At 37.3% G+C, this 53,436-nt stretch overlaps 1 protein-coding gene, 1 long non-coding RNA gene and 1 pseudogene across 3 annotated transcripts; all 3 read left to right on the top strand.

Moving 5' to 3' along the window:
- The first annotated feature begins 465 nt into the window (after positions 1 to 465).
- Positions 466 to 4,973, top strand: LOC127453179 (uncharacterized). 2 transcript variants are annotated; one of them, XM_051719404.1, is made up of 5 exons: positions 467 to 696; positions 1,221 to 1,366; positions 1,465 to 1,603; positions 2,533 to 2,640; positions 3,120 to 4,973. In XM_051719404.1, exons 2-5 carry the CDS (start codon positions 1,221 to 1,223, stop codon positions 3,825 to 3,827), a joined length of 1,101 nt encoding a protein of 366 aa, XP_051575364.1. In that variant the 5' UTR covers positions 467 to 696; the 3' UTR covers positions 3,828 to 4,973. The 2 variants fall into 2 exon arrangements, with proteins under 2 accessions (XP_051575365.1, XP_051575364.1); XM_051719405.1 differs by having other exon boundaries at positions 466 to 1,366.
- A 2,655-nt stretch (positions 4,974 to 7,628) lies between these two features.
- LOC127453262 (uncharacterized) lies at positions 7,629 to 8,266 on the top strand. Its single transcript, XR_007899393.1, has 3 exons — positions 7,629 to 7,742; positions 7,862 to 7,923; positions 8,123 to 8,266. It is a non-coding gene; the product is annotated as an uncharacterized LOC127453262 (long non-coding RNA).
- An 8,489-nt stretch (positions 8,267 to 16,755) lies between these two features.
- On the top strand, positions 16,756 to 22,654 carry LOC127453371 (general transcription factor II-I repeat domain-containing protein 2B-like; annotated as a pseudogene).
- Positions 22,655 to 53,436: the final 30,782 nt, after the last annotated feature.

Consider the following 53,436-nt stretch of genomic DNA (forward strand, 5'->3'; position numbering starts at 1 on the left):
ACAGACATCGTCTGTCAATCAACTTGCTAACTTGCATGCACATTAGCTATACAAGCTGGGAAAATTTCATGTTTTAGCGTAATATGAGGTAAAGGAGCACAATTTATGATTCCAATATTATCAAATTTTATTGCTGATTTGAAATATATTTGATCGTAATCTTGACCAACCATTTTTGAGATTTCGGTGTTCCCCTTTTGAAGTAGATAAGAGCTGCACTGGCATGACCATAGCCTCCCGAGTGCGTTCCAAAGATGGCCGACAGTGGACTGACTTGCTAGAAAGACTTTGATAGAACCAATAGCCAGGCCATTGTCAAGTCTTTCTAACAAGTTAGAGTATATAGTTGCACAACAAATACATTGTATTGCATGTATTTTAATGTTAAAGAGTTATATTATTCAACATTTAGGGGCATATGTTCTATTCGTTATTGTTTCTGTTGTGGTTTCACAGAAATTACAGTTTAGCTGACAATGAGTTTTTTCCAGTTTGTCAACATTTTTCAAGAGCAAACTGGGTTTTTTTTCTCTTTCTTCAACTGTTCACATTCTGTCCACCAGCAAAAAGCAACTCCTTTTTTTCTTTCTGATGTCATCTCATGGGGTGGATATAAAAATGAAGACAGTTTGGTAGAAATTCATAGTTCCAGTCTTATTTGAGCACATTCGGTGTTATCAGTCACATAACCTACAGGTAAGAAAATTCAAATCAACCAGGCACTTGCTGTGTCGTGTTATTATTAAGAACATCTGTGATTACAGCTACATATTTTATGCTGATGAAGAAAATGCAGTTTCTTCTGGTTTATACAGCTGCAACTTATTGAGGAACCTCTCCGTTTGTCTGTGTAATTCTTAAAGACAGCCAGAAGGCATTTGAGATGATCTGATAATCAGGTTTAAAACTGAATGTAGACACAGGCTAAAACACCAACACTCGAAAGATCCTGTTCTGATAACATTTTAAGCCTATAACGTTAACATAGGCTTAATAGAGATCTATGACATGCAACTGGTAATTTTATTAAGCAGGGTCTGCTACGTGAAGAAATGTAACAAATTATATTTTAAGTAAATTGTAGCATGCTTATATTTAGTCATTTTAGGAGAAAGTCCCAGTTCTAGACAAAGGACAAGAGTGGAAAGACTTGATAGAAAGTAAGTGCTTAGAAAGCTTACAATTTCCCAGCCTCCCATTGACTTTAACCTCTGCACTAGATGGCGTCCTCCACACCAACTCTGGCTGGGGGCTGCTTTGGGAAAATATATATGGTGAAATATGGAGACACATGGGCTGCAATGAAGAAAGTCCCTCTAAGCCTTCTCAGCAAAACACAGCTGGAAAGAGAATGCAAAGTATATAAGTATGTATAGCTGTGTATAGGCTATCCTTGAAATGACTTAATTTATTTTAATTACTGACCTTCATTTATAACAATGAGACCCAATTTATAAACACCAGTAATGCCCGGCATCCCCATGTGGTGAAACTTCTTGGTAACCCTTGGCTGAAAGAATCCAAGTGGCACATTCCTTTGGAATTCATCTTTGGTGAAGACCTTGAGACAACCATATTTAAAGCACAAATTTCTAAAATACAGGTAAGTAAGTCTAACACGGTCACTGCCCATCTAAAACAATATAATTTGAGTATTCAAATAAGTCTTATTTCAAGAATCTTATTAAAAGTTTACAACAGCACAGTTTTCACTATTTACTGTTTCCTACAAAGAGAAGGAAACTGTGTTGTTAAATGGTTGTTTAAATTAATAAGTATGCATTTTAAAAACATGTTTGGTTACAGTTTGATGCACAGTTACTTTTCTCTACATTATTTTTGTCAGTGTAAAACTGACTAATTATGACATAGCAAAAGATTGACAAAAACTGTAAAACATTTTATTTTTTATTTTTTAAGGCCAAAAACTAAATTAACCCCAGGAGACCACAGTCCTGATTTTCATGTATTTTATGTGGTATAGTATTGGTAGCAGTAACCAAATATTCAAGATTTGGGGGGATCAAATGTTAAAATTATACCGATTTCAGATATGTTTTTGAATAAAAAGGGTTTTCTCAATCAGAGTGGTACACAAATTTTAAAAAAATGTTTTTACTTTTCCTAGACTTGCAATCTGCACATACAAAAACTGGACTTGATTTGATGATTCTAAGTGGTTGTAAAAAAAAAAAACAAATGACACCTTTTCTGTTCATGGTAATAATCGACCAACCATACGAAATGAATGAGATAGACCCTAAAACAGAGCAATTTTAACAAATTTGTCAAATAAATTCAATAAATCAGCCACAATGCAGAACACACACATAGAAATGAGGGGGTGAGACCATAATACACACAAACACACACACATTCACACACACTGACACAGATCAAATAACAAAAGCAAAGTCGGATTAGTTGGGTAAGTGTCCCCCTCAATGTCTATGCTGGTTATGGCTCTAATTGGTGGAGTTCAAATGCAGCAAAATAATGAATTTGATCATTTGTATGAATATTTGTCTTCAGCTAACTCAAGCAGTGAAAGACACAATCATCTCTGGTATGTGTGAAGGTTTGCTCCATCTACATAGTAAAGACATCGTCCACCAAGACCTCAAACCTGATAACATCATGGTGAGCAGGACATAATGTTGCTCAGTATGCTATGTTTAATTTACATTTCAACTTTGTCTCAGAAGGTTCTTCTGAAATTCCTAAGGAGGAGGGAAAAAAATAGAAACAAATGAGACAATCATTGACACTCAATAAGAGTGCAAAGCAATAAAAACAATGTGGATAGACTAGGCCAGATAATTATTTTAAGATTTTGATATTTGAGTTCATATTGGAATCTCTGACTTTGGTTATCTTGAAAAATCTGAGCACAGTTAAATACTGAAATCTTGCCTTACTTGGTAAACTTCGCAGGAGAACAATCTGAGAATCATGAGACTTACATAAATCTCCATTTGCTCTACGTTTATTTTCATTACCATCTAGGAGAATTAATTAAGATATTGAATAGATCTCATTTAGAATTTATCTTTCCAATGAGTGATCATGAACAAAGAAACCAGCTCAAACTCCAACTTGCTGCTTTCATCCCATTTCAGGTTGAGCATCAAACCCACCGTGCTGTGATCATTGATTTGGGGCTGGCTAAATTCTTCAAAAATGGGCTCACCTCTGCAATGAACTTGGGAAATGAGGCTTACTCAGCTCCAGAGATCCTACAGATGAATGGAGTTCGTGACAAGCGTTCAGATGTTTGGGCCATGGGTAAAATCATAGCTGAACTCTGTGCCAGGGTCAGGCTACCGACCCAATATGTGTCAGCCAGCAAAATTCAGGAAACACTTAAAGACCAGCCGTACTGTATTCCTGTGTCCAATATGGTGGAAGTCAATCCGAAGTACAGAGCAACTATGGCTGCAGTTATCTCAGACATTAGGAGAGCTGGTTCAACTTCACAAATGGACATGAGGCAAAGAGATGTCACAGTGACACAGACAAATGAAGTTAGAGGAAATCAAAAGTGGTGTCCACAAGTATTTACTTTATCAATGTTGAACACTGAGAATCCTTATTGGCAGGATTCATCGCAAAAGAGAGTGGTGGTAAAAACATTAGTCCCTTTAAAAGGTGAGAGCTTAAACAATCAGCAGTCCCTGATGTCATTTCCTTGCCCCCTTCCTGAAACCGGAAAAGTGACTCAGCAACGCTACACTGAGAGAAAAGGAGTGATAGAATATAAAGAGATTGTTACAGAGGGTGGGAGAGTCACTAAGTATGAAAAAGTGCAAATAAGAAAAACATTCTAAAAATCAATGACAACGTCTTTTTTTTATTTTATTTTTTTACTTTTTATAGCAGTGGCAAGTAGTCATTTAGCAGACTCTTATCCTAAACCTGTTTGCTGGCTTGATGCAGAACATGAAATTGGGTTCAACTGCAATATGTTTTATCATATTTATATTATACAGTAAATACTGTATACTAGTATGATTAACCTTACTCTAACCAGAGCACAACAATATTAAAACAAAGTAAGCAGATAAATTTAGTCACAATAATTGAATATAAAAATTATAAATTATATAAAAAATAAAATACAGAAAAGTAGATAAGACTCCACTTTTGTGCTCTGAAGACATACAATAGCTTTGTGTGAGAAACTGAGTGAAATGTAAGCTTCACTGAAAATTTTTCCTGATGCCATGGCTCTTAAATTTTATTTTAAAAGATACAGTCAAACTGGGCATGTCACAATCGGTCACAAGACACATGAGATCCAGTGACATCTGGCATCATTGACGTCTAACCCTGTGCAACGTGGGATGAGGTGGCAAGTTTTGAATGTTCAGTTGAGTAAAGGATTTAATTGCTATGGCAAAGGGGATGATTATCAATGAATAACACCTTGAATTTTGATCTGTTCCTCAAACAAAGCTAATTTATCAAAAAAAAAAAAAAGACATGAAATATAGTGCACAAGTGAATAAACTGTTAATTGTTATGTTACTTGGACATTCTGCATAATTAAAAAATCATTTTGTGTTCCACCGAAGATAGAAAATTATATGGGTTTCAAACAAGATGATGATGAATGAATGATGACAGAATTTCATTTTAAACCCAAAAAGTTTAGCAATGGGTAAAGAAATAGAATCCTCATAAACAAGTTGAATACAGCACCAGAGTGATGTTTTGGTGGTGTAGGACCTCTTTTCAAAATGTCTATAAAGAATAAAATGTATTATTACTGTTTATGTATACAACACTACTCTGATTATAGTCAAAATGATTTATTGATGTTTGATCTATTATTCTGAAATCACACCAGTTCACAGCACTGATGAGTTTCATGAAGTAAACCCTTTTTACATCTGTATTATGCAATAAAATTTACATTATAATTTTTGTCCATAAGTTCTGTGTGCAATAAAGTGATAACTGATCCATTCTAAACAGAATGAACTTTCCTCTTGTGATTTATAGCAAAAGGCATTTTTTCCCCAGTCAGAATGTTTTTTTAGATTTGCATAACTGTTTTTGTAGACATTTGCATAAATGTCTATATTTGTGCTGTTGTTTTCCAACAATTTCCAAAAATAATGTTAAAACATTAAGAAACACCACAGTAATAAATAAAGATTGGTTTACAGCAATGACAGTATGTTATCTCGACAATATCCAGAAAATTGGAACCACTAATAATCAGAGTACTGCCAAATGTTGGATAATACATGTCAATACTTTCCAAGACATTGTGTACATTTATAGCTGATTAATTCAGATACATTTTCTGTAATACGGCTTTACTGATGATAACTTGCTTATGTTGTGGGTGTGTCTGTAAATGTTTTCTGGTAGGTTTATTTCTCTTACTTTCAGTTTCTTTCTTAGTTGGCCCAGGACCACTGCTGCTGGGAGTCTTGAAGCATAAATAGATCTCTGGTACTCAAGTGCCATCCAGTTTACTTTCACTGCTTTAAAGAGGTGCCTGAAGACTAGATAAAGACACAGGAAAGTAAATGGTTTGCCAATTATTAAATAATGTACTTAATCTTTATTAATTGTATAAAGCATACAATGGTTCTGCTTGCTACCTTATTTGGAAAGAAATCACTGTTTATCATATTAGCTGTGACCTCTCTGCCTACTGTATCATTACAGACATCTCCAAAAATGTGCTGTTGGCAATGCGGGAGAACGTTGGCTCCACAAGATACAATTATTTGCTTGACATGTAGATAAGTAAATAAGTGTCAGTGAAGGTAAATATTTAAGGTTGGATTGGAAGAAAGAATTATTTACCAAAAACTTCTAGACCATTATTTACATTGTATTTCTAATATATATTTTAAAATATGTAATTAAATTATTCAGGACCTTGGTGATGGGATAGGGACAGACAAAATGAGGGCAAGATGTTGCCAAACTTAAGGGGAAGGTCCCGAGTAGAAAGCCAAACCTTCTGGCCTAGACAGGAGGAACTGAACGGTGGGCATTGGCCTGGGCCTTAGTGCATTCCCCCACCCGGACAAGGGGCTCCCTTGCCCACCTCCAGGTCTGACAGAAGCATCTGATGAATGACTGGACAGAGAGAACTGAGGCATCCATCTCCTGGGAGGGAAAGAGAGGTGGTTGATAACCCAAACAACACTGGAGGGGGGACAGCCCCATGGATGACACCGGGAGAGAGTTGTAAGCATACTCAGCCCAGGTGAGCTGCTGACTCCAGGAGACAAGAGTCTGAGAGGCTAGGCACCGGAGCATCCTACCTAGGTCCTGGTTGGCCCACTCAGTCTGAGCCATTGGTCTGAGGGTGGAACCTGGAAGACAGTTCAACCGAACTACCTCTCTCCTTGACGAACATCAGCAAGCAGGCGGGCTGCCTCTCTGCCCTGTGAGAGACAATTGAAGACCTTCTTCATTTCAGCAGAGAACACCTCGAAAGAAGTGCAGCAGGGATGCTTGTTGTCCCAAACTGATGTTCCCCACTCCCGGGCCCACCCGGTGAGGAGAGCAATGGCATAAGACCGGCATGATTTTGGCTCACCATCATAGGGTGCTGGGGGATTCAGTCGGGGCTCCAAGACCGAAGGAATGGTGCGAGGTTCGGGGGCCGCTGTGGCCAGGCTGCAGATGATGGTTCAACTAGGAGGCTCTGCGGCTGGTGGGACAGCTCTGTGATGCGGGCAGCCATTTCCTCCGTGGCTTTGCGAGAGGAAATAATGAGTTCTTCGTGGCGGCCAAGAAGAATCCCTTGTTGGGTCACAGCAGTTCCCAGGTTCACCCCGTTCACCACAGTTACAATTTAAATAATTGGTAATTAAAATACAGTTACATTCTAAATGTATTTTGATTACTGAAGAGAGTACTTTGCATTTATTGTCGTTTGTTTCATTTAATATTTAGTCCTTTCAGATGGAAAACATTTATACAGATAAATGATGCAATCCAAAGTGCATTTGAACAGCGGTGAAACACTATCTTATGATGTGTTATATTCATACGAGCAGACAGAGAAGTACGTTTGACAGTTTGATTGATCTTGTTTTAGAAACAACACTGCATAAGATATTTAGGTTTTTCAGAGAATGTATTTTTAACATGTGTATTTTGTCTTACTGTGCTGGCAGAGTTTTTATAGTCAAAACAAGTGAAAAAAATCTACCAGTGCTGAAGAAGTAATCCAAAGTATTTAGAATACGTTACTGACCTTGAGTAATCTAACAGAATATGTTACAAATTACATTTTACAGCATGTATTCTGTAATCTGTAGTGAAATACATTTCAAAAGTAACCTTCCCAACCCTGCACAAAGGGAATATGGGAACACACAGACACAGAACCGACTCACCAAACAGATCAGCCTGAGAACCTGACAGAACCATTCCTGCAGACAGATATTACTTGGAGCTTAAATAGATCTCTGGTACTCAAGTAAAATCCATTTCACTTTCACTGCTTTAATTAGGTGAATGAAGACTGGATAATTAGGTGTATGAAAAGTGGTAAGGAAATATAGATCATGTAAATGAAATAATTAATGGTATGTCAAAAATGGCTAAATATTTTGAATCATTAAATATTGAATCATGTTGGTCGTGTTAATCTTATTTAATCTTTATGAATCTACTCACTTCATCATTACAGACATCTCCAAAAATGAGCTGTCAGCAATGCGGGATGACATTGGGTCCACAGGATGAATTTATTTGCTGGACATGTAAGTTGCAGTTTTAAAAATATATTTTTATTTTTATTTAGTATCCTTAGATTCAATAATGTCTTATAATCTTCTATAATTACATGACTCCGTTTTTAAATGAAAGGTATGCATGTCAGTCCTACAGGGTGTCACGTCAGCATAACTGGAAGAGCCTTGCCATATGACTCCTATTTCACAGGTAATGGCATCTGAAACATCCCAATATGTTTTCTTTATAAACAATGAGGCACAAATAAACTGAAAAGAATTGGTGCAGCTCCAATAACACTTATACAACACATCCAGCAACACCATGCTTAATTAAGTCAGCTGAAACATATTTAAGTGCTTGTGACTATGAAACTCCCTGTTGTTTTGTTTTTTGTTCCTTCTCTTAGGAGAACAATGCATTTATTCCATCACACAGTAACAACACCATCCAGAAGCAATGCAGATGCCAAGAAATGGGATCATGACTCTCTATCACAATGATTTAAAGAGTGGTGTTCAAAAAGTTCAGAAGCTCGCCAAAAAGAATGGTAAAATTAGTGGCCGTGAGATATACTTTTATTAAAGTTTGTAAAAGTTAAAGCTCAAAACTCTTTGGACAGAAAATGCTATGTAACAGAAATGGTTTTGGTTTGTTCTATAGCATGTGTGCAGTGTTCATGGTCTTACAGTGTGTATCTCCATATGTCTCTAAAATGGATGTTGATTATTGTGTGCTTTCTTTTTAAGTATGATCATTTGTTATTGCTATCACAGTTCTTGTCAGGCTTGGCATAAGCCCATGATGTCTTCTCAGCTAGTGTAATCACCTTCCTTTCAAGTGAGTTGATATGCAACTTTTTTGATATGCAGTTTTGTTTTGTCAATAATGTCAGTCAAGGTTGAAAAGAAAAATATTGAATTTGGTGTAAGTCGGACTCTATGTGCATGCACATTATAAACTGAATTTTCATTAAAAATGCTCAAATCAGTTTTTCCCCTCTTCATGGACTCCTGAAGAACAACTTTCCTGTTTCCTTTTCACTTCTTCAACATAGAACTAATTATAGAAATAAAGGTGGAGTTGGGCTGTTGGAGGGGAGTTGAGAAGAAGAGCTTAACGTTGTTGTTTTTACAAAGGTTGTGTTGTTGGCTGAACACTACAAGTCACACTGAATAAAAGTGGTAACCTGCAATTGTTACCTGAAAAATTATTTCTACTTGATCTCATATAAAAATTACTTTCGTACCATAATTTGTCAGGTAAATTGTCAGATTAAATAATTGTTTTATATAATTAATTAACCAACACATTTTTAGGTTACTAGACAAAACATTTTTACAGTGAATGATTTCAGACTAACAAACGTATCCAAGTTTTTAATATCTTGTATTGTAAAATGAGGCATGAAACTCTATATAATGTAGTACATTTTGTAATCGTATTAATAAAATGATTAACTTGTTTAAGCTAAATATGTTTTAAGTACATTAATAAAGAAAATGGCTTTCAATGTATTTCTTAGAATAAAATTGCACCTTCATTCCATTCCAAGTTCAAATGATACTGACAAAAATAATTTTAGGAATTGGAATATTAGAGTTACTTTGTATTTTTGTTCACAATTTACCTATAATTTGCACTCTTGGGACATAAATTTAGATGCATTTACTGAAAATCGAAATAAACAATTTATTAAATTAACATTTTGTTCTTTAAATACAGAGTTGATGTTTTTTTGTTTTTGTCTTTGGGAAGTTTGATAAAATGGAAATTCCTGGTCTACAACTGGGTAGATATCCCATTGAGTCAAACTGATATTTGGGTAGTTTATTGTCAAATCAAGTAACAGTTCATTTGCATAGCATATTTTACAATACATATTGTTTCAGAACAGCTTTACAGATTATGCAGTGGTACCTTTACCTTAAAACCCTGTATGTACCAAACATACCAGTAAATGCTAGCCTGTCAATGTGACTTCTCACAAAAGATGCCCATGCATACATACATACTGTATACATATAGTACTTGGTCTAACCCATAACATACATTTTGTTGGTGTAGCCTAATGTAGTCAAGTTGATTAAGACCTATTAAATAATGTTTTTGACTTGAATCAAATGAGTTTCTAAAAACACATAAAACAAGTTTTTTAGTTAAAAATCTTTTTCAGTGTATTTAACAGGTGCTTGAAATGATTGCCTATTGCAAATATCATTTAGACAGTGGTTGAGATGTCCCTTATCAATTATGTAGAATTGAGACTGCTAAGTACATGCATGCCCATTTTTAAGTCCATTTGAGGAGTCAAATGTTTGATGCCTCATTTGGTATTTGTTAAATTTACAAGTAAAGAATGATTTTATGAAAAAGAGAGGTTTTCTTCTCACTGTGTGAATGGTAGTTCCCAACAAATTATTTCATTCTTTGCAAGTTTTATAAGGGGTTGAGGATAGGTTCAAGGCTTTTGTTTGACATAAGACTGCATGATAAAAACAAGTTACCAAATGACATGTTAGTTTAAGTATCGCTTTAAAATAAAGCAAGTAATTAAGGATATCTTTTAAGGGGGGGGGGGAGGTAGAAAGGTTTAATTTAAAAGACTGAAATGAAAATGCATCTACGTATATTGATGCATTTCTCATATATTCTCATTAAACAGTGAGGACTTTAAAAGTGATCTGTATGTATGTATGGCCATCTTTGGTGAGAAACCATGTTGAGAAAGACTAGCATTTACCAGTACATTTGGCTTGCTCAGTGGAGTATTACTGTAAGGTAAAGGTAATACTGCATAAACTGTAAAGCCGTTTTTAAACAGTTTGTATCGTGAAATATGCTATGCAAATAAAACGGACTTGATTTGACTTCGCTTGACTTTACAATAAACATTTATCCAATTGTAGAGCAGGAATTTCCATTTTACCAGACATTCCAAACATTTTTTATTTTATTTTTTAGATTTAAGCAAAATGTTTATGTCCATTTTTCAGTTAATACGTCTAAACTCATGTCCTAAGAGTATAAATTATAGGTAAATTTCGTACAAAAAGTTACTCTAAAAATGTAAACTTGGAAGACATTTGGAATGAAAGTGTAGTTTTGTTCTCAGAAACGCTCTGAAAGCCATTTTTATTTACTTTTAATTACTTAAAACTACATCTTTAGCTTAAAAGGTTATTCATTGTAATCATAAGATAACAAAATGTTTTACATTACATAAAGTTTAAACTGGTTAGTCACACTAACAGTATAAAGACTACGAGCCAAATTTCCCTAGAAATCACCCCTAGAGGGATGCTATTTTCTGGACACCTCTTAGATATCCAGCCATTTAGTGAAAATAAGTGACTATATATCTTGTCACTGCGATAAGCAGGGAGTGGGCCAGAGCAAATTACAGTGTCTGACATTGTTTTCTGCAAGTTCCCACACCTCTTTAACTTTATCTCTGGTGATCTCCGACTGGCAAAGTGCCATTAGTGCCGAAGTATTTATTGGCATTAGTGCCAACGTGGATAATCTACATTTATTATTAGCTATTTATTATTATACTTTTAAATTTGCTCTGATGTCAGGTGCTCTGGCTCCCGGGACACATTTGATTAAAGTGACTGGTGTCTCTATTTTTCTCGTTCCATTAAATAGATTTCCCCTATAACCAGGGTGCTTTTAACAGGCTTTTCAGTGGGTGTGTTACTGAGTAGGGAGAAACTTTTGGAAACCCTAACAGGAAATGGAGAATGGTGTCGCTTTGGGTTGTGGCTATGCCACCGAGTCATCACCCATTTGCCCTGCTACAGGGCTTTACTGCCAGAACCGAAGAGTGTACATGGGTCGCTGTGCTAGCTGCATCTAAACATTATCTCATTGTCTCTAACTCAGTAATCTTCTCCATCAGTGTACTGTAGTTATTGCCTTACATTTATCACGTCCTTTAGTGCTGATGGATAAAGCTATGCTAAACATGTGGCATTCAATGCAAGTGACGACAATCAGTGATGATGTTGTGACTTTATTGTTTGTAGTAAAGGTGTTTGTGGTTCTGAGCAGTGGGTTGTTTGGAAGAAGGTTGACATTCAGGATTCTGTGTGCTCATTCAACCGCGAATCACACTCAGCTACTATAAAGATAAAAACTAATGACATCTTTTGCAAGAAATTATGCGGACAAATACTAGCAATCATCGTAAACTTTACCCTTTAAAGAACATTCCATGAGATGTGGAAAAACATGTAGAACAGGGACAAAACATTCCAGTTCCTATTTTTCAAAAATAAAAACATTTTAAATTTTTCAATACATTTCAAGTAGCACAGCATTTTGAGAGTGTGCAAGACGTCTTTAATACACGTGGGCTGTTTTTGTTTTTTTGTTTTTTTCGTATCTCTTTAATCGATATAATATTACTAGTTGTTCAATTTGTTAAATGGCACTACTTGTCTATGGACTTGTCTACTAACTTGTTTTTAAATACAATAGGTCATTAGCATAAAAAAAATTGTAAATCAAATCAATTTGGATATTTTAATATCTAAATCAGGGGTGCAATCCTGCTCCTGAAAAGCTACACACACGCAATTTGTACTTATGACCTAAACCAGCTGGACATACCAGCTTAGCTGTTTCTAGAACCAAAGACAGCTGCCTTACCTCTCTGCCCAGTCAGTCAGACACAACAGGCAGCATTTTTGTATGATGGTACCTCCATTATTTCAGACGAGGGCTGCTTTTCAGAGTATAATTTATAATTATAATTAATATCACACTTTCGCAAATATACAGTGAAATTCTTTTTTTCACATATCCCAGCTAAGCTGGGGTCAGAGTGCAGGGCCAGCCACAATATGGTGCCCCTGGAGCAGATAGGGTCAAAGGCCTTGCTCAAGGGCCCAACAGGCTAGCACTGGGGCCGATTTGGGGACCCCAATGGGACCACCTCCACCGGGTATCCCCCCAGCATTCCCCAGCACGCTCGTCTGCCCTGATCAGGCTTCCGGATGAGTCTGCCGGCTTATCTCATGGCGAGTTCGAACTCTTGTTCGAGCCCGCGAAGCTGATGAGCTCTCGAGCGCAGCATCGGAGAGCGGGCTCGTCCAGTCAGACGCGGAAGTCTCAGCTGGGTTCCCCCCCTCGGGTACGGTCACCCAGTCACAGGCTGATGCGGAAATTATGGACATGCTTTCCTGGGAAGCCGCAAGCATCGGGCTAGAGTGGAACCCTCCGCTCTCCCCTGAACCCTCGCGGCTCGATGATTGGTTCCTGCGAGGTTCTACATCTCCGGGTGGAACCGGTTTCGTCCCGTGTAGTGGCATGCACAAGCAGGTAAGTCCGGGACAGCTGGCCGGGTGTATCGCTTGCGCATAGCGCCTTTCACCTCCCCTGAGCTGAAGACGTGTGCTGTTGACTCCCAGTAGTGTTCACAAACTGTGTTCCCTGGTTGATTTCCTCCGAGCCCTGTGGCAGACAAGTTTGCGGAGAAACCTGCTAACTAAGCCCTGTACTGGGGTAGGTGCTCCGCATGTGGTGGTTCCCCATAGGGAAAAAAAACACTTTCATCTGCAGTACAGCCCACTGAAGAGACTGTAAGTCTATCCCCTCACAGCCTCGTCTAGAATAATGGGACAAGCTGTAACATTTCACTTCACTCAATCAATCATGAAACAAGACAATATTTGTACCAGATATGTGTAAAAGTAATGTGAAAAAGAAAATACTTTGAACCCTGAGCGCATTTACGCAAACCCAAAAGTGATAGTTTGTGCCTGCTTTACACTAAATCTCAGTACACATTTAGGTTGTTCAAAGAACATCTCAATACATAATTTCAGTAACAAAAGGTTGTGCATTTCATGACATGGTAATTTGTTCAACTTGATAATTTAAATGCACTGTACATTACAATAAAGACACAAAATTAGAGTAAACATCAAAAATAAGATTAAACATTATGTGATTATTTTTCACTATGCAGACAGTCATAATAACAAGAACATATATGAAAGCTACTGCTCGCTGAATAACGAAATGAAAGGAAATTAAAATTGCAACAAATTGTTATTTTCAGTTTCAGTCTTGGCTACCCTAGAAAGATTACTGCTGGGAGATAGTGGGTGAAGAGTTTGTACTTTAAGGATTAAATATATTTCTGTGGATCACAATTACAATCCAGTTTGCACTTAATGAATATAGTCACAACTGAAGGGCATCGTATCTAAAAATGCCCTCATCCATGATTATATTCACAATATAGTACAGCCTCTTGAATCTTATTGATTAAGAATAACACTATTACTTGTGGCCTCTCTTAGCTCTTGCTTTAAATCACAATATATAGAGTATATATATATATATACACACGCAGGGTTGGGGATTTAAAATACAAAATATTAGTAACTGTATTCCACTACAGTTACAATTTTAATCATTGGTAATTAGAATACAGTTACATTCAAAAAGTGTTTTGATTATTGAAGAGAGTACTTTGCATTTTATTGTCAGTTGTTTCATTTAATATTTAGTCCTTTCAGATGGAAGACATTTATACATATAAATGATGCGATCCAAAGTGCATTTGAACAGCGGTGAAACACTTTCTTATGATGTGTTACATTCATATGAGCAGACAGAGAAGTAAGTTTGAAGTAAGTTTGGAGCAGAAGAAATAGAAATAAACCTTGTGTAAATTGTCACCTTTATGCTAAGCTAAAATGAAGATTTCATACAAAGGTGTACACTACAGTCTTCAAAGACAAAGGACAACTGGCTCTAACAAGGACAGAAAGAAATGTGGAAGGCCAGATGTACAACTAAACAAGAGGATAAGTACATCAGAGACTCTAGTTTGAAAAACAGACGCCTCACATATCCTCTGTTGACAACTTTATTGAATTCTACCCGCTCAACACCAGTTTCATGTACAACAGTAAAGAGAAGACTCAGGGGTGCAGGCCTTATGGGAAGAATTGCAAAGAAAAAGCCACTTCTGAAACATAAAAACAAAAAGAAAAGGTTAGAGTGGGCAAAGAAACACAGACATTGGACAACAGATAATTGGAAAAGAGTGTTATGGATCTTAACCCCATTGAGCTTTTGTGAGATCAGCTAAACTATAAGGTGTGTGAGAAGTGCCCGACAAGACAGCCACATCTATGGCAAGTGCTACAGGAAGTGTGGGGTGAAATGTCACCTGAGTATCTGGACAAACTGACAGCTAGAATGCCAAGGATCTGCAAAGCTGTCATTGCTGCACATGGAGGATTTTTTGATGAAAACTCTTTGAAGTAGTTTAAATTAAAAATCAATTCAAAATGTCCTGACTATAAATTGAGATCATTTGAATGCCACTTTGGTGAATAAAAGTACCAATTTCTCTCCATAAGAGCAACATCTGTACATTATTCCAAACTTTTGTCTGCCAGTGTATATTTAAAAAATGTTTTGGCTAACATAGCTACAGCATGTTTACAGAAAATTGGAATCATTACCAAAAAACATCTAGGTTACTGTTGTAACCCCGGTTCCCTGAAATATGTCAATGTTAGGGGCATCTCCTTGAGAGCTCCCGATCTCTCTGATCTACATAAAATCACGCCAAATTATTGGCAGGTGATGCTGCGCTTCCCGCACATAACCCTGCCTTGACGCGCAGGTATATAAGGAGGAGCAGGATCACCCATGCTTCAGGATTTCATCTAAAGGGGTGAGTCTCTACCATTTCAGTGGTTGTCAGCATTGTGGCAAGCTACATTACATCTCGTTCCCTCCTTTCAGGGAACCGGGTTTACAACAGTAACCTAGACATTCCCTTTAAAGTCGGTCTCTCGATAATACATCGTTAGCCAACATTAGGGGTTGTGTACTATAACGCCATTATGCTGACCCCGACAATGCCTACTCAAGAGGCTTGCCGGTAAACCCACTTTCACATATCAGGGAAAGAAAATAAGGGACTTAAAAGGGCTTAACTAAGGAAGCAAATTATATGATAAAACGGCTGGATATGACCAAATGAATGAGATGGCATAACTAGCCTGCCAGGGGGAAGTCATATTTCCAGTGGTATCACGGACACCATAAGACCAGGTCTCTGGCTTTAGAGAAGTCCGGATTGAACTCCAAACAGGACTTGTCTACAGACAAAGCCTGTAAATCTCCTACACGTTTCACAGAAGCCAAGGCAATGAGCAAAGCAGTCTTCAGAGAAAGAGTGCATAAGCTCGTGGAGTTTAATGTCTCAAGGGGCAATACAGTGCTTTCAGCATCATGGAGATGTCCCATGTGGGAACTGTGGCCAGGTGAGACGGTCTTAGACGTCTTGCACTGCGCAAAAATCTGATGAGAAGTGAATGCTTGCCTATCAAGACTTCCTCGACAGGGGTGTGGTTTGCTGCTACGGCTGCAATGTATACACAGAGCATAGAGGGTATAGGGAAAATTAAGCTCAAAAGGGGAAACTATAAAAAAAAAAAAAAAAAAAAAAAAAAAATTTCATCGTTATTAATTAAATTATCTGATTAATTTGGGAATATAAATCAATTTGGGGAATTTTGAGAGAATCAATTTTAGACAATTAATTAACGTATTCGTCCACCGAATATTTGATACAAATGCCTATCAATTCTATTAAATTGTCACTGTCTTGGCTACAAGCAGTAACATTTTAATATAGATTAAGAGTGATTATTTTAGGGTAAGGTAGTAAAGATCAGCCCAAACCAGTGACCTTAATTTGTGAACATAAAAACCATCAAACAGCATCATGTGAATACAAACTATATTTTATTGACTATTCTAAGACAAACTAACACAAAAGGTGACTACTACACACTAAACTAACTAATACACACACACACACACATACATACAGTACACAGTACACAAAATAAGAAAAGAAAATGGAGTGAAAGAGAAAAGCTAAAAGTTTTTGAATTATGATAGACCGCTACTTGAAACCATCAGAAAACCATTTAGCTTAAATCAATAACTCCCTGCATGAATACAGTATATAAATCTTAGCTTAATGTATCAGTTCAGTATATGTACAAGTATGCTCACCTTTTGCTGTGTCAGAGAGAGAGGGAGAGTCTCAGAGTCGGTCTGGATGAGCCGGATGAATTCGGAGAGGAAGAGCAGCAATCTTCTGATGAAGGTCGACAACTAACCATTGGTTTCAAGTAGTGGGTTTTTAATTCCAGGATTGCACTCCTTGTGAGGAGTTTTAGCCAATCCTGATGTTGCATTTTAGGTGGGAAAACTGTTCCTTTGTCTTTAGGACCACCCTCATTTGCATACCATGAATTTGTAGATCATTCTTATAATGGCACTACAGTGCAGATTACTCTGATACACTATATTTCAGCTTTCAGGAAATGAGAAACTGGTTACAATGATATCAAACATGGCCTTTCTAGTGCATTGATTAGCCAACTAAATATTTGAGCATGCATTAAAAAGAGTTATTTTACTAAAAGTCATACTAAAACATTTTCTAAGGTCAGTGGTGAAAAGAGTACAGATTTTTTTTACTTAGGTAAAAGTACTGCTACTGAAGAAATAATTCCCTTGAGTACAAATAGAAGCACTGAGAAATATTATGACTCAAGTAAGAGTAAATAAGTAGTTTGACGAAAAACTATGTTACAAGTTACTTTATGAAAATTACATTATATATAGGATATATGCTTCCATTTCTAGAACACAAAGACATTTTTGTTCTTGAAACAAATTGATGCTTCCTTTCACCAAGGATACATTAAATTGATCAAAAATACTGCCAAAATCATGAAATGCAAATTATTATTAAGATTTGAAATAATTGTTTTAAGTGGTATTTATTCCATTTTTTCTTTACCCGTGATGGCAAACATACTGCGTCACCTATTCCTTGCAAAAGCATTTTAAAGTGCTAATTTGGTACTCAAGAAATTGTTCTTATTATTAGAACAATTGAAATGGTTGCGCTACCATGCTGAAATCACAATACAGTGGGTTTTTCCCCATTTGTGAGGTATTGAGTTCTTACAATTTGCTTTACACTTGCAAGTTAAATTTTGGTTTTAAAAATAGGCAAAAAAGAAACATATTTCTCCTGAAATTCTATTTTCTCCTTAAGTCTATTGTTTTAGAGCAGAGGTGCCCAAACTAGGGCCCGCGGGCCTAAAACGTCATGGTTACTTTGGTAACCTACGTTCCCTGATGGAGGGAACAAGACGTTGTGTCGATGTAGTGACACTAGGGGTCACTCTTGGGAGCCCCAAACACCTCTGCTTTTTTGAAAAAAGGCCAATGAGAATTGGCGAGTGGAATTTCCCCGGACATACGGGAATAAAAGGAGCTGGTATGCAACCACTCATTCAGATTTTCTCTTCAGAGCCGAGCTGTTGTATTCAGTGCACTGAATTCAATTCCCTCCAAAGACACACCTCAAAACTGCTGGATTTACGGTGCATTTCAGCGGCTTCTACCCCTCTGCACCATGGAGTGCAGAGAACGCCCCTGGGCGCTTCGGCAGAGCAAAAATAAGAGAGTATATTCTAAAAGAGTATATTTTCATTCACAAAAAGAGCGGCACATACGGAATGTCTTTTTAAAGATGTCTTTCCGTTTGTGTGTTATTCCTGGTTGCAGTCGTTATCTTTCCGCTTAGTTTGCAAACAGTCAGTTGCTGTTTTGAAAGAGTACAATATCCGTCGTCATTATGAGACTAAACATTTAACTTTCTCAAAGTACAGTGGCGAGGCACGAAAGCAGAAGGCTAGCGAGTTGCTAGCTTCGCTCTGGGCAGGGCACGCTACTATGGCCTTCATCAGCTCAAGAGAGTGCCACATGTGCCAGCAATCAGATTTCTGCACTAATTGCTAAAAGTGGAAGAGCCTTCGCTACTGGAGAGTTTGTCAAAGAGTGCCTTGCTGTGGCTGCAGAAGCAATGTTCCCCTCTCAGATACGGATGTTCTCACAAATCAGCTTGATGTATAGAGGAGATGGCACAAGATATCAGTGATCAAATCAAGTCAAAAGCAACTGCCTTTTCTGCCTTTTCAATAGCTTGCGACGAGAGCACTGATATATGCGATTCCGCACAACTGTTGATATTTATATGTGGAGTAAGTGAAAATTTTGAAGTGACACAAGAACTGGCTGGCATTGAGACACTTTCTGGTACTACAAAAGGAGAGGATTTGTTTTTGGCTGCTGAGAGAGTGCTGAAAAAGAATAAATTGAAGTGGAAGAATATGGTTGGCATTGCAACTGATGGAGCCCCAGCAATGGTAGGGATGAAATCTGGCCTTGCTACGTTGGTGTCTCAGAAAGTCAGTGAATGTGGTGGGAAAGTGGTGAAGTACCACTGCATTTTACATCAAGAGCAGCTATGTGCCAAATCCATCGGGCTTGTGGTTATGATGCGTGACGTCATCAAAATTGTCAATTATATACGCTCCAAGGCGCTGTCTCACCTGCAGTTTAAGGTCCTGTTGGATGAGATGGATGCACAATATGGTGATGTGCTGTACCACCAGGAGGTTAGATGGATGAGCCAAGGAAAATTTCTCAGGAGATTTTTTGATCTGTGTGATGAGATCAGAGATTTTCAGGCCAGCAAGAATGGTAATATTCAGGTGCCCACAGATAAGAAATGGCTTTCTAACATGGCCTTCCTTATAGATGTCACAGAGCTGCTCAGTGTTTTGAATATTCAGCTCCAGGGAAAGGACCAGATTATGTCAGAATGTCAGAGCCTTCAAACAAAAACTTCTGTTGCTCAGAATACATCTCTCAACAGGTAACATTAACAATTATATTCAAATATTCACAGTATTATTGTGTGCAGTCGTTATTATTAGTAATTGTATTTAGTTTCATTTATATCCGGTGGTACCATTTTTTTTTATTTTTTAATCTGATTATTTTGTGTTGAAGTTTCCTTAAATTATCATGGATTAATTTCTTCCTTTGGCCAGTCATTTCTTCTGTTTGCCTCCCTCTGCTTATACATGCCTGCTTTTTTCTTCTTTCACTCCCAGTCTCACACTGTTCCTTTCTCTTTCTTACTCTCTCTCATCTCCACAAACAGGGAATTTGGCCCATTTTGCCAGTCTTAGGGAGGCAGGCATGATGACAGAGAAAGTACCTGAGTATGATGAGATTCTCAGCAACCTTGTCCAGGAGTTTGACAGGTGCTTTGAGGACTTCAGACACAATTCTGCTGACTTTGAGTTATTTGCTCAGCCCTTCATCATCAGTGTGGACACAGTCAGTGATGAGCTTCAGTGTGATTCAGAACTCAAACACAAGTTCAGGTCTCTTCCCTTGACAGACTTTTACAAATGTGTCCCTGTAAACAGGTACCCAAAGATGTGTAAACAGGCACAAGTGATGCTGTCTCTTTTTGGCAGTACCTACCTCTGCGAGCAGGCTTTCAGTCTGATGAACCTGAACAAGTGTAAGCTGAGAAGCCAACTAACCGACTCTCACTTACATGATATCCTGACTTATAAGTCAGCTCCAGCCCAATTTGGAAAAACTTTTGAAAAATAAGGACCAGTTTCATGTCTCTCATTAGTGGTCACTGATATTGCAAACACTAAATAAACTATAAAGCTTTGACAAATAAAATTGCATTAGTTAAGCAGATTGCAGAGTAATATATATATATACTGTATATTCTGAAATCATAAACAAGGGGAATTGGGGAAACTTTTATATTTTAATATAATACAGTTATGATATAATAATGCAACATTTACTTTTGGCCCATGGCCCTCAATCAAGTTTGATTTTTGGCCCTTCGTAGAAAAAAGTTTGGGCTCCTCTGTTTTTGAGAGATGAAGGCTATGCCACATTACTGTTTTGAAAAAAGAATCTCTAACCAGGATAGAGAGGGAAGTGGACAGCCAGATGCACAGCAAAGAGACAAGTAAATCACAGTCTCTATTTTGAGAAACAGACTCATCACAGGCCCTGAACTAGCAGCTTCTAAATGCCGAAGAACTGCATTGCTGCAAGAGGATCCTTGGACAAACACAAAATCTTAAGAATACAACATTTATTTAAAAAGAAATAGCCATTTGTAACGTTCTAAATGTCTCTAAATCGTCTCTAAACTACATAATGTGCATTGTGACTGAAACACATTCCTATTTCAGGTTTATTCTCATTCACGAATGTCCAAGTATTTTGGCTATTAAGTTAACATGTTGTACAAAACTAATATAATGCAATATCATAGAGGAAATGTATCCTCTATGATATTGCAGCAATTATCCAGATATGGAGAGAGATTATTAAGCAAACTCCTACATGCCAACTGAATAAAATAAACATTTCACACAGTGTTCAGTGAGAGATATAATTGATTCAAACACTAAAAGTGGCTGTTCTGTATATGTATTATTGTATTACAGTTGTAATAATAAAGTCTTAATTAACATTGTGGTTATTTAACATACTGAGATATTATTATTAAGTAAATTGTAGCATTTGGTTACATTATGTTTTGTGATTTCTCATAACTTCTTTATATAACATCCATCCCTTGCGCACTTTTGGCCTTTAGCTGGTGAGACAGAGCAGGGAAGTACAGTAAAGCACCGTGAGTGAGAGTGAAACCCGCTAGGACAGTTTATTTTGAACAAGATGGGCGAACTGTTATGGAATTTAATGCAGGAATACTATACCGAACTGTTTCGGATTGACAGAAGCAGAAGCCCATCTGTGCGTGCAATGGTGTGAGGAACCGGACGGCAGGAAAAAATATCAGATAATATTAATAAAACACGGGAACTCATTGCATGGGCATTTTTTGCCACCACATTTTGAATTTTGGGGGTATTTTGGTCAATTTCAAGTATCTTTATTTAGGTATTTAAAAAGTTTGTTTTAGAGATATAGTAGCAAGTAAACAAGATATCCCCACATACTGTATATGTCAAGCTACATTGTGTTAATATTTGATACAGTTAAAACATTGCCTACCTTAAAAACAAAAGTTTGATCAGTGGTTAAACATGTTCAGACGGTTCCCTCGAACCTGAATGAATGGCTCCTTTCCAGAATAAAATGAAATATGCAGAAAATCACCTTATAAGAGTTCTTGCATAGTGACAGGGCAGAAAGTCTTGGAGAAGCTAAATAAGAGAGGACACCGGCGGCAGTTTATACAAGCTGCTGTGCTCATGATGCTGTCCCCTGCGGGCTTCGGCTGTGTGGCGCACAGTGCGTTTTAATTTATAAACAGATTTACCGCTTATAACTTGCCGATTTCTTCTTCCCAAAAATTCAGTTATATTATGTATTTTTTTTTTTTGTACTCTGTAATTGTGGTGAAAAATAAATGTAGTGAACTTGAATAGTTTATTTTTAATCAACTCAAGTAAAAGTACTATTATTTATTTATTCTTAAAAAACTAGAAAAATGTACTCAAGTACTGTAATGAGAGTAGTTGTAATTCATTACTTTCCACCTCTGTCTAAGGTTATAGCAAAAGATATGGTAGATAAATAGATCTACTCTAAGATTTAATGTGTATAACATATAATGTATGTACATAGATGTGTTTCTGGATGTATCAGTGATATCCAAGATCCCAGAGCTCTGGAAATTCTGTGCCAGAGTCATGACCTCCAAGGATGTGAATGTATCTGTGTTCTTTGATGTACTGTTATCCTGATAAGTTGGAAACAGAGTGGGTGGAGAAAGGGGTGACCCTAGAAGGGTGATGTGTGGTTTTCACACATCTGCTTGGTTTTATGGCCCAGTCATAGCAAGGGCCTGCTGCCCCACTGTGGGAACAATTGAGGCAAATATTAAAAAGCTGTATCTTTTGATTTCCAGTATTTATGTCTGGCTATTTTATGGGACCTCAAACATGAAGGCTCCACATACCTGGCTGAGGATGCCAAATTGAGCATTGTGCTTGGGACAGCAGATCCCACCTGAGAGGGATTTCGCAGGTGGAGGTTTCCAGCAGCTCCACCAACTCTGGGAATGAATAACTGTTGGGCCAGTATGTTTCCACCAACAGAACCCTCACCTGTTCCATTCTGACCTAGCACAGAACTTGGGGAAGCAGATGAATGGGGGGAAACATTTGTCTGCAGGTCACGTGCAATGCGTGTTCTCTTGAGAGGCAAACAGATCTATCTCCATATTCCCAAACAATTCCCAGATCTTCAGCACCATTAAGGGGTGAAGTCTCCACTCTTTCACTTTGACCCCTGATGCGAGAGTGAATCCGCTCTGCAGTTCAGGTGTCCGGGAACATGCTTTACACCTCAGGATTTTCTGACACCAAAGGAGGAGGTAACGCAATAGTTCCAACATGCAGCGTGATCGAATCCCACCCTGCTGATTTATGTATGATACCACTGACATGTTGTCTGTCTGGATCAGCATATGGTGGTGTTGGATGTCTGGCTGAAAACTCTTCAGAGCCATAATCACGGCCAATAACTTGAGGCAATTCACATGTCAGCTGAGTTTGTCACCTTTCCAGGCTCCAAAGGCCGGGTGACCACCTCACAGAGCTCCCCACCATGTGCCGAATGCATCCGTTTTCACCACTTTCTGTCTAGTCACCTGGCCAAGTGGTAAAATGCATTTTCCCTCCAAAGAGCCAACGTGTTCAATCAGCGTTGTGTGACTATAGGGCACATTTGCCCATGGCGCAGTGAGCACCACGGGACCCTCGCACTGACCCATGCTTGTAGGGGTTGCATGTGGAGCAAGCCCAAAGGCATGACCACTGCCGCCATAAGGCCCAGCACCCTCAGAAATCACCTCGGGGGAAGCACACTCTCGCTCTTGAAACACTCTAAGTGCTGAATAATCGACTGGATTGCGTGAAGTCATTTTTATTTCTATAGCGCTTTTCACAGCACACATCGTTTCAAAGCAGCTTTAGAGAAAATCATGTTTTAACAGAAAATTAAACTGTAATATCTATAAAGTCTTAGAGTCATCATTGTGTAGTCTGATTAAAATATTATTGTAAAATGTGTATAAATATAAATAAGTAAATAATAATTGTATTTAGAACCCCAGTGAGCAAGCCGAAGGCGACTGTGGCAAGGAACACAAAACTCCATAAGACGTTGGTTAATGGAGAAAAATAACCTATAAAATAACAGTATGAATAAATGTCAATGTTAGTTTTTTGTGTAGTGTAAGTCATTGTTTAAAAATAGTAAAGTAAGTAAGTTTTAAGGGCCATTGTTTAAACAAAGATTTTGTATGAACTGTAAGATTAATGGCTTATGTCTTTGATATCCATCCTGGATTAACTGCAGAAGTTCACATAGATGCATTATCCATTGTTAGTTGGCTGATCAAAGGCTTTTGTTGCCAATTAATTGATAGTCCATGTATTCCTTTCAAGAGTGTAGTACATATATAGACCAAGGTGATGCAGACAGAGATCAGTAAGGTGCATCACAGTTCAACCGGTAGGTCATTCTGTCCGAAGTAACACATGCTTTCCCTGGATCAATGGCCGAAACCTCTGCAGGGCGAGCAGAATTGCCAGCAACTCGAGGCAGTTGATGTGCCAACGCAGCCGCGGGCCCATCCATGAGCTGGCGGCTGCGTGTCCGTTGCAAACAGTGCCCCGGCCTGTTTTGGAGGTGTCTGTCATAACCATTATGCACCTGTAGACCTGCTTTATGGGAACGCTTGCCCATAGAAACGTGAGGTCGGTCCAAGGGCTGAAGAGGCAGTGACAGATCAACGTGATGGCCACGCGATGTGTCCTGCGGTGCCATGCCCATCTCGTGACTCGAGTCTGAAGCCAGTGCTGAAGTGGTCTCATATGCATCAACCCGAGCGGAGTGGCCACCACTGAGGATGTCATATGCCCCAGGAGCCTCTGAAACAGTTTCAGTGGAACCGCTGTCTTCTGTCTGAATGCCTTCAAACAGGTCAGCACAGACTGTGCGTGCTTGTTCGTGAGGCGCGCCGTCAATGAGACTGAGTCCAACTGCAAGCCGAGAAAAGAGATGCTCTGAACCGGGAGGAGCTTGCTCTTTTCCCAGTTGACCTGAAGCCCTAGTCGGCTGAGGTGCGAGAGCACCAGGTCCCTGTGTGCACACAACACATCCCGAGAGTGAGCTAGGATTAGCCAATCGTCGAGATAATTGAGGATGCGAATGCCCACTTCCCTTAGCAGGGCAAGGGCTGCCTCTCTGACCTTCGCGAAGACGTGAGGGGACAAGGACAGGCTGAAAGGGAGGACCTTGTACTGATATGCCTGACCCTTTAATGCAAACCGCAGGAAGGGTCTGTGTCGAGGTAGAATCGAGTCATGGAAGTACGCGTCCTTCAGGTCTACCGCCGTGAACCAATCTTGATGCCGGACGCTCACTAGAATGCGTTTTTGCATCAGCATCTTGAACGGAAGTCTGTGTAAAGCCCGGCTCAGTACTCACATGTCCAAGATTGGCCGCAATCCACCGCCTTTTTTCAGTACAATGAAGTAGGGGCTGTAAAACCCCTTCTTCATCTTGTCCGGAGGGACAGGCTCTATCGCATCCTTCTGTAGGAGGGTAGCAATCTCCGCAAACAAGGTAGCGGCGTTCTTGCCCTTCACCGAGGTGAAGTGGATGCCGCTGAACCTGGGCGGACACCTGGTGAACTGAATCACGTAGCTGAGTCGGACGGTCCGGATCAGCCATCGAGACAGATTGGAAAGCGTGAACCACGCCTCCAAGCTCCGGGCGAGGGGGACCAAGGGGACAATCTCGTTGGATGTACCAGTGGGTGGGGCATCGCGGCGGGGCGGAGCCTGAGGTGCCACGCCATGTTGTGGCCATGCTGAGTTCAGGGACATCGAAGCACTTACCTGGCTCCTTGTGACCACCCCGGAACAGCCTGGGACGGGGGAGGAAGAGACCTGTCCCCGTGACCCGTGGAGACTGTCACATCGGGGGCGTATTTGTGCCACAGCTGGGCACGCAGGGGCGGGGAGACCGCCGCTGGAGCGCCAAACCTGCAAAAATGAGATGGTGGAAGGTGGTCGTGATGACGGACGTATGTGACCCAGGGAACGAGGAAACCGCTCTTTTGCTGAACTATTGGGTACCGCAGCCACTTGGGCATGCGGCGAAATGAAATGAAATGGCAACAAAAGATTCTTTTCCCAGCCCTCCACCGGGGGATGGAGTGGTCTGCCTACCAGCTCCAAGGCAGTGGGTTTTATCGTCCCTGGGCCGCCCATCTGGGGCACTTCGAAGTCTTTCATGGGTTCTTGGCGGCCGGCCGTGAGATGGGTAGCGTCTGCTTCCTGCGGTGGGCTCCACGGCGAGGCCAGGCCAAAGGGGCGGGCTGCGGTGGAACCAGTGCAGTCACCGCAGGAGGACACACTTGGCGACGAGCAGGCGGGGTGCAGGATCTTGAGTCGCGCCGGGGTAGGATGTGCCTGATAGCCTCCGTCTGCTGCTTCACCATCGAGAACTGCTGGGCAAAGTCCTCTACGGTGTCGCTGAATAGGCCAACCTGGGAAATGGGGCAGCAAGGAACCGTGCCTTGTCGGCCTTTCCCATCTCGACTAGGTTGAGCCAAAGGTGGCACTCCTGGACCACCAAGGTGGACATCACACGCCCGAGAGACCGCGCCGTGACCTTCGTCGCCCGGAGAGCGAGGTCAGTCGCCGAGCGCAGCTCCTGCATCAAATCCAGGGCGGAACTACCCTCGTGCAGTTCCTTTAGCGCCTAGGCTTGGTGGACTTGCAGGAGAGCCATGGTGTGCAGGGCGGAGGTGGCTTGTCCAGCGGCACTGTAGGCTTTGGCCGTCAGGGATGATGTAAACCTACAGGCCTTGGACGGGAGCTTTGGGCGCCCGCGCCAGGTGGCGGCGCTCCATGGACATAGGTGCACCGCGAGCGCCTTATCCACTGGGGGAATCACCGAATAGCCCCTGGCCGCCCCACCGTTGAGGGTAGTGAGGGCGGGGGAGCTGAAAGATCGGGACCGGGCAGTAAAAGGTGCCTCCCACGAACTTGTCAGCTCCTCGTGCACTTCTGGGAAGAAAGGAACTGGAGCGGGGCATGGCTGTGAGCGGCGCCGCGAACCCAGGAACCATTCATCGAGCCGCGAGGGTTCAGGGGAGAGTGGAGGTTTCCACTCTAGCCCGACGCTCGCGGCTACCCGGGAAAACATGTCCATCATTTCCACGTCAGCCTGTGACTGGGCGACCGTACCCGAGGTGGGGAGCCCAGCTGAGGCTTCTGTGTCTGACTGGATGAGCCCGCTCTTCGATGCTGCACTCGAGAGCTCATCAGCTTCGCGGGCTCCGAACGGGAGGTCGAACTCGCCATGAGACGAGCCGGCGGACTCATCCGGAAGCCTGATCAGGGCAGACGAGTGTACTGGGGAATGGGAGGTCCGTGGGGGGATACCCGGCGGAGGTGGTCCCATTGGGGCCCCCAAATCGCCCCCAGTGCTAGCCATGCTGGCCTCATACCCGTAGGTAGAAGGACCGAGGCGGGGAGCCGCTGAGGTGGGTTGCTTTGGTCATATTCTCACAATGAGTACATGATCCATTCACGAACGCTGTCTCCATGTGAGTCACGCCCAGACACTAAAGACAGCGATCGTGACCGTCAGAAGTTGAGAGATAACGACCGCAACCAGGAATAACACACAAATGGAAAGTCATCTTTAAAAAGACGCGTCTTTAAAAAGGCGTTCCGTGTGTGCCGCTCTTTTAGAGAAATATACTCTTTTAGAAAAATATACTCTCTTATTTCTGCCGAAGCACCCAGGGGCGTTCTCGGCAGTGCACCAGTGCAGAGGAGGGAGAAGCTGCTGAAATGCGCCGTCAGATCCAGCAGAGGTGAATGAACAGTTAGCTCAGTAAACATCGACCATTCGGCTCCGAAGAGAAAATCTGAATGAGTGGTAGCATATCAGCTCCTTTTATACCCGAATGTCCAGGGGAGTGGTATGCAAATACCACTCGGCAATTTTCATTGGCCTTTTATCAAAGACCAGAGGTGTCTCTGGCTCCCAAGAGTGACCCCTAGTGTCACTACATCGACACAACATCGAGTGAGTGACAGATAGGGAACTGGAACACAATATACACTACCGGTCAAAAGTTTTGAAACACTTACTCATTCTTTATTATCATTTTTTTTTTCTCACATTTTAGAATAAGAGTAAAGTCATCAAAACTATGGAATAACATAAATGGAACTATGGGAATTATGTTGTGACTAAACAAAATCCAAAATAAATCAAAACTGTGTTATATTTTAGCATCTTCAAAGTAGTCACCCTTTGCCTAGAATTTGCAGAAATGTACTCTGACAGAGAGAATGGAGAAAAGAAGAGGGAGAGAACAACAAGGAGATTGAAGAGAAACACTGCAACATGTATACATACAACAATACCTCAATGGACATAACATTGGGGGTTTTTCATTTATTTACATTAGTAATTATATCTCTATTATAAGACATTTATTCTGTAATTGAGTTTTGTTTTCTATTACTGTTTGTTTGCTTTTGCTTGTGTGGGTGTGTCTGTAAAGGTTAGGCTTTGTATTTATCTGACTTCATCTGAGTAAAATTGCAACTTTTAGTTTCATTCTAGGATGCATAACAAATAAATAAAAAATAAAAAAACATTCCTGGGGGTGGGGGTGTTGTAACTTGAGCCTTTATATTTAAATCTCTGTTGAAGACAAGTACAGCCAGTTTGCTTACATGTTTGAAGAGGAGCTGGAAGACTTGACAAAGACAGTAAGGAAATATAAAGATACATTTAAATGAAATAAGGTACTGTATAAGTAAATGTCTAGTTATAAAGCAATTAGCAGTAATTAATAGGCATAAATATGGTGAACTGTATATCCTTAAAGCTTATTACTGTTTTCTTTAGAACCTTTAATAGAACATAATTATTAGGTGTTTTGAGTCCACATTTAAGACAAACTTGAAACTAGAATCGTGAAAATGTAGATGCTAACAAAACTATTCCTGATTATCTAAAAAAAAATAATAATAATCTAATGTTTGTTTGTTGTTAATTAACCTTTAATTAGACTTTTTCTGAGGCTTCGTCAACCCCTGACCAAGGTCACATTCCTTACGTGCAAAAAAAAAAGAAAAAAAAAGACAACCTCTGTTTCTCATATTGACTGTGCATTCTGAATCATTACAGACATCTTACAAAATGTTTTGTCAGTACTGCGGGAATCAAATGCCAGAGAGTCCGGAAGTGAAATATTGCTGGAGTTGTGGGTCAGTAAATAAAGTTAAAAATGTATTTTTGGATTGGAGGAAGACCAATAATTTACTCAAATTCACCGTTTGGAACATTATTCACATCTAAAGTTTAAATTTGTATTAATCTTTTATTTCAACATACCGAGTTCCATTAATGTTTATCTTATAATTTAATTGCCCAATTTTTTAAATTAGGAAACCATGTCCTTCTTATGGGGCGACACATCATGTTCAACCTTACCATGAGCAGCCTTTGAAGGTAATGGTGGCTAAAAATCCCAAATTATATCATTGTAAACACTGAAAGTGATAAACAGCAATGAAGCACAAATGAACCAAAAGAAACCATTTACTTCTCTGTATATGAATAACAGTATACTGTGCACCTCTACTTTATCACAACAGGATAATATCTCTCATGTTTATAGTTTGTAAATTACTGGGAACACAACTACTGTTTCTACAGCCCAATAATAGGTCTACTAATCTAAAACATGTAGAAATTTATTAATATAAAATCAATTCTTGCTTTTCCAATTCTTCTCTTAGGTGAACAATGCGATTGTCCCATCACACCATACCCAAACTATCCAGAGGTCCATGCACATGCCAGCAAATGCTGTAATGACTTACCATCGCAACAATATAGAGGATGGTATTCAAACATATGCAGTGGTAGTCAAAAAGGATGGCAGAACTGTTGAACATCAAGAAATCAACATTTATACACATTAGAGAAGTCAGAGAGGACAAGATTTAGTCTAATGTCGACTAAATAAGTGCATAGTAATTATCTGCATTTTATAAAGTTGAGTGATTTGTACATGCTTTTTATCCTTAATTGTGCATCTTTTGTAAATAATCTGATCTTAAAATTAATAAATACCAAAGACAGACTCGTTTGTGTGTGTTTATTTTTACCTATCTACTGTATATACAGTATGTTGATTTTTCAGAAGACTTACATACAGTTATTTTTTTTTTTTTACTTTCTTTATGGACCCCAAAACCAAAGGGGGTTCAGTGATGACATTTAAACTTTGTGAAATTGAAATTACGTGTGTTTGGCCATTAGCAATGTTATGTACCCTCTCATCCAACGTATTAGCAGTAACTTAAAATAATACACATTAATGCTGCAGTGAATGGAAATGATATTGGATAAATTTCTCTGGGTATTTTAGACTTCCTATTCCAAAACTATAGAGGTTCATTCATACAAAAAATGCTGCCTGTTATGTCATTGACTGACTGGGCAGTAAGTTAAGGCAGGTGTCTTTGGTTTCAGACACTAGGGGTGGTGTGTATGAGGGTCAGTAGGGTCTGAAGTAAAAAACTGCATACAGGTGGCCCTCCAGCAGCAGGTCTGCACCCCTGATTAAGATCGCTTACTCATATTAAAATCTCCATACTGAGGTGAACAATTCAGTCTCTTCAAACAGACAATAGATGCATAATTTTTTGTTAAAGAAAAAAAACTTAACCCTTAATGCAAACAACCTATTGTCTTTAAAGACTACATATACAATATATATATATATATATATATATATATATATATATATATATATATATATATATATATATACAGTACTGGGGAGTGACAGAATACATGTAATGGGAATACGCATTTAAAATACAAAATATAAGTAACTGTATTCCACTACAGTTACAATTTAAATCATTGGTAATTAGAATAGTTACATTCTTGATTCTTGATTACTGAAGAGATTATTTTGCATTTTATTGTCATTTGTTTCATTTAATATTTAGTCCTTTCAGATGGAAAACATTTATACATATAAATGATGCGATCCAAAGTGCATTTGAACAGCGGTGAAACACTTTCTTATGATGTGTTACATTCATACAAGCAGACAGAGAAGTAAGTTTGAAGTAAGTCTGGAGCAGAACAAATAGAAATAAACCTTGTGTAAATTGTCAGCTTTATGCTTAGCTAAAATGCTATTTCTAGCCATTTTACATGCACATATTTTTTTATCAAGAAAATTCACGTTAGATCATAATTTATTTTTTTCTAGTAAGACCTTTGAAATTAGGGCAAAAATGTTATTCTTGATAATAATTTTTGTATTGTTTTCCTGTAAAAATATCTAAAAATCCTTAAAACAAGATCAATTTGATTTATCTTGTTTTAGAAACAACACTGCATAAGATATTTAGGTTTTTCAGAGAATGTATTTTTAACGTGTATTTTGTCTTACTGTACTGGCAGAGTTTTTAAAGTCAAAACAAGTTAAAAAATCTACCACTGCTGAAGAAGTAATCCAAAGTATTTAGAATAAATTACTGACCTTGAGTAATCTAACGGAATACGTTACAAATTACATTTTACAGCATGTATTCTGTAATCTGTAGTGGAATAAATTTCAAAAGTAACCCTCCCAACCCTGTATATATATATATATATATATATATATATATATATATATATATATATATAGTATATTTTAGCTTGGCTAAAAGTAGAAACAAACAAGTAAATAAATTAAAAAAAATGTCAAGGAATATATGCTACATGCAGGGTTGGGGAGTAATGGAATACATGTAACAGGATTACGTATTTAAAATACAAAATATAAGTAACTGTATTCCACTACAGTTACAATTTGGTAATTAGAATACAGTTACATTCAAAAAGTATTTTGATTGCTGAAGAGATTACTTTGAATTTTATTGTCATTTGTTTCATTTAATATTTAGTCCTTTCAGATGGAAAACATTTATACATATAAATGATGTGATCCAAAGTGCATTTGAACAGTGGAGAAACTTTCATACAAGCAGACAGAGAAGTAAGTTTGAAGTAAGTTTGGAGCAGAAGAAATAGAAATAAAACTTGTGTATATTGTCAGCTTTACGCTAAGCTAAAATGATATTTCTAGCCATTTTACATGCACATAGAATGTACTTTAAACTGTATCAGCACAATCTTTAATAATACAGGCTTTTATGAAGGAACATAAAATATTAAGGTTAAAATAATAATGAGATCAGGCTGAAATTCTAGTTTTATAATGGTAATTCCTTCCAAAAAAATATTTCCAACACCTTAAGTGGAACTTCTTTTATATTTTCAGTGTGGAGTTCTGATGAAAGTTTTCTAGCAGTAGCGGATTTAGGCATGTGCAACGTGCAGTTGCCCAGGGTGGCACCTTGCGGGGGTGCGGCGGCATCTTGTGGGAGGGCGGCCCAAGGCACCCACAGACCACCCCCCCAGTCAACAACTTTAAGTGCGTGTTGAAGCGGGTTTCGCACAAGGCACCATACAACCACATACAACTAATGTGTACTCTGGTTACAGTTATTACATTGGGGTAGGGTTCATAGTAAAGTCTTTATATATATATATGTATGTGCATTTATGCATTTGGCAGACACTTTTATCCAAAGTGACTTACAATGTACTTATTACAGGGACAGTTCCCTTGGAGCAACCTGGAGTTAAGTGCCTTGCTCAAGGACAAAATGGTGGTGGCTGTGGGGATTGAACCACTAACCTTCTGATTACCAGTTATGTGCTTTAGCCCACTACGCCACCACCACTCCTATATGTGTGTGTGTGTGTGTGTGTGTGTGTGTGTGTGTGTGTGTGCGCGCGCGCACGCGCCAAGTGGAGAAATTTCATTTCAATTTACTGTTACTCTAGTCATAAATTGGACGTGGCCCCTTTAAGAACCAGAGATTTGCGACGCTTGCTTTCTGGCACTTTCTCGTGTTAGACATGTAAGAGCATACTGTAACGTTGTAGGACAGGCAGGACAGGGTGAACACAGGAATGGACAAGGACGATGATGAAGTGAGAACCCAAGTGCCGTTTATTTAAAAAAACGTGAATCCAAAACAAAACAAACATTAACAACTAGACTTAAAAAACATTACACCAACACAATACTTGACCAAAGACAATGGCAAATACATGGACATGGGCAAACACATGACTATGACAACCAATAACAAGACGAGACTGATAACAAGTTAACAAGACAATAAACCAACAAGAACAAGACACATGAACATGAGGGAGACAGGATAATCACATGAACACACTCAAAAACACATTTAAACGTAACACATGCGTGGTGCAAAATAGCTCCCATTTTTCTTTTTTTTTCATTGTTGGAGAGTTCTTTAGGTAAATGTCAAATTTTAAACAAAATGTTGTTAAACTGCATTAAATATGTGTTCACAAGAGTCATATGTTAAAGTTTAGTGTTTGTTATATGGGCTATTTTTGAAGGATGCATATGGATTGCATGTGTGGAGTTTGACCATGTTTTGGTGCACATGCACTGGGTATGTAAATGTTGTATTTTATTTAATGATTCATAGCCCAAAGTGTTTTTAAGTTTAGTAAATAAGTGTAATACGTGTTATATGAGAAAATGTGTAATGAGAACATGTGTAATGAGAATTCTATTGTTTTAAACTGTTGTACATGTCCTTAAAGCCTGGTTAAAAATGCATAAGATGCTTTGAGTGATTTAAGCATGTTTTAAATGCATAAAATGCAATTAATGATATAAGCATGTATTATGAGGTAGGCTAATGCCCTGTTTGTGTTTAATTTTGACATTAGCCTCTACCGTATTTCGTTATACTGTATTTCATTGAGCCATATTTCATTTTTGTATTTCATTTACGTATTCCATTTTTTGTAATTAATTTTTTTATATACAGTGCATTCATAAAGTATTTAGACCCCTTCATTTTTTCACATTTTGTTACGATGCAGCTTTATGCTAAAATGCTTTAAATAGTTGTTTTTCACATCAATCTACATTCCATACCCCATAATGACAAAGCAAAAATTGGATTTTTGATAACTTGTCTGCAAATTTATTAAAAAAAAAACTTAAATATCACATTGACATGAGTATTCAGACCATTTTGCTATGACACTTGAAATTTAGCTCAGGTGCATCCCATTTTTCTGGATCATCTTTGAGATGTTTCTACACTTTGAATGGAGTCCACCTGTGGCAAATTCAGTTGATTGGACATGATTTGGAAAGGCACACACCTGTCTATATAAGGTCTCACAGCTGAAAATGCATATCAGAGCAAAAACCAAGCCATAATGTCAAAGGAACATCCTGCAGAGTTCAGAGACAGGATTGTGTCAAGGTACAGATTTGATTTTACAGATACAAAAACATTTTGGCTGCATTGAAGGTTCCCAAGAGCACAGTGGCCTCCATTATTCTTAAATGGAAGAAGATTGGAACAACTAGGACTCTTCCTAGAGCTGGCCGTTAGGCCAAACTGAGCAATCAGGGAAGAAGGGCCTTGGTAAGAGAGGTGACCAAGAACCTGATGGTCACTCTGGTTCAGCTCCAGAGATCATGTGTGGAGATGGGAAAAACTTGCAGAAGGCCAACCATTACTGTGTAGGACTTCGCAGCAGAAGAGAACTAGGAGAAACTGAACAATTCTACACACTTAAATACAGAATCTACACTGACTTTCCCCTGAGCCATAAAGAATTCAGACTGGTGCCAGCAAGTAAATGGTAAATTAGTGGGGAATCTTGGAAAAGGCACAGTGAAACCCCTCTCTCTTCTTTGTGCTAATCAGATAAACCCCCTACTCATTACATGACTGACCAGACCATTTGCTCATGGTGGCCATGGCAACCCATGAAATTACAGAGTGAAGGCCTCCATATTGTTCAATATAACCAACTCTCTACACTTAAAATTATTATCATGAGGCATGCTTCTGGCTTATCATCTCACATGAAGCTTAATTCATGAACATTTGACATGGACTTTCTTATTTCACTACAATCCAAATAAACAGCCATGTGTAGGATTATACTAAAAATATGAACGAATGCATCCTATGCAGATGATAACCCTGACAATTATGTTTTTCATAGCGTGTAATGTATTATCCATGTTTAAAAATAACAAACTAATTACTACAAAGTTTTATCATGCATTATAACTGAATTATAACTGAAATTTAATAAGAAAGTACAAGCATTTGTCATTTATTTTGCATATATTTCCCAACATTATTTTGGTGGTCGAACGTGGCCAAGATTCTTAAACTAATTATTTACATTTAAAATCCTACAACTGCAACACTCCACCCATCTGGGCTTTATGGCAGAGTGGCCAGATGGAAGCCTCTCCTCAGTGTAAGACACATGAAAGTCCGCTTGGAATTTGCAAAAAAGACTGTGAGACTGTGGGAAACAAGATTCTCTGGTCTGATGAAACAAAGATTGAACTGTTTGGCCTCAATTCCAAGCATCATGTCTGGAGGAGACCAAGCACCGCTCATCACCTGCGCAATACCATCCCAACGGTGAAGCATGGCGGTGGAAACATCATGCTGTGGGGGTGTTTTTCAGCAGCAGGGACTGGGAGACTGGTCAGGGTTGAAGGAAAGCTGAACACAGCAAAATACATACTTAATGAAAATCTGGTCCAGAGCGCTCAGGACATGAGTGGCCCAGATAGAGCCCGGACTTGAACCCAATCGAACATCTCTGGAGAGACCTGAAAATAGTTGTCCACTGACGGTCCCCATTCAACCTGACAGTGTTTGAGAGGATCTGCAGAGAAGAATGGCAGAAAATCCCCAAATCCAGGTGTGCAAAGCTTGTCGCATCATACCCAAAAAGACTTGAGGCTGTAATCATTGCCAAAGGTGCTTCAAGTGTTGAGTTAAGGGTCTGAATATTTATGTCAATTTGATATTTCAGTTTTCTGTTTTTTTGGTTTGTTTTGTTTTTTCAAAAATCTGGTTTTTGCTTTGTCATTATGGGGTATGGAGTGTAGATTGATGTGAAAAAATAAATATTTAAAGCATTTTAGCATAAGGCTGCAACATAACAAAATGTGAAAAAATGAAGGGGTCCGAATACTTTCTGAATGCACTATATATAGGGCCCTATCGACTGCAGTTTTTTTTGTTGTTGTTGTTGTTTTTTTTGATAAAACAGCCATCAGAATAAAACCCCAAAAAGATATTTTTGTATCCCGTGTTGATTATTTTCAACCCACCGGCTACATATATATATACAGTATATATGTAAATAGTGCACAATAAATACAATAATCAATGCTGCCGATACCATATTTCCTGATGAATCAATGACAGCATATGAAAATGTTCTAGATTTTTTCATGGATAAGATCGATACTATTAGATCTAGTTTCCCCTCTTTTGACCTTGATCTTGATCTTGATCTTGACTACAATCAAGCTCTTTTTGGTCCCTCCGCTTGTTCTTCCCACTTAATTAAGTTTGAGCCTGTCATTCTCTCTCACCTGGTGGACATTGTTCAACATCTGAAGCCTTTAGATATTGTTTCCCCTTGCTTTTTGATCCAGGCTCTGGATATTGTCAGTTCTAGTCTTTTGTCAGTGGTCAACAGTAGTTTAGTAAATGGCACCATCCGTCTCCCCCTGAAGCCATGTGATGATTCTGCATTAAATTCTCTGTTTGATTGTCTTCATGATATCAAACAATGGATGGCTGTTAACTTTCTCCAGCTCAGTGAATCAAAATCTGAAGTGGTAGTGTTTGGCCCCCTGATTCGGTCAAACATTAAACTTAAACATCTAGGCTCCTTTCAACTAATTTAAATACTCAGGCGAGGAATCTGGGTGTTATTTTTGATTCCGATTTAAAATTTGACATGTAAATAAATTTGGTGGTAAAAGGTGGCTTTTTCCAACATAGGGCCAGCACAAAAATTTTCTGTCACAGGATCTGGAGAATGTTATTCATGCTTTTATTTAATCAAGAATTGATTACAGTAATTAATTGTATTTGTGGGTTTCAAACGCTTCATTTTCACGTTTACAGTTAGTGCAAAATGCAGCGAGAATCCTGACTGGCACCAGGAAGCACAGTAGTATTTCTCCTGTGATGGCCTCTCTGCACTGGCTTCCAGTTAACTATAGAGTTCAATTTAAGGTACTTTTAACAGTTTTTAAGGGTCTGCATGGGCTTGCACCTGATTATATTTCTGACCATCTACATGAATATCAAACCACTAGACCATTAAGCCTTCACAGAGGCTGCTTTTGAGTGTCCCCGAATCTAAAGGGGATCGTGCCTTCTCTGTTGCGGCCTCTCGCCTTTGGAATAGTTTGCCTCTCCACATTACATCATGTGGCACAACTGAGTCTTTTAAAACTCAGTTAAAAACTCATCTTTTCTCTGTTGCCTATGACTGTACCTAGACACACTATAATTATATCTTGGTTTATGTTTTATTGTGTATGTGCTTGATTGTGGCTGTATTTTAAAACTGAGTCTTTTAAAACTCAGTTAAATACTAATTTTTTACTCTATCGCCTTTAACTGTATATTTTGGTTTATGTTTTTAGTATGTTTGTGTTTAAATGTGGCTGTATTTTAATTATTCTAGTGTAAAGCACTTTAGTCAACATGTGTTGTTTTAAATATGCTATAGAAATAAGTGTGATTGAATGATTTATTAATATACATACAGTACATATATATATATATATATATATATATATATATATATATATATATATATATATATATATATGTGTGTGTGTGTGTGTGTGTGTGTGTGTGTGTGTGTGTATGTATATGTGTGTGTGTGTATATAAATATATATGTATGTATATGTGTGTGATATATATATATATATATATATATATATATATATATATATATATATATATATATATATTACAGTAAGACAGCTTTCAGTTACGCATCTAGTAGTCCTTCTCGACAACATTTCTAACACAAACAACTAACAAAAAAATAACAATTATAAAAAAAAGTGTTGCTTGTAAATAAATGTATTTCTTTTTTGTAGTGTAAAAAAAACAGGGAATGACTGATCTCTATTTACCACATTACTAGACAACTCCAACCTATACTGTACACGTTGTGGGTTGAATAAAGGTGTCCAGTTTCCATTTCATGGACTGTTTGTATCATTCGGATCAGTATACTGTATATATATACACTGTATATCAGTGTGGTTACATATTTTTGGTGTTATAATTGTATTTTATACTTATATTACATATTAAGGTGCATTAATGCATCACTTCTTGATGACTTGATTCTCTTTTTTAAACTTAAGGTTTTCAAGTGGACCACAATGTATGTGTGACCCCGTGCAAGCTGCTGAATATGGCAACACAGTGCCAACTCTTCAGGTAAGCGTGAGACACATCCCAAAATATTTCTGTATAAACTTGAGCTATAAAGAGAGTTTTCAATTGTACTTGGTGCTGCTAAAATATAACACACTCTATACTCTCTACTAAATTTCATTCATTGATCCTGAAACCTGAACAAAATCAGTATTTTTAAGTTTGTTTTTAAACTAGAAGCCCACATGTGGTTTTTGGTATAAATACATGTTTAAGAATTAAAGAATACGTATCACATGTTAGCAACATTTGTTTTGTTAAAGTAGCAACATTTGTTTTGTTAATGTCACAGCATTATTTGTGTGATTAAAACTGATTAAAATAATTAGGGACATGGGAAGATTATATTGTAATGACAGCAACCTCTGGTGGTGGAACTAAAAATTAATAGTTGTGCATGTGTGCTTATATTTGGGATTTTCAGTGCATCAGGAATGTGAGTCTGAATGAAATGATCAGTCCAGATCTGACAATATCTGGACTGATCGAGTGATCGAGGGGTGAGTAACACCCCTGCACCTGCCTTCTATTCCCCCCTTAGTTTCCCAGTGTATAAATACCCTATAGTTTTGTTAAGTTTTTGGTCAGTCCTTGAAGTGCTACGCTGTGAAGTGTCACGTTTTTGTATTGTTAGCCTTGTAGTTTGTTTTCCACTCCAGCATTTATAATTAAAGGATTTAAAGATTGTACTCCTGCATCGCCTCTCTTCCTCTTCCTCTTCCACTCCATGACACCTACGTTACATAAACATGTAAAGCTGTTTTGAATGACAAAGGACTGCTTGTCAAGTGTAAATGTATGAAACCAAAACTCGCAGGAGATGAAAGGAAAAATTCCCTGGCTTAAGAGTTCTTTACTGTAAAAGTTATACATCCTGCAGCCAAAATTATTTTCACACTATAGTTTTCAGGTCAGCTGTTCATTGCTCCATTGAGATTATCACATCTGTATGTGCATCAGTTCTCTTCATGCTATGCACATCTGATCTTTTTTCCTTTCTATTTCACTTCTGGAGCTATGATTGATGTTGGGTGGAGATTGTTTCTTGTCTTTAACTATACTAGTGTGACCATTTTTTTTTTTTTTTTAACTCTTAAGACATGTTTGAAGGCTGGATGACTGCAGTGGAAAGGAAAGTTTATAGTTCACATGCATCATGAGTTTATTTACTGTGGAACATGAATTATATAAAAGTCCTGTGGCAGTTTTTAAATTGTGTATTTTACTTGTTAGTTAAACTGAAACTTATGTAAGTTTTCATAATTTGTTAATTTTTTTATTTCTCATTTATGATTGAGCACAATTGTTATGCATGCATGCTCTTGATTGCTTAACTGATCGTTTAACATTCTGAAATGTGTTAAAATATTGCACTCTGGCAGCATAATTATTGATTTTCATATTTGAGCTTTGATGCAAAATAATTATTTAGGCTAGAATAAATTCTGATAATCAATAGATTATCTAGATTAAAGTATAGCATTTAAATTAGATATACATCAAATATAGTATTTTTATTACATTTCATGATTGATTTAAGGCTAAGTGGAAAGTGAAACCAAAAGTTACGCATCACTGGATATGTACAGCATGCATTGTTTTAAGACACCTCAGATTTTGGAGGAATTCTGGTCATATCAAGAAAACAAGAGGAACAACATTTTTACACTTTACTGTTAGACATACCAGAAGCTATAGAACTTTTCCAGTAAGTGCTTGAAGTTCCATGCAGACTTTAAGATGCTCTGATAACCAGGGGTATAGCAACTTAACACAACACAGTGTGGATATTTAAAATGTAATGAATGTTTGCAGAAGGAAGGTAGAATTTTCTAAAAGTTAGTTACTGTATAATTATTAATAAACAATGTCTTTCAAATGTCTTATACTGTAATTAAACCGAATAGTACATTACTCAGCTAGACTGAATGATATTCATTTAATTAATATTAATAAATAATAAACAAATAAAAACAAAATCATGCATTTGAATTAATATTTGTTAATTCTCCTGATGGCTTTTTCAGCTTGTACTTCTGGTAAAGGAAATTTTGGAAAGGTGTACAAAGAAATACCCATTCAGCACTTAGTGGAAATACCCATTCAGCACTTAAGAAAGTGCCCTCCTCTCTAGTAACTAAAGCAGAAATTAACAAAGAGAAAAATGTGTATTGGTGAGTGTTTGTTTAAGATCACTGTAAGCAAATGAGGGAAATGTAAAAACTTTTCATTTTTAATTATTTGTGTAAATCACTTTTTGTCTAAATGCATACTACTGATAATGGTTTGTACTTTGTATGTGTTATATCATTGTAGGTCAATGCATCATTCCAATGTGGTGAAGCTACTGGGGGAGCCTTGGCTAGACTCTGACGGCATGTGGAATATTCCATTGGAATTGATCTCTGGGAAAACTCTGGAAAAGCTTATGTTCAGCTCGCAATAAGGTACTTTTGAAAGATTGACAAATTCAAGAATGAAAGATTTAAACATCTAATAACAATGTCTTATGCTCATCTTGGTCAAAAAGATCAGAAATCAAATTCTTTAATTCATGCCAGCCATATTTCTAAAGAAAGATATTTGGTAATCCATGACCTACAAAAACCCTTTACATGTTAGTTAACCCCTGCCTTCCAAAACAATCAATAAAATCAACATACAATACAAAAGTGATCAAATTGCATTTTATTAGAATTACATTATTCTAATTTCTTCCTTACATTATTTATGGTGATATCACATTTTGATCAAGCTATACTTTTTAAATTTGTCTCGCAATATTGTATATCTATTCTGACACCCCAATTTATTCAGAATGGCTGAGATTTTGAAATGAGAAAAAATTAAATGTCCATTATTCTGCTACTTTCTCTGTGAACAATATATTAAGTTCCTTATCAACAATGAAGAAAAAAATTAATAGTGTGATTTACTTAATTTTTATTTTGCAAGTTTTGCGCACAGTTTTTCTAAGTAAAATCTACTTAACTTCATATGACATAATATTTATTAAAGCTAGTGAGTAAACATAACTTAAACACTTCAGTTAATACAGTAACTTTTACTAACAAATATGATATAAATGGTAATTAAATAAACAGTAAAATTGATATCAACATTATATTAGAACGTTTCACATTTAGAACTTTCCTTACAGACACGTTTAATCATGTACCACATGACATTCGGAAGCCTTCCACAAGGAGGCTTAATGCATGCAGTGTAGTCGACCAGACATCATTACCTTGCATTTCTGGTAAAACAAACAAAAATACAGAGCTGCACACGCAGACCTCAACACTTGGTGCACAAAACACGATGACAGGAACAATCAACAGATGATTTTTTTGATCATGAATAGTTAATTTTGAGTAGAACTTCAGACTTCACAAAACAAGAAGTTCCTAAACATAACAACAAAATCAGCAATAAAAATGGTGTAAATAAACTTGTAAACAGTGAAACCAGACAAGCTCATTACTGTAATTGTTTAAGCCCAGTGCATGCTGGTAAAAGTTAAGTAAATTTACTCAAATTAGCGAATAAATATGACAAGGTTTTCTACTTTAGGATTGATGCAAGATGATGCATTGTAAAGATAACAAACAATCATAAATAATATTTACCTATAAGCTAGATAATTAATTTGTACATGCTTGAATTGAGTGCATATGTAGAATTTACTTAATATTTCCAAGTTCACGCTTTAACTCACTTATTCAATGTCGAAATTACTTTCTCTTTTCTGCTTTACTGTATATACTTACCCACAAAATCATTTTTCAATGAACCAACAAACTGTATTAAAACTTACAGCATAATGGCTATATTGCATTATAATGAATGCCATATTATATATATATATATATATATATATATATATATATATATATATATATATATATATATATATATATATAAAATGGGTATTCTTTTTTTTTTGTGAAACTGGTGGTCAAATCCTTGTCTTTTTATTTTGCCTCTCTGCAGCTAACTAAGCCTGTATAATCACCATTATTAATGGCATGTGTGATGGGCTCAGTTATATGCACAGGAAGAACATTGTCCACTAGGATTTCAAACCTGACAACATCATCGTGAGAAACTTTGTCTGTCAAGATGAGTGATTCAAAGGTTGTTGTTTGTGTGTGTGTGTGTGTGTGTGTGTGTACATGTTTATACTACATTGTGGGGACCAAATGTCCCCACAAGAATGTAAAACCTGAGATCACCTACCTTGTAAAGCCCAGTCAGTGGTCCCCAGGAGGGAAATGGCTTATTTAACATACTAAACGATGTTTGCTTGTTTTTTTTTTGTTTTTTTGTTTTTTTGTTTGTTTGTTTTTTATTTAAAAATGCAAAAAGGTTTCTGTGAGGGTTAGGGTTAAGAAATTATTATTAGATCTGTATAAAAACCTCAAGGTTTATGAGGAAGTTTTTTTAGGTTACAAACTGGTAATTACAAGGGTATTATGCTATAAATGTGGTTTATGAGGACATTTCTAGTGTCCCCATAATTCAAATCGCTTAAAAAAAAAAAAAAACATACTAAAAAATGTTTTTTTGAAAATGTAAAAATGCAGAAAGTTTTCTGTGAGGGTTAGGTTTGGGGGTAGGGTTAGGGTTAAGGGATAGAATCTATAGTTCGTACAGTATAAAATCATTATGTCTGTGGAGTGTCCACATAAGGCAACATGTGTGCGTGTGTGTGTGTGTGTGTGTGTGTGTGTGTGTGCGTGCCATGATTTGTCTGTGATCAGACAGGTAGTGATAGCTTTTCCACTGCACGGTACGGCTCAACTCGACTTTTTTGGGGTTTTCCGCTGTGGATAGTACCTGGTACTTTTTTAGTACCACCTCGGTCGAGGTTCCAAGCGAGCCGAGCCGATACTAAATGTGACGTCAAAACCCTGCAGATCACTGATTGGTCAGAGACAGTCGTCACTACCTATGTCACTGGATTTGCGACATGGGACATCAACCCACTAGTTTTAAAGTTAGCAACAGTGATAGCAGTATCATTTGTTCACGCGACTTTTGAATTGTAAAAAGAAATGGCTGTGCGATTGACCACGGCGTGGTCAATAAACGAGGTGCAGACGTTCCTATGACAATCAGCCTATAATCCCACCCACGTTGAGGCTGCACTAAACTGCAGTGGAAAAGCAAGCTCAGAAAAGTAAAGCGAGCTGAGTCGAGTCGATTCAAACCGTAACATGCAGTGGAAAAGTGCTAATAGTAAGTAATTAGGTTGCAAAGTTTTGGATAGCTTGATTTAAAGCTTTTCATTTAGATTTTCATTTCTTTCTACCTTTATGGGAAAAAATGCTCATCAAAGGTGAAGTGTGTAATTTCTGTAATTTTCACTAGCATCATCAAACAAAAACTGCAATAAGTCAACCTACTTACGGCTGTCTCAGACTGAGAAAGGAGAATGTATTTTAACATATAAAAATTGCACCAACACACCCCCGATAATCAAAACATGCAAGTACAACCCCTTGAACAGAAGCATTCTGTGATGTTGAAACTCGAATTGTAGTTGGTTTTTCAACCACTAGAGTGTGTGGACAGTTTTCAAAGTGTAAAACATTCTTCTAGTTACAGCAAATTTAAGCCATTATGGTTAAATTGTGGATACAGTGTTCAAAAGGTATGATTTTTTTTTTTTAACATACCTGCATGTCAGCTTTGCACATTGCACACTTTAGTTTTTAAATGATAAGAAATGTGCTGTATCTTCATATGTTTTATCCTGGATGTTTTTTTAATTTTTTATTTTAATTTTTTTTTTTATCACATATTCTTGTTTTATTCTTGTTGTAGTCTTGTCCTTGTCTTAATTCATTCCATCTGTATCTGATTAGTTTATTAGTTTATTTAGGCAACTCAGATAAATTGGACCAGTATTTGACACTTTTTGACAAAACATGGTCAAAACTTGGCCCAATTTACCTGAATTGTTTTCTCGTAATAGTTTTCTGTACAATAATAATTACGATTTATGGATAGTTAGATATAAATATGTTCATGTTATACTGAATGATTCTTTTTTTTTTTTTTTTGCCAATTTTAATGTATGCATCAGCCAACCCAGAGACCCCATTATAAAACATCCATAATTTTATAATAACTTTATTAATACCATTTTTTCAACATTAAAATGACAGTTCACCCAAAAAAAAACAAAAAACAAAAAAACAAAAATCATAATTTATTCATCCTCATGCCATCCCAGATATGTTTGACTTTCTCTCTTCTGCAGAAAACAAATAAAGATTTTAAGAAAATGATCTCAGCTCTCTAGGTCCATACAATACAAGTGAATGGTGACCAACATTTTGAAGCTCCAAAAAGCACATAAAGGCAACATAAAATTAATCCATACGATTCCAGGTACATCCATGTCTTCAGAAGTGATATGATTCGTGTGGGTGAGAAATAAATCAATATTTAAGTCCTTTTTTTTTACTATAAATCTCCACATATTCACATTCTTCTTCTTTTGTTTTTGTCGATTTGCATTCTTTGTGCATATCGCCACCTACTGGGCAGGGAGGAGAATTTATAGTAAAAAAAAAAAGGACTTACAGTAAATATTGATCTGTTTCTGAAATCTCCACCGCCAGTAAGTGGCGGAATGCACGAAGAATGTGAATTACCAAAAAACAAAAAAAGAAGAATGTGGAAGTGAAAGTGACCTATATACTGTACCATACACATATTCACACCCGTATACTTCCACCATACTTATACAAATGGAAGTATACACATATTATTAATCTAAAATATATCTTAAAGTGGACCCCTGTGAACCAACTATTGGCATACCTCGTAAAGTTGTGGCAAAATGGCTTAAGGACAACAAAGTCAAGGTATTGGAGTGGCCATCACAAAGCCCTGACCTCAGTCTGATAGAAAATTTGTGGGCAGAACTGAAAAAGCTTGTGCGAGCAAGGAGGCCTACAAACCTGACTCAGTTACACCAGTTCTGTCCGGAGGAATGGGCCAAATTTCCAGCAACTTATTGTGAGAAACTTGTGGAAGGCTACCCAAAATGTTTGACCCAAGTTAAACAATTTAAAGGCAATGCTACCAAATACTAACAAAGTGTATGTAAACTTCTGACCCACTGTAGGAAATAGATAGATAGATAGATTGATTGATTGATTGATTGATTGATAGAACATTCACTGAGTTACCAACATTAATAAGCTGTGAAATTGTACCTTAATGTAATGTGAACACCTGTGAACCATTTATTAATGAGTTATGAATCTTAGTAAGCTGTGAAAGTGTACCTTAATGTAAAGTGAACACCTGTGAACCATTTATTAATGAGTTTTGAATCTTAGTAAGCTGTGAAATTGTTCCTTAATGTAAAGTGAACACCTGTGAACCATTTATTAATGAGTTATGAATCTTAGTAAGATATGAAAGTGTACATTAATGTAAAGTGAACACCTGTGAACCATTTATTTATGAGTTATGAACTTAGTAAGCTATGAAATTGTACCTTAATGTAAAATGAACACCTGTGAACCATTTATTCATGAGTTATGATTGTTAGTAAGCTATAAAAGTGTACCTTATTATAAAGTGAACACCTGTGAACCATTTATTCATGAGTTATGAATCTTAGTAAGTTATGAAAGTGTACCTTAATGTAAAGTGAACACCTGTGAACCATTTATTAATGAGTTACTATTCCAACATTAGTAACCTAAAGTTTACCTTAATGTAAAATGACCACCTTTGAGCCATTTCTTAATTACTTAATTTTCCAACATTAGCAACCTAAAGTGTACCTTAATGTAAAGTGGACAGTTAAGAAACGTTTATTAAAAGAGTTTGCAACTCCTGCACTTAATTTATTAATGAGTGACATTTAATGCTTCAAGATTACATAATTTATAATACGTATTATTCAATTAATAAATGAACATATATCATCATGTAATATAGTCAATATTAAACCATTCTGAACTTTACATAAAGCAAATAAACAGTTTAACAGACATTCATTAACATTAACTCTCAACATAATAAAATAGACATACTTACACTATCATTATAAAAAATAATAAACACATTAATATGTATACTAAGGCTTTATTGTTACATTAGCCTAGCCTATATTTACTATAAATAGTAAACTAATAAATGCAAAAATAGATAAAATAAACAGATAAATAAATAATGTTCAGAACACATTTAAGAGAGGTATAATTTATCTAAAACAAAATGAGCAAACACCATTTTACAACTTTTATAGGATAGATTAGGTGTAAATAAATAAATAAAACAGCCCAAGTTGTTTCCATTAATTACCTGCTCTTTTCCCAAAGAGCGAGAAGTTGCCCTATCTATACTGTAGCATTAGCATTAGCATTAGCATTGCTCTTTCTAGTGCATCAGTTCCGTTTGCACACATCATTGTAATTTCAATCTTTTACACAATCTGAGCACTGCCATGTTAAAGCTAGAGAAATGAAGTTTGTAGACAAACTTTGAGGTTGGCTTGAAAGAGCCTGTTCTGAAAGTTTAAAAAATATTTGAAAGCTTAATTGGTTTGTTATTTAGTTAGTTCCAGACAGACAGACAGACAGACAAATAGATAGATAGATAGATAGATAGATAGATAGATAGATAGATAGATAGATAGATAGATAGATAGATAGATAGAGTATCCATCTATCTATCTATCTATCTACTGATACTGAGCTGAAGTCAGAAGTTTACATACACTTAGGTTGAAGTCATTAAAACTAATTTTTTAACCACTCCACAGGTTTCATATTAGCAAACTATAGTTTTGGCAAGTCGTTTAGGACATCTACTTTGTGCATGGCACAAGTAATTTTTCTAACAATTGTTTACAGACAGATTGTTTAACTTTTAATCGACCATATCACAATTCCAGTGGGTCAGAAGTTTACATACACTAAGTTAACTGCCTATTAGCAGCATGTAAAATTCCAGAATATGATGTCAAGCCTTTAGGCAATTAGCCAATTAGATTCTGACAGGCTAATTGGCTAATTGGAGTCAATTGGAGGTGTACCTGTGGATGTATTTTAAGGCATACCTTCAAACTCAGTGCCTCTTTGCTTGACATCATTGGAAAATCAAAAGAAATCAGCCAAGACCTCAGAAAAAAATTGTGGACCTCCACAAGTCTGGTTCATCCTTGGGAACAATTTCCAAATGCCTGAAGGTACCACGTTCATCTGAACAAACAATAGTATGCAAGTATAAACACCATGGGACCATGCAGCCATCATACCACTCAGGAAGGGACGCATTCTGTCTCCTAGAGATGAACGTAGTTTGATGTGAAAAGTGCAAATCAATCTCAGAACAACAGCAAAGAACCTTGTGAAGATGCTGGAGGAAACAGGTAGACAAGTATCTATATCCACAGTAAAACTTGTCCTATATTGACATAACCTGAAAGGCTGCTCAGCAAGGAAGAAGCCACTGCTCCAAGATTACAGTTTGCAAGTGCACATTAGGACAAAGATCTTACTTTTGTTGAAATGTCCTCTGGTCTGATGAAACAAAATTTGAACTGTTTGGCCATAATGACCATCGTTATGTTTGGAGGAAAAAATGTGAGGCTTGCAAGTGAAAGAACTCCATCCCAATCATGAAGAATGGGGGTGGCAGCATCATGTTGTGGGAGTGCTTTGCTGCAGGAGGGACTGTAGATGGCATCATGAGGAAGGAAAATTATGTGGATGTATTGCAGCAACATCTCAAGACATCAGCCAGGAAGTTAAAGCTTGGTCGCAAATGGGTCTTCCAAATGGACAATGACCCCAAGCATACGTCCAAAGTTGTGGCAAAATGGCTTAAGGACAATAAAGTCAATGTATTGGAGTGGCCTCAGTCTGATAGAAAATTTGTGGGCAGATCTGAAAAAGTGTTTGCAAGCAAGGAGGCCTACAAATCTGACTCAATTACACCAGTTCTGTCTGGAGGAATGGCCCAAAATTCCAGCAACTTATTGTGAGAAACTTGTGGAAGGCTACCCAAAACGTTTCACCCAAGTTAAACAATTTAAAGGCAATGTTACCAATTACTAACAAAGAGTATGTAAAAGATAGATAAACAGACAGACAGACAGACAGACAGACAGACAGACAGATAGATAGATAGATAGATAGATAGATAGATAGATAGATAGATAGATAGATAGATAGATAGATAGAAAAGAAAGACTGATGGTTTAGGCAAGCCCATCTTGTTATTTTCTAAAATGTCATTGTCTGGCATGTTTTGGGAAAGCACTGAGGCCAAAGATACATTTTTTTTTTAAATCTCTGTTTGCTGTGTCACACCACACCACTACTTTATTCTGTTACTCGCTACCCCTAGGCTTTAAACTGATGACGTTACAATAGATAGATAGATAGATAGATAGATAGATAGACAGATAGATTTCTGAAGCACGAGGCGTCAGAGGGATGCTGGAATTTTTTTGTCACTCCTAAGCGTACTGATAAAACCATTCTCATGAGCAAGTTGTAGAACTTATGAGCGATAATCGGAGGGAGGTACAATCTGACAAATTTCTTGTCAATTCACTTCACAATGTCCTGGCCTCCATCTGTGCATCAGAACTCTATCCTCCCAAAAATAAGTCTTTCTCACAAACCTTTAAAGAAAACCTTGGAGACGCAGTCGTTTCAGTGGGCTCTGAAACATTTTCAGGTTCAACACTCAACTTGCATTTCACACATTCGTAAGAGTAAGACAAGATCAACAACATTTTCGAATTTCCATGATTGTGCACGTGTTACAGCACAGGCAGGGAAGGCAGAAGGGAATCGGGTAGAGAGACCAGGTAACTCACAAACGCTTGGCTCGAAAAACCTTACCCGCTGCAAGATCATTTCCTAAGATAAGACTGACACCATCTACAGGCAACCATGAGCACACCCCCAGTGTAACGGGTCCCTTCATATATACCATAAGAAGGGGGACATTAACACAGGCCAATTCAAATCTACAGTTAACACATGACTGCCTGTATATGATTCAGTAGAAAAGGGTAGCATCTCTTCTAAAATAAACGACTGAGCTGCTCCTGTGTCTCTCAGAATCATTACCTGCTTTGCTTGAGGCTCAGGCGAAAGAGATACTTTAGTGGTCAAAAGGAAGGGCTGATACAGACCTGATCAGACTTTGGCTCTTTCAAGCCAACCTAATAATCATTCTGCAAAGTATTACATTTCACCAAGTTCATTTATGCATACCATGTGTCTTTCCCGACTTTTTTCATGCTTCACATTGCAGCTCCAGACTCCTGCATTTCCCTTACCTGTGTCCCAACTCCTAGCCAATCAAAGCTTTGAAAAGTCATGTGACCCTCCAGTAACCAGTCGTGCAAGATTGGTAGTAGCCAGCGTAGCCAATGAGCTCCCAGCAATTTGATTTAAAAAATCTAAACATATATATAAGCGTTGTTTTATATACTACTTTTATAACATTTATATTTTATTTTATTTAAGTTGTGCGTCATTTAAAAACGTGGTGCTGATTAGTTAGACAGACAGTTAGACAGTTAGTCCTCTTAATTTTCACAGCGTTGATTGGCTGGGAGGCAAGACACCAGGTTATTCGGGAGAACGGAGCAGAGATTCTTGGAACTGATGGAGTGAGATGGGGGAGAAAAGATGGGTTTCTGCGAAAGACAGGCAATGTCCACGAATTATATGTACTTTAATACTTTGCATACATTTTATTTGTAGATGTCAGTGCTCACATTGTGACAGTAAGAGACTGTGAATTTACTGGAGCAGTTTTGCTGCATTTTAGAAGTGTTTGGTATGTGTTGCTAAGCTAGTTTAAGCTAGTTTGAGTTTGTATGTTAGTAAATATAATGTTTATGTGCTCCTTTTCCTCTACTGATAGTGTAAAACTGACAATTTTATAAATGTGTAGACCAACTGTACCATTATTTGCTTTACTTAAAGCTGCACTATGTAAGTTTTTTGGTTCAACATTAACAAATTGATATTATTGGTTGAATACATCAACAATTAGAGTTCAAAATAATGTCCTTACCTTTACCCGATACGCTACGGGAAACATATAAAAATGATTTATATTTTGAGCTGTTTGGTAGAATTTGGCGCGAAATCACTGGCTAATGACATTCATCCTTGCTTCATTACGTCATGTCCTTAAGCACAAGAAAGAAGTACTGTCTGTCTCGTTCCCGTGTTACAGGAGATGGCGGTAATGCACTATTTTAGTTTGCGAGTCGCCGTAAAAAAGATGAAACTACCTTCAGTCTGGTTCAGTTCAGTCACATTCACGCAGTTCAGAACAGCATCAATGCAATCTGAATGAATGTTTATCTGTTATCCGTTTTGTGGAGTTGTTTACCTGTTATATTGCTTGGATATGTTTTCTGGTTGGGTTGTTGAAGCTTATATTGCTTGTCATGCTTGAATCAAACATTACTCTTGTGTTAACCGATCATGATGTATTTACGTTGTCTGGTGAAGTTACTGGGACATGTTTACTAATATTTATGACTTTTGAAATTGACTTTTTGTAATTGTTATATTGCATATTTAAGCATATTATTTTCAAGTTTAATAAATTATATTTTATCCCCATCATTATTGAATCCTCGTTTTATGTTTTTAATTTATGGTGTTATTGTGTTTATTGCATAGACATGCTATTGTAGTATTACAGCTCACTTGAATTATCAACTGAGGTTGTACAATATAATATAAAAATAATAAAGTCTTCCATTGAACTCGTATCAACCATACCATGAGTATCACCTTCATCAAAGCAAGTAATATTTCTGTTTTAAATGTTTAATCGTATAACACAATATCAACATGAAAATACACATTTTGACTCCAGTTCTGAATATCTCCCAGTCACGATCACACAGCACGATTATTCATAAATTGCACATGTACATTTTATATGAAGTACATTAAAGTGTAAGAAAAAATGCTTATGTTTTATGAAGGTAATGTTAATTTGCTGTACATAAAGTTCAGTGGTCATCAGACTATATTACACGATGTTCATTTATGTACATGATATATGATGTAATACTGAAGTATTAGGCGCTCATTAATAAATGATCTGCAGAAGTTGGAAACTCTAATGTTTCATAATTGTCTACTTCAAGGTACATTTTATAGGTTGCTAATGTTGGTAGCTCATTGCAATATGGTGCACAGTTGTCCTCTTTACATTAAGGTACACTTTCAAGTTGGTAAGTCGTTGATAAATGGTTCACATGTGTTCAGTTTACAATGTTAGTAAGTCATTAATAAATGGTTCACAGGTGTTCACTCCCGGCTCAACTGGGCCTTTCTGTGTGGAGTTTGCACGTTCTCCCAATGTTCGCGTGGGTTTCCTCCGGGTGCTCTGGTTTCCCCCATAAGTCCAAAAACATGCAGGTTAAGTGAACTGGAGACTCAAAACTGCCCCGTAGGTGTAGAGTGAGAGTCCCCAAGCCACTTGGGGTTGTGTCAGGAAGGGCATCTGGTGTAAAACCTGTGCCAAGTCAAATATGTGGATCCCGGATGTTGGTAAGTCATTGGTAAATGGTTCACAGGTGTTCACCTTACATTAAAGTACACTGTTATAGCTTATTAATGTCAGTAAGTCATTAGTAAATTGTTCACAAGTGTTCACCTTACATTAAAGTACACTTTTATAGCTTATTAATGTTAGTAAGTCATTAATAAATTGTTCACAGGTGTTCACTTTACATTAGAACAGTGTTTCCCAACCACTGTACCGCGGCACACTAGTGTGCCGTGAAAGATTGTCAGGTGTGCCGTGGAAGGAAAATGATACCATAGATCTGCTTTGTGTTTATAGTTCTTATACTGAAGTCAGTACATTTGTAGCCATGCAAGTTTTAATAAAGGAGAAGGTAAGGACGTTATTGAAACTCACTATTATTAGACTGTTATTGTTGTCTTTTTGGATGAAAAATAATGCTCAGACTGAAGGAAGACTATAGATCTTCTTTGTTCTTTAATGCTTAAACACTATAAAGTCTCTTGGTAGATTTCGGTCATGAATGACTCAAAATGATTCACTGACTCACTCTTAGCACATAAGACGCTCATTTGTCGCCACCTAGTGACATTTCCAGAAGGGGTTACTGAACTAATCAGTTAATAAAATTGAACAAATTTGTGAAACAGAAGCAAGCCTCACCAAAATACTCTTAATTTTGCAGCTAATTCTGCACAATTGTAAACTTGAATAAACGAATCACTAAAATAGCTGGAATTGATGCTTTTAGCTTATTCTTTAAAAAACAAAATATCCCCAGAAAAAATGTTCATGGACCAGTGATTGTCTTACCTTTTTCGGCCCTCATGAGTTTGCATCCCTATAATTTGTTGTGGCATTGTAAGAACAAATCTACAAATTAGAAAAGAAGCAAATTTGTTGTTTTTTCATTACCCATTTAGCGCTCTTGCCACCTGTGACCTCACCCAGCGTAGCCTACCTATGTGACTTGTTACATAGGTTTCTACTATGATCTTTTTTATTCATGTTGTTATAACTGCACAAAAATGATTTATAATGCATTTTAGATGAGTTATTAGTCGTTAATAAACCCCTTTACAAATTCTTTACAAAGGGAACCTTAATGTAAAGTGCTACTAAATTAATTTACTTGAGAAGCTACACTACATAAGATATTTAGGCTTTTTCAGAGAATTAATTATTTTGCTATAAGTGTATTTTGTCTTATTATCCTGGAAGATTTTTTGCACATTATACACTTGTTTATCTTCAAAAACAAGTTAACAAATCTGCCAGTGCTAAAAAAAGTAATCCAAAGTATTTAGATTATGTTACTGACCTCGAGTAATCAACTAAATACAATACAAATGACATTTTACAGTACATTACAGTAATTTGTAGTGGAATACACTTTAAAAGTAACTCTTCCAACACTGTACATACAGTATATATGTAAACACCCATAATATCAGTCAAAAGTATGGACACACTTACTCATTCTATACTGTATATATACGTATGTTGATCTTCAAAATCACATGGTCAGTAGAATACTACTCGAATAATCTTAGTAACCATCATGTTATTGGACAATTTCAATAATTAATTGTAAAATAATTTTAGAATTTCTAAAATGGCATTGGTCACTGAAAACAATTGTGTTTGAATGATACTGCATCCACATCACTATGTGTTATATGTCCAAGTCTAAGATGACATACATAAACTGTGGTGGAATGTTTAGGTGATTGTTGGGGTGTTTGGGGATTGGGTGGTTT

The sequence above is a fragment of the Myxocyprinus asiaticus genome, chromosome 15 (genome assembly GCF_019703515.2).
Source record: "Myxocyprinus asiaticus isolate MX2 ecotype Aquarium Trade chromosome 15, UBuf_Myxa_2, whole genome shotgun sequence".
Classification (NCBI taxonomy): Eukaryota; Metazoa; Chordata; class Actinopteri; order Cypriniformes; family Catostomidae; genus Myxocyprinus; species Myxocyprinus asiaticus.

What these genes read in the sequence shown, in the direction of transcription:
- LOC127453179 (XM_051719405.1), top strand. Translation starts at nt 1,221, where the DNA reads ATGGCGTCCTCCACACCAACTCTGGCTGGGGGCTGCTTTGGGAAAATA. An exon ending in AGAGAATGCAAAGTATATAA is followed by an intron (nt 1,367 to 1,464) that starts GTATGTATAGCT and finishes TATAAACACCAG; the next exon opens with TAATGCCCGGCATCCCCATG. An exon ending in TCAAACCTGATAACATCATG is followed by an intron (nt 2,641 to 3,119) that starts GTGAGCAGGACA and finishes ATCCCATTTCAG; the next exon opens with GTTGAGCATCAAACCCACCG.